This window comes from Enhydra lutris, unplaced genomic scaffold, assembly GCF_002288905.1.
Source record: "Enhydra lutris kenyoni isolate GAN:26980312 unplaced genomic scaffold, ASM228890v2 scaffoldscaffold45, whole genome shotgun sequence".
NCBI lineage: Eukaryota > Metazoa > Chordata > Mammalia > Carnivora > Mustelidae > Enhydra > Enhydra lutris.
The window spans coordinates 6,556,454-6,626,779 of NW_019154129.1; the positions used below are offsets into that span (position 1 = coordinate 6,556,454).

Consider the following 70,326-nt stretch of genomic DNA (forward strand, 5'->3'; position numbering starts at 1 on the left):
CATAAATGATCGCCAACTCATAGGCGCAGTTAAGTGTTTAGGATATATGAAAAAAAACAAAGCCAGCTCCCGGGGTGCTCAGCAGTTTGCAGGGAGAAAAAGCAAGGAAAACGTGGTAGCACCGAGTAAAATATAGCAGTGAATTCAGGTATGCAGTTCCTTGTCCCCTAGCAGAAAGGAAAAGGGAGAGAAAGGGGAAGAGGAAGGCAGGAAGGAACGAGAGGAAAGGAGGCAGAAAGGAAGGCTCTTTCCCAAAGGAGGCTCTTTCCCAAACATTTTGCTCTGAGTTTCTCTAGAGCTCTAGAGGCTGTGATGCTCTGGGTTAATGTCAGGATGACGGGTCTTTCTATCACCTTGAGAATGGAGAATGGCAGAGGTGGGCATAATCCAGCTTCCTCTATGGTTTTATTATTATTATTTTTTAAAGATTTTATTTATTTGACAGAGAGAGATCACAAGTAGGCAGAGAGGCAGGCAGAGAGAGAGAGAGGAGGAAGCAGGCTCCCCGCCGAGCAGAGAGCCCCATGTGGGACTCCATCCCAGAACCCTGAGATCATGACCCGAGCCGAAGGCAGAGGCGGTTTTATTACTTTTTTAAAAGATTTTATTTATTTGTTTGACAGACAGAGAGAAATCACAAGTAGGCAGAGAGGCAGGCAGAGACAGAGGGGGAAGCAGACTCCCTGCTGAGCAGAGAGCTGGGTCCAGGACTCGGGGATCCCAGGACCCTGAGACCATGACGTGAGCCCAAGGCAGAGGCTTAACCCACTGAGCCACCCAGGCGCCCCTGCTCTAGGGTTTTAAAAAGAAAAGATTGGCCTCCCTAGTAACATCCACCTGGCAATTTCTAATGGTTGGGAGGAGTTTCACATCCCTTCCTCCAATTGAGTCCACAGATGATAATGGCTTGGTCCATATGGTGAAAGGTGGTGAGAGCTTTGGACAAGGACAGAGGGGACAGTTTGTTTGCTGTGGGACTTTGGGCAAGTCCCTCTCCCTGTCTGGGTCTCAGTGTCTCTGGGATCTCAGTGTAAAGCGGGGGACTCTATCCCCGGAGGAGTTCTAGGATCAGGTAGGCTCATAGGCTCTCCACCCAAGTGGCCTTTTTTATATGGCCCCATTAAGCTTCCTGGTATCTCCAGGACTCTGTACTCTGAAAGTCGCATGAGCCCCTTAATGCCTTGTGATGACTTCTTACGGTTGATGACTGCTCAGAGACCTCCTGGCTTGACTGGATCAGGGATGCTGTTATTACTGGGGCGGCCAGACAAGACCTTATCAGATACACAGGCAGTACCCACTTAGGGACAGAGGATTGAGTGGGTGTTGAAACAGGAGATACTGATTTCCAGAGCTTTTGGTGATGGAAGGAGAAGGTACCTAGGCGCTAAGGACCACCCTGGGGGCATAGGAAGTAGTCAGACAGCAGACTGGTTTTATTTAACAGTCTGTGCTAACCCCTTTGCCTGCATTATGTCGAATTCTTAGTAGAATTTATGAGACAGGTACTGTTATGCCCATTTTACAGACAGGAAGCTGAGGCCCAGAGAGAGTGGGTGACTTGCCCAAAGGCACACGGAGTATTTTGGGTTGTCTGGATGCATCTGAACGTACAGAACTGAGTACTGGGGAGAGGAGGGCTGCCCTACGAAGGGCCAGGAACCTTGGATCTGGGACTGGAGGTTGATGGTCTGCGTTGTCTGAGGGTGGGGAAGGGGAAGGAATGCCAGAGATGGGGTCCCTGCGGGAGTGGGGGGAGCAGGACGCGGATATCAGGAGGAGAGGGGACCGATGTGCCGGGGCAGAATCCCCAAGGGGAGACCTAGGATGGGGCGACTGGGGGGCTCCGAGGTCAGAGCGAGGGGCCTGGGCTGAAACTAGGGGGTCCCGGGAATGAGAGGGGTCGGGGTGTGCTGTGGGGGTGTTCCGAGGGACGGAGGGGCTGGGCAGAACGCGGAGGGTGTACACCCTTGGGCAGGGTCCCAGGCCGGGCTGGGCCGGGTGGGCCGGCTCGCGGGTAGTCCCAGCCGGAGAACAGAAAGGCGGAAGCCGGAGCTGCCCCGCCCCGCCCCGGCCCTGGCCCGGCCCCGCCCCGCCCCCGCCCCCGCCCCGCCCCCGGCCCGGCCCAGCGGCTCGCCCGCGCGGCGCGCTCAGACCTCCCGGCTCGACCAGCAGCGCGGGCGGCGGTGAGTGCTGTGCGCGGGCGCTGGTCGGGACGCGGCGGGCGGGAGCGGGTCTCCGCAGCGCGGGCACTGGTCCCCGGCTCCGGAGCAGTCCAAGCCGGGAGAGCCGCGGCATCGCGCGGGTTGCGGCGGCGGAGACCCCGGCGGAACCCGGGGGTCGAGGCGGGCTGGAGGGCATAGGGGTCCTGCCGAAATGTGCCTCGCTTGGCCCTCCGGGGCCGGGGGACAGGCCGGGTTGCGGCCCTGCTCCCGCGAGTGGGCCCATCGCCCGCGCTGGGGTCGTCTGAAAGAATTTGCGGACGCGGGTCCTAGAAATTCGGCTTGTAAGGGCCGCGCTGTATCTGCGCTTTTTGCCCCGCCAACTTCAGCGCGTGTCTTTGTGGGCACCCGGGGGGCTAGGGAGCCCCCGAGAGGTGAAAGTGCGGACAGAGCGCGAAGGGAACTGTGGCCCTGGCTAGACCCCCCACCCGCGGATTAAGGTGGGCACCGGGTGAGTCCAGGGGTTGGCCCAGACCCGCCCAGTGTCCGTGCCGGGTGGATGCGGGTGGCAGGAGCCGCCCCTCCCCGGCCAAGCCTGGCAGGTGACCTCCTCCCCTCTGCTCTGCAGGTCAGTATGGATCTGGGCAGTGGGGTGGGTGTTGTGTCTGCACCTCCTGGTCAAGGTCAGGGGATGGGGAAATGGGCATATTCTGGAAGGGGCGGTACAGTGCAGAAATCAGGCCAGTTGGACCTTCACTAGGTTTCCGGTCACTTTTGTGCTTCTGATTCATGGGGCTGACGTCATTACCTGTTGGACCGACTGGTGTTTGGGAAACCCAGTTTCTGGAAGCCACGGGCCTTTCCTTCTGAACCCATCAGGTTAGACTCTCCCACCAGTCTTCCCAAGAGGGAGAAATCCCTCCCAGTGGCCTGGTGGGCTGGCGCTGGTTCAGGGGCTGCCTGGAAGGCACATTGGTCCTGAGGGTCCCCTGGAGCCCTTGTAAGGAAAGACATGGTTCGCACTAGTGTATGCTTGACTGCCTCACTTACCTTCCTACCCCTACCCGCAGCCTTTTCAGGGTGGTTCTTTTTAAAATAGGACTAACCTGGATGCCATTGTAAAGAGAGGCATGAGCTGGTGTGTGGGACTCCATCACCATGTTTGGTTTGATCCTAGTTGGATCAGAACCCAGAGAGCAGGTGACTGCTTCTACCTGGCATGGGATAACGCCTTCCGCTGCATTTGGCTTACCTCTAAGCCAGCTTTTGTTTGGGATCTGAATGTGCTCCAGCCGCTCTAAGAAACCTTAATTGTAGATCTGCTGTGAGGCAGGGCCATCCTCCCTCTTTCCTGTTCTCCTGTTACTTTAAGGCATTAATCATAGATGCTTTTACTCGCGTTTGAAAAATTACCCTTGTAATGTTTGTGCAGGTGAAGTGACTGGGTGATTGATCTGAGACGGGTGATCACTTTCTTGGTCTCTAACATACTAGATGGCTGCTTTGCTCCTTCAGTGCCTTTTATGGGCTGACTGGGGGGAAGCAAAGGGCTAGCCTCACCCTTTGAAGGACACAGGAGAAATGGCTCCTGGTCCTGAGGGGTTTACGCTGTGGGTTGGAAGTGGAAACACATGCCAGGGTTGGGGGCTGGGGGAAGCCAGTGCTCTCTAATGCACAGGAGGAGGTTGAGGGGAATGGAAAGGAGGGAGGTGTGAGCAAGGAGCCAGGATAGCCACAGTGGGTTGAGTGGCAAAGCTGAGGCTGAGCTTATGTGGCTGAAGGCTCATGTGGATGTGGTCAGCAGCTTTCCAGAGGAGCAGAAGGGTCTCGGCAAAGCTTAAGAGGATGCACAGACTAGACGAGGGTTAAAGGGGAGCTACGGGGAGGGGAGGAGCCAGAAGGCATTTCCAGCCTAAGTTAATTTTCAAGGAGATCAGCAGTACATACTTTAGCTGTTAACCACCCCTGCTCATTGGAGGTGTGTCTAATTCTGCTCTAAGAATGGACTGGTGCCCTCCTGAGACTTAAACTTCTCCCACCAAAGATGAATCAACCCAGAGCTACAGAGATGGTGGAAGAAAGGAGACTCATAAGAAGTAGTCCTGGAGCCCTGGCACTATGTCTTGTCCTGTATTTCTTTTTGCTTTTACTGCAGTGAAAACAGCCCAGTGGGAGAGGTGGTCCATCCCATCAGGCAAGCAGACCTCCTTAACTCTGCCTTTCTCTAGTACAGATGTGTTTATGATGTCTTTGGTGCCCAGCTGGCCTGCCCTGGTCTGTTCTGAACTCAACTGGTGTTTTCTTAACCTTAAAATTGTTATTTGTGCTCAAAGTGGTACTTTCCTAGGTCGCCGCAATTTCTTCTTACCGTTTGAGCCTATGTTGTTATTCTGGGCTGCTGTGAACACTTCCTTGGCTAATGTCGTCCCTTGCGTGCAGGTTATTTCAATACCATGTGTAATTTCACAGGCTTTAAAAAGACATGGACAGGGCACCTGGGTGGCTCAGTGGGTTAAGCCGCTGCCTTCGGCTCAGGTCATGATCTCGGGGTCCTGGGATCGAGTCCCGCATCGGGCTCTCTGCTTGGCGGGGAGCCTGCTTCTCTCTCTCTCTCTCTCTCTGGCTGCCTGTCCGTCTACTTGTGATCTCTCTCTGTCAAATAAATAAATAAAATCTTAAAAAAAAAAAAAAAAGACATGGACAGAGGGCTGCCTGGCTGGCTCAGTTGATACAGCGTGTGACTCGGGATCTCAGGGTTGTAAGTTTGAGTCCCATGTTGGGTGGAGAGATTACTTGAAAATAGAATCGTAAAAAAAAGAAGAAAAGAAATATTGAGGGTGTTTGTGTGGTGGTTCTCTGCCCCTCTCTAGTAGGTAGGAAGTTCATTCACCAGGATCCTAAAAGCTCGAGGCACTCCCTCCTTTATCACTTTCTTCTTTAAAGGCATTAACCCCGTGAGAGAAAAGACCAGAGAATTTCAGCTACTTAGCTCCTGAACTTTAGAATTGACTGCATTCCTGGAGTAAATTTAAGAGCTCAGCATTGTTTTGCCTTAACCTTGACTCCAAGGAGGTTATTTGTAGGCGATGCATTGATGTTTTTGAAAGTGATATAAAAAATAACACTATCGCAGATAGCGTGGAAGATAAAGAAGAAGATGAGGCATCATCTCAGCCTGAGAACCAAACAGCTAGCATCAGTTTTCCTTGTTTGTTTTTTTAATTTTTATTTATTTATTTGACAGACAGAGATCACAAGTAGGCAGAGAGGCAGGCAGAGAGAGAGGGGGGTAGCAGGCTCCCCGCTGAGCAGAGAGCCCGATGTGGGACTCAACCCCAGGACCCCGAGATCACGTCCTGGAGCCAAAGGCAGAGGCTTTAACCCACTGAGCCACCCAGGCGCCCCAAGTTTTCCTTGTTTGTTCCGCGGCTTGATCTCTTATCCCGGTGCCTGTTTATTTCTGAAGCTGCGATCAGGGTCCATACAGTTTTATATCCTGACACTGTCCTCTTAATGTTCTCATTGTGTCACTTCATCAGAACTCATCATTCCTCTGGAAACTTGAGGATGTGGTTTCACCAGGAATCCAGAGGGGAAGTCGCCCTCTCTGATTCCGGGGCAGCAGCCCACCTCCCCAGTGGAAGGATTTTTCATCCCGCAAATCACTGTAATTTGTACTTACGCCGTCCTTGAACCTGGCTTTCAGACTGTGGTAACTTTATCTTTGCTTTGTGGGACGTGTCACTCCATGGAAGCAGACAGAATTCAGAAGACGGTATTTGAAAATGATTCCTCTGACATATTTCTTAGGAGTTTCAGTGTTCTTACTGAGGGATACTGAATTCGAACTTGTGTGAGGGCAGATAGCCCAAGAGCTGTAGGTAGTAGTGTTTTCCCATTTCCTTTCGCGAAGAGGACTGGAGATCCCATTTTCCCCTTTTGTCTAAATTCTTCCTCCTTACTCAGAGTTTAGAAAGCACCATTCACCTGGGACATCTTCAGGAACGTGGGCCAGTTGAGTTCTATTATAACAAAAACAGCATTGCGGTATCTGTGTATTTTCAAGTTTGCTAGCCAGTGGTCCTTAGTCTGAGAATTTTGAGCAATATTCGATTTCCTACATGTACAAGCGGGATAGGTCCTTAAGAGTTTTTATAATCAGTTTCACTTACTGTTCACAGTATTGTTAAGAACATTTCTCTCCAGAGATCACTGAAGACCAGATCTTTTTGGCCTTCCCAGCTGGTTCTCCACCTTGTGTACAAACAGGGCTCTTTCCTTAGGCGACTTGACAATTTGCAGGAGTGCCCTTTGCCCCAGCCCACCCCCAACCTTTTTCTTTTTTTGCCGAAGGAATCCCTTTTCCCCTGCGGGTCATTTCAGTGATGGGAATAATCGAATATTGGGAGCTGGTCTCTGCGTTCCTTTTTCTGTGGCTGGAGGGAGGGGGCAGGGAGTAAAAGTGAATAATCTTCCTTTTCTCTCCTTGAAAGAACTCATATTAAGAAGGAGGATTAAGTTGGTGGTAAAAAGGCTGTTTTATCTTCTCCCTGAGGGCCTTGCCCTTTTCTGTGTTGATCTGATGTATTTTTAGAAGACTTTATCACCCACATGTGTTTAAAACCACTGTGAGAGTTTTGAAATGATGTTGTAAGGGAGGGGTACAGATCCGTGGCCAGGCATCCTTGTGCCTCCAGCCGGGCCGGGTTTTGGAGATCCCTCAACTTCGAGTACTGTCTTTTGGCTTCTGCTTGGGGATATCTTTTTCTTTCTTTCTTTCTTTTTTTTTTTCCCCTCTTTTACCTTCCCAATTAGAAATACTTAGAGTGTTCCAAAATTCATTATTTATTTTATTTTGTTTTTTCAGTGTTCCGGTGTGGTGCATAAACAGTGAATTTTGGAACACTGAAAAAATTAAATTAAATTTAATTTAAAAAAAAAGAAATCAGATATGAAGTTATAAGACAAAAAAAAAAAAAAAAAAGAAAGAAAGAAAGAAAAAAAAATTTAAAAACCTGGGTCAAAGAAACTGGCTTCACTTCATCTTTTGCTTTAACCAAAATACCCTTTAAAAAAAAAAAAAACTTTCTTAAAAAAAAAACTTAAAAATTGTGTTTTAAAATTGAACTTGAATGCCTTTGGATGAGGCCTGCCTGCCCTGGTTCACCTTATAGTTTAGTTTTAAGCTTGCAGGAAAGTTGCAGCTAGCTCAGGGAGTTTCTGTTATTAACAATGTTGCCCATCATCCCCACAGTACCATCAAACCAAGGAGCTGACGTTCGTGCCTCGCCCTTAACAAAACTCCAACCTCTGTTTTGGAGTTCACCTGTTTTTCCCCCAAGTTCCTTTTTCTGTACCAGGTGCCATCCCAGGTACCACATGGCATTTTAAGGCCTTTCCCCAGCATCCTCTGCTCTCAAAATGTCTCATTCTCATTTCTGTGACTTCTTAAGGAGTACCGGTCAGAGATTTTGTAGAATTTCCCTCAGACTGGGTTTGTCTGGTGTTTTTCTCATGGTCAGGGGAAGAATTGGCATGGAGGTGAAATGCCTTTCTCATGACATTGGGTGTATCTGATATCCACAAGACATTGCTAATAATTTGAAACGTTCCTTACTAGGTTGAGGTGATGGTTGTCAGGTTCACTGTTGCCGAATTCGTGTCTTTGTCTTTTTGCAGACTGTCCCTTACAAAGCAAGATACTAAATCCATCCCACACTCAGGAGAAGGATGGAGAGACTAAGCCCCACACCCTGGAGGGAGGGGTATTGACACATGCCATTTGGAATTCTTCTGTAAGGAAGAGTGGTCTTCTGTATCTTTAAAATACACACTTATATAAAGGGCTTGCATTATAGATGACCCCATCGTATGTGGGGTATCTATGCTGTTTATGTGTGTAAGACCTGAGTTCTACAAGGATGTAGTGTGGGCATCACTCTCCCAAAGCCCCATGGGGACCTGGGAGAAGTGTAGAACCCAGCCCTTGCCCCGGAGGGGTGTAGTGTGGTCCAGTTAGGGAGACAGAGTCTAACCTGCAGACAGGAAGCAATTAAGATGCACAAGAAACGAGGCGCCTGGGTGGCTCAGTGGTTGAGGCCTCTGCCTTCGGCTCAGGTCATGATCTCGGGGTCCTGGGATCGAGTCCCGCATCGGGCTCTCTGCTCGGCGGGGAGCCTGCCTCCTCCTGTCTCTCTCTGCCTGCCTCTCTGCCTGCTTGTGATCTGTCTGTCAAATAAATAAATAAATAAATCTTTAAGAAAAAAAAAAAGATGCACAAGAAAGGTGTATGTTGTGGAGGGCTGGATTGCGTAGGCTCGGCCAGGGGCAAGGGGGGGCAGACATGAAGAGAACTCAGCAGGTAACGTTTACCACCCTGTTCTCACCTGAAGTCTTGCTAAAGACAAGGCGGATGTTTCCCATAATTTTCAAAGACATGACAGTTACAATCCCCACAGTCAACTGGAATATAGCCAGAATTGAGGAAATAAGCAAATAGGAGGCTTCCAAGGAACACAGATATTTATCCTCAAGACAGATGCCCAGGCCTGTTTACCTTACTCATAGAAGGCACCAAGGAAACCAGTAACTCTTACTTTGCATAGAGTTCTTACCCAGTGGGTGCTGGTTTCCCATGCTCAGAGGCTTTGACACAGCAAGGGCAGGGGTGGGATGGGGGCTGCCAACAGCCCCAGGCTGGACCTTCTTCCATCTGGGATAGCACAGAACCTCCAGATGCTGACCCAGGCATCCCCATTGTCTTTTTTGTAGATTTTAAGGAAGCAGAGAGAACTATGGGATCGATATTAGAAAATAGTTCAGATAGATTTTGGGGAGGGATACAGAAGGAAGCCAGCAGTCAGAATGAAGCCGTATGAGAAGTTACAAGGCTGGAGTTTTCCTTGTGTTCAGACATGATGTAGGGAGAGGGACCCCCTTGGCTGTGGGCCATTGGGCCTTTGATGTGTGTTTATTCTGATGGGAGTTGCTGTGTGGCTTCTGCCGTGGTTGGTTTCTCCTGGTGTTCTACATTTTGAGGCTTATTTTTAGAATCTCACTCTCCTTTTTGGCAGGGGTTGAATATTTTAAGGGGGGTTTTCAAGTTGCTCTTGGGCTGCTGGTTAATTATGCAGAACCCTTGTGTGGGGTCCCTCCCTGAAAGGTCCAGCCTGGCACACACCTCCCCACAGGACACAGGTGTGCCTGTTTCTGTGTGTCCAGCCGCGCTATTACCCATCCCCTGACCTATTCTTGCCTGTGTCCCCCCAGATCCTGTGCTTGCCCTAGAATTTGGACTCCGTTTCCCCTTTGGGTCTGTTCCTTTATCTCCCCCATGTTGGTGAACTTTGCCTTCCCAGAGGGATTCCTTAAGGCTGGGGAGGGAGGGTCCATGTCTCCCCAGTCCCGTATAAACCACCAGCCTTCAGAACCCCCTGCATGAAAAATGGGTCACAGCACAAAATTCTAAGAGAACTTTATTTTGGTAAATAGGACATTTTTGGTACCAATTTGGGGAAACCACAGTGAGATTAATAGTTGACACATCTTTTCACCAAATAGAAGTAATTCAGAAGCTTTAATCACTCTGCAAACACTCAGGGAGGGGCTAAGGGCCAGGTACCAGGCAGCAACATGAGATGGTTCATGGGACAAAGGGCTGTGATGGCATCATTTCACCCACAGGTGGGGGTACATGGGAGGCTAGGCTGGGGAGGGCAGCTACGGGTTAATTTTTAATTTATGTCCTTTAATTGTAAATGTGATTAATAAATACTGGGTCACATAAATTTAATAAGCTGGAATTAATTAGTTTATAGAATTTCTTCTGAATTTGATTTTTTGATTATGTCATTATTGCTATGGCTCAGTATACAAAAGATCGCAGAGCAGAGGCGAAGAATGTCCTTCCCACTCTATCTCCCAGTCTGCCCCCCTCCCCTGCTCATAGGCAGCCACTGTTACCAGTTTCTTGTGTATCCTTCTGGGGACATTTTGTGCATATTCTGTAAGGAGATATGTATATCCTTCTTCCTTAGGCCCAAATGTTGGCTTGCTATGAACACTGTTGGGGCCTTTTTTTCATGCAGCGATATGTCTAAGAGATGCATTTCCACACATAAAACTCTTGCTTGTGCTGTTTCAGTGGCTGTGTACTATTCCCTTGGCGTGGATGGGCCATCACGGATCTGCCCGATGCCCTGCCAATAGTTATGTGGTTTCTAGCCACATCGCATTGGAGACCCTTGTGTGCTTATCGTTTGTCCCTTCACCCATGCACGGGACGGCCCAACAACAGATACCTAGAAGAGGAACTGCTGGGTCAGTGGTCTCATGCACATTACGTTTTGGTAGGTGCTTTCATTGCAGATCGACAGAAAAGTTGCAAAGTTAGTGCAGAAGTCCTGTATTCACCCCGTCCAGTTTCCCCTGCTGTAAACATCTCACATCATCAGGCTGTGTTTGTCATGACCGTGAAATTGACATTGGTGTACTGACCTCTTAACCAACCCTAGACTATGTGAGCTTGGAGGAAAAGCTTTTATTCTGTTAGATCTGTTCCAGGGTCCAATCCGGGATCCTACACTGTATTTAGTTGTTATGCCTCGTTCTCTTCTGGTCTGTGATGGTTTCCCAGACTTTCTGTGACCTTGGCAGTTTCAAGGAGTACTCACCCGTTCTCTGTAGCAAGTCCGGGTTTGTCTGATGTTTTCTCATGATGAGCCCGAGGTGGACGGTCTAGGGGAGGAAGGCTCAGAGCTGAAGCGCCCTTTTCACCCCATCCTGCCAGCAGGTGTGTGATGTCCGTGTGACCTCACACTGATACGAAGCTTGACTCTCTGTCTCTGCGCCATTTTGACCACACCTCCTTGGACGAGATGAGCCGTATTTTGCCTGTGACGACCCAGGGGAGTTGTCCAGGATGGGCCAGGGTCAACTCGACGGGGGTGCGGTTAAGGACTGGGTGCCAGACCCCTGAGTCCCTGGGAGCCTTTTTGGGGAGGGCTGGTGGGGAAGGAGCACCCCCTGAAGGAGGCAGAGGGTGCAGGCCTGGGTCAGATGAGGGAGGCCCTCCAGCCTGGGGAGAGGAGAACAGGAAGTGGAAGTGGGCTTAGTGGGGTCATGGCTGAGGGAGGACTGAGGCCCAGTGGGGGTAGGGGGAGCGAACCTGGGGACGGGGAGGAAAAGCAGGGACCCCAAGGGGCTGAGCACCCAGACTGAGGGAAGAGGGGTGTTTCTTTTTACATTTTGATAAGGAAGGATTTGAGCCATTCCTATAAGAGCTCTTAAGAGGGGAGGCAGGTGGGGGACACTGTTGGGACAGAGTCCCCAGGGAGATGGCAGGGAAGGCCCGGCTGGCCACACTCAACACGGTTAAATGAAGTTTGAGCCAGAGAAGGGCTCCTTCCGAATTCAGGGCAGGTAGACAGAGGCCTAGGGGTTGGGATGGGAGGCTGAGGGAGTCAGGTCAGCGGGGGGAGAGGGATGGGCAGAGGCAAGGGGGCCCCACGTGGGAGGGAGGGGAGCATAACAAATGACCATGAGCTCAGCGGCTCAAGTCATACAAATGCATTATCTCACGGGTCTGGAGGTCGGAAGTCCAAAACGGGTGTCCTTGGGTTAAAATCAAGGTGTCCCGTCCCTCCTGGAGGCTCGGGAAAAATCCATCTCCTGGCCTTGCCCGGCTTCCATAGGCACCTTCGTTTCTTGGCTCTCGGCCCTTTGCTCCAGTTTCAAAGCCGGTAGGGGAGCACTTCCTCTCCTCTCAGGCCCTCCTGCCTCCCTCTTAGGAGGAGCCTTGTGGTGATGTTGGGCCCTCCAGGAACTTGGGACGGTCTCCTCAGCTCTTCACTGAGGTCTTGCTGCCAAGTTCCTCTTGCTGTGTGAGGCTCGGTGCTCACGTCCTCACGTGTTCTCGGGATTAGGATGGGGACAACTCTAGGGAGCGCTGTTTCAGGTGGGAGTTTGGGTAGGTCGTGACCCCAGAACGTGGTGCATTGGGGTCTGTTTGGATCTTGGCGGTGAAACCTCTGGGCCATGGGGGCAAGTGATCCCCTCCCTCGTCCTTGTCTGCTTCCCTGCGAGTCGTGAGCACGAGCGCTGGTGCAGTAACCCTCGTGCCCAGGGTTCTGAGCACATCCACTTCCTCCCTCCCTGAGGTATGGGTACTATTAGCCCATTTTCCAGATGGGGACACCAAGGCACAGAGAAGTCGAGCAACCCGCCCAGGTTCACAGAGCCAAGAAGTGGCAGAGTTGGGGGCTCGAACCAAGGGAGCTTATCAGTTCCAGAATTTCTGCTCTTAAATAATTCCACCTGCCTTTAGATTACATTGTCTTAAAATAAGTACATCCCATCACCTTGACTTTCTTTTGAGCTTTTCTGATGCCTTCTCTGTGCCCTGCCTGATCCCATCCTTCTGGGTCTTCTCTTGTCTCGTGATCACCGGTGGGTCTTTAACGGGCCAGGCCCTGGTCCTTGCCATTCCTAGTGACCCCCTAAGACCTGAGCGGTGCCCACCCACTCTTGTAAATGACTGGGGATTGCATGCAGGGGTTTCCAGAAACCCTATGTGTGACCGTAGCCTGGGTGCCGGGCCCACCTGCACTGCCCCCGAGCTCGGTGGTGGCCATGGCTTCCGGTTCCTCACCAGCTCAGCTCCTGGTTGGAATCTGCACTGCAGCCCACTGTATCTTGTCCCAGTGAGACCTCTCAGCATTGGGCATCATTTCTCTGTGCTTCTTTGCTTTGGAGGCTGCCTGCTGGTCATCTCACCCGAAAGAATGGGAGGGGCACCTGGGGGGCTCAGTCAGTTAAGCGTCTGCCTTTGGCTCTGGTCATGACCCCGGGGTCCTGCTATCGAGCCCCGTGTCGGGCTCCCTGCTCAGTGAGGAGCCTGCTTCTTCTCCCTCTGCCCCTGTCTCCCCGGCTCATGCATTCTGTATCTCACTCTCTCTCAAATAACTAAAATCTTTAAAAAAAAAAAAAAGGAAAGAAAGAAAGGGATGGGAATGGGCAGGAAAAATGACGAGAGACACCTTTCCCTCATCTGCCAAGAGTATCCCTTCCATCCTTGCCAGTTATCAACAGGCACCGAGGACAGACATGCCATCACAGGTGTGAGCTCTGTCCCCCTTTTCCCGTCCACACCCGTCAGCAGGAGTTGCTGACGTTTCTGGCTTCTTGGGGGTGCAGGATGGTTAGAGCCTCTGAGTTTTCTTGACACCATGAAAAAAGGACAGATGGTCATTTCCAGAGAATGATGACACACTGTCCATGTAGGCCAAGCGGCTCGAGAGCCACACCAAAAGAGAAGGCAATGAATGTGGAGGGGCAGGTGTTTCTGAGTTTGGGGTGCCTGCTCGCGGGTCTGGATTTTGAACCGATGAGCCTGTCGCAGGATGAACCCCTCACTCTGTTCGGTAACCCCAGCCAGAACCGGGAGCACCTCCTGCGGATCTGGAGTACCAATGGCGTCATAAACTTGCATCGAGGAGCAGAGAGAGCCCGTCTTGAGGTTCAGAGATTGTGGGGGTTTTTTTCTTTCTGATTTTTTTTTTTTTTTAATTTATTCATTTGAGAGAGAGAGAGAGAGAGGGAGCACAAGCAGGGGAGGGACAGCTAGAGAGGGAGACGCTCCTTGCTGAGCAGGGAGCCTGATGCGGGGCTCAATCCCAGGACGCTGGGATCATGACCTGAGCCGAAGGCGGACACTTAACCGACAGAGCCACCCAGGCGCCCGTCTTTCCGATTCTGTCTTGTTCGTGTTTACACACCTCCACACTTCCCTTTCCCACCCACATCTTGACTTGCTCTCCTGCCTTAACATCATGGGGTGCCCTGTTGAGAAGCGCCACTCTCCTCAGGTGTGGAGGAAAGGAGGGATTTCAGCCCCAATGAAATGATTGTAGCTCTGTAGTGTGTTTGGTCACACGTCGGCCAAATACTGGTGTTACCTTGAGCTGAACCAGGAGACCCTCTGTTCCCGAGGCTTGTCCTTGTACAAACAACTCCCTGCAGAGACGTTCTCAGCTTCTGAGCTGGGGTGTTAGGGGAAGACTCTCCCATGTACGTCTGCTTCCAGATCTTGATGCCCTCAAGATGGGTCTGGTGTTCTACCCGTGTTTGTTGCAAGTGTCAGGGTGACCAGCTGGTCATGGGTTTCCTGGGATGAGCCCGCACACCCCACATCCAGGGAAACCTCTCCATCCTGTTGAGGCACCCTATATAGCACCCGTGGTGTTTTGAGCCTAGTTCTAGGTGCTAGGGAGGCAAATTTTAATAAATTTCAATCCTTGCCCTCCTAGGGCCCGCACACTGATCCGGAAGCCAGACGAGTAAAGGCTCTGTGACAAGTTCGTCAGAGAAACATGACTTGGTTACAGCTAACACATACTCACTGCTTCCATGCCCCGCATTGCTCTGGGTGCTTTTCACAAGGGTGCTCTTTGAATCCTCCCAAGAGCCTTAAGACACTGCCAGTGTCCCCATTTTATGGATGGGATAACCGAGGCAGCAGAGTCGTGCCATGAAGCATGCCAGTTGAACACAGGCAGTCTGGCTACAGGGCCTGTATCATGATCTTGATGCCCTTGATCTCTGCACTGTGTAGAGAGGTTCAAAGTGGGGATGGATTCTCCCCTGAGCTTGCTTCTTGGGGGAGGAGATGCAGAAGCGCAGATAGGACAGGTGAGAGGAATTTGTAGCCCGTGGGGAAGGAAGGACACCAAGGCAGTGGAAAGAGTGTGCCGGGTATGTGTCTGGGGACATCTAAGCCAGCCGTGCAGTGTAGCAGGTGGGAGACGGGGTAGACAGGGGTTTGTGGTACCCTGGGACCCCGCCGCCATCCTGGGCAACCAGGATCTCCAGTCACCCTAGCCTAGGGGGCACTGGCATGTCAATGTCAGAAAGACCCCAATGTTCTTGATTTTAGGTAAATGGGGCTGAACTAAATCTAGTGGAATTTGGAGGCTCAAATTGCTGGCCTTGGCCTGTGACCCAGAGACTGGAGATTTCTAGCAATGCCTTTATTTTATCCATTTGTGATTGAGGTGAAGCTCTCACAGCGTAAAAGTCCCCCATTTCAGAGTAACAGTTGAGTGGTGTGTGGCGTGATCCCAATGTTGTGCAAACACCACCTCAGTCTAGTTCTAGAACATTTTCATCACCCCGGTTAACCTGTACCGATTCACGCCCCCCCATTTCCTCCCACACCCTCCCTCCAACCCCTGGCCACACCGACTGACCTTCGGTGTCTGGGTGCACCTGTTCTGGGCTTCCTGTGGAAATGGACTCATACCCTGGTCTGGTCTTTGCGTCTGGCTTCCCTCCCCTGGCGATCTCTTGGGGCGGGCTGGTCTGCCGGTTGTCCCCAGACCTCCCAGAGGTCAGACCCTTGCCCGGGAGTTTAGGATTCCAGGCAGAGCTCTGCTGGGCTCGGCTCCACAAACCCCGAACGCAGGTCTACGTGGTCACAGAACAGGAAAGATGCTCCTCGGAGCGGCAGGAAATGCCCAGAATCGCAGCCCCCACTCGGGTGTTCCAGGGAGTTCTGAGACTGTTCAGGCTGAACTTTCTAGGAGCGGATCTGTTGCTGAAAACGAGGCCTCTCTGGGACCGTTCCAGTGTCGCAAGGTCTCAGGACCCGTTCATTAACATTTGCTCGGATGTGAGGATCGCTGGGCTGGACAGCGCGGCTTCTCCCCGGGGTTGTAAGGGCACTTTGCTTCTCTTTCCTTAGAGCAGTATGAAAAGGCTGAGGCTGAGCTGCCCTCAGACCCTGCTGGCAAGGAGCCTTTGCCTTTCCCACCCCATGTGTTAAAGCAGCTGGCGGAGATGCCTGGCATCACGGGGTCCCTTAAAGAGGCAGCTTCGGGCCCCTGTTGTATATCCGGGAGGTTCTGGGATCTTCCCCTTCTGTCTGTCTGTCCTCCAGGACTGGAAGGAAGAGCCTTGTATGTGGATACGTGCCTTTGGTTGATACGAAGGTCCTGGCCCCCTGATCCTTCTCAGAGAAGCAGATCGTTCTTGTTTTTGGATATTTTTAAAGATTCATTTATTCAGCGGGGGAGGGGGCAGCAAGTGAGAGAGAATCTCCAGGACCTGGGCCCTGAGAGCATGACCTGAGCCGAACGAAACCAAGAGTCAGTCGGACGCTGAACCGACTGAGCCGCCCACATGGTTATCTTGAGTCACAAAGTCATCAGTGAAAAATGAGTTGGAATCCATATAGTTTTTTGTTTGTTTGTTTGTTTGTTTCAAAAAAGCCCTGCTTTGAGTGTGTGCCGTGAAAGTCTGCAGGAAATGAATCTTTTTACACGTGTAAGGGAGGCGGGGGGGGGCGGGGGAGAAAGGCGTTCCAAGGTGTTGCTCCCATATTTTCACTTTTCATTTGGGGGTAAAACTAGGCCGCTGGTGGTGTCTGTGTCTCCTGGCCTGGGAGGTGTTTGGTGAGGTCAAGAGCCGTCTGGAGTCCACCAGCTTTGTGTTCAGACCCTAGCCCTGCCTCCTGGAGTCCATCTGTGTGGTTTTGGGCCACACTTTTGGGCCAGCTTGACCTCCCTGGGCCCTGGTTTTTCGTGGGAGAGTGAGGACGGTGATAGCGATAATCCTCTCTATGGTGGGAGGACACACCTGAGGGTGTGAATTATAGAGCCTGGTACAGTAAAGAAAGAGCCCGTTGTGGTTTCTTTTAATGCAGCTGTGACTCTGGAGTGGGGGCAGGGGGTAGTTGACGGGTAGTGGATTTTGCTCAGACCAGGACCTCTGGACTTAGAGATAGCCAAGTATGGTTCGAACGGCCTTGGTTATCTGGTACCCTTAGTAGCACCCTTCGTTTTCTTCCTGTGTGAGGATCCAGCAGATTCGATGCAGACTCAAGACTCAGAGGGGTGACCCCAGCCAGACCCCTTAGGTCTGCTTGGCCCCGTTAGGCAGAGGGGAGCCCTCCTGGGGCTGGGCACCTTCACCCGGCCCATCTCCCTTGGTTGTGGCTCAGTTAGATTAAATCCTAGAGTTGGGCGTGGTTGGAAAAGAATATACACAGAGGAAGGACCTCATGCCTCAGTCAACAAAAGGTTAAAATTTGTTCAGACCGTTGCATTTACGATGGCAAGGAAAGGGGAGACACATTTTGGGAAAACTGAAGGAACAAATGTCGGTGATTTGAAAAACTCATCGGTACCCCAAATACCTCATTCCCCATCTCCCTCCCGCATTCTCAGCGGGGACCCAGGGAGTGAAAGTCACTTTGGCGGGGAGGGGAGAGTTTAAAAAAAGTCTTAGATATTACAGTTGTGTGTGGCCCTTCAAAACTCAACCGTATCCAATGAAATCTTATTTCTTAGTATTGCATTTTCTCTTGTGAGGCAGAAATTAAGTTATATTTTAATTAATTAATTAAATTTAATATAATTTAATTTTTCTCCTTGGGGGGGCAGCTGTAATGAAAACAAGGCTGAGAAACCCCGTTCTGTACCGTGTCTGAACTGGGCCCAGGAATAGATACCCCTAGAACCCCTCACTGCCCATCAAAGAGAGACTCTGTCACCGAGGAAATCGTGGAGACATGGTGCAAAGGGACCCCAGAATTCCAAGTGGCACATTGACAGGTGAGAAGGTAGGGGCCGGGCCCATGCGTCTGGTCATGGGCTAGTTTCCTGGTCAGCCTCCAGCCCTTCTCGCATCAGACAGGCCTCCTTTCCTGCGACCTGGGGCCCCGGTGCAGCGTGGACACGCAGGGCCCCCCGGTTCCCTGAGTCTTCAGAATGTCAGGATGGTAGCTGCAGAGTGTTGGGCTGAGCGCGGTCTCCGGGGTGTAGGGCCTGTGGGGCTGCCCAGGCCACGCGCGCTGCGAGGCCACCCTGGTCACATTTTCTGATTGGAACAAGGGGTTTGGGATGCCTGTCTCTCTCTCTCTCTGTGGCTTTGGGAGTCGCTTGCAGTGGGGTCATTCTGAGGTGGGGACCGTGGGGCTCCCCATGCCTAAGCATTTCCTTCATGTCTGTGGGGCTGGAGCGGGGGGAAGCTGGATGGAGAATCGCCTTCACCGTGTGCTTTTAAACAGGCGAGCAGTCGAGAAAACCCACTCGCAGGGGCCTGATAACAAAGTTAAACAAGTGGGGAGGGAGGAAGGAGACCCCCTTGCTGGCCCCTTTATCCCCCCTCCCTGTAGCCATGACAACCTGGTGTTCACCAATCCCGCCAAAGGGGGTTCTCAAGGCGGTTCTCGAGGCTGTGCTTTTCGGTGGCAAGACTGTGGCTTTGCTCCGAACTCCGAGATGCTTCCCTGTTTGTCCCGGAAAAGGGAGCGCAGGTATTGGATGGAATTGTGCTCGCACCGCTGCTGTTCACTCATGGGTGGCCTGATCTGGAGGGACAGAGGGTTCCTGGTGACAGCGGAGGGTGTGGGTGAGTGTTTGCTCCCCTTGAAGAGTGTTGGGGCTTGAGGACCAGGAGGTGGAGGCAAGGTGGGCCTCCTGCCCGCTGGGGAAGCCAAATTAAAAAGGTTGGCGGTGGGGGGGGGCGTAGCAGCGGAGTGGGGGGAGAAGAAAGAAGTGGGATGGAACAAAGTGGCATTTCCTGGCCTGGGGCCTGGGGAAGGGAGGCTGCCGAATGTATTTAGAAAACCCTTCCATCCAGCTGTTGATGGGTTTGGGTTTGTGTTTACTGCCCTAGCCTGTTGCTTTTGTCCCTTTTCAGAATCCTCAGTGTTGTTTACATTTACGGGCTGTTGGACACAGGATGGATGTTCCCAGGAGGCAGGGGCCTGGAGTTCAGAAGCTATAGGCTGCGGCCGTGACACCAGCGATGCGGGCGTGATAAGCCGTGATAAGCCGGCAGGCCGGCCTTGATTTCCAGAAGCCCAGGCCCTTCCTTCCTCCAGAGGAAAGGAGGCCCCCCCACCCCTGCACCCCCATGTCCGCCCTTGATGACACAGCTGCCTTGGGTCCCTTCTGGAAGAGGGAGCAGTGGTTCTGAAGGGGAGGGATTCGACTTCTGAGTTGAGTCATTGTTTCCCAGCTGTTTGACCCAGACTGTGTTTTCTGCAAAACTCAGGGCGCCCAAGACCTCCCGTTCCCCTTCGAAAGTGCACCACTTGCCATCGCGGCACCCCGTGCTATTTTAGGCCCTCTGTCTGTCCAGCCCAGTGTTTTCGGTCCTTGCGGTTTTCTGCTGTGAGTCAGTTTTCATAATAAATTGTGTAGGCAGCTGGGGGTCTGCCTTTCCTGAGACAGGAAGGGACAGTGAGCCCTTGACCTTCGGCGAGGTCCTGAATTCCTCCAGTGCACGGAGGCGGCTGGCAGCCAGAGTCTGTACACACGCAGGCCGGGCCAGAAGCAGTGGTGGAGGGCTGGGGTTGGGGGTGGGGTGGGGTTGGTGTTCCAGGGTCTGTGGCCGGCGAGGGACACCAAGCCAGCTTAGGAGGTAAAGTTGGTGAACTGTGCTGGGTTGATGTCTGCAGTCTGGCTCCCTTCTTTCTTCTGGTTTTCTGTTCTTGTGTGTCAGAGGAAACAGACAACATGTCATAACCACTTTTGACAATTGTGTTCTCATTCTTAAACCCTGGACCTGTTTGCACAAAGATGTCCTGTGATCTCATTAGCTCCCCTTCAGCCTTCCTGATTAACTGTCCCTGCAGACTAGGATATAGCTGCCACCACCACCTGCGGGCCTTCCAAGGTTTGTTCCTTGCTTCTCCAACAGACCTGCCTCATCTGTGCTTTCTAGGGTCGGACCTTTCCTCTTCTCTACAACCCTTCTCTACAGCCCTGTGTTCCATAGTGCCTCCGTCCTGTAGAAGCAGGAACGTGTGAGCCATGTGGTTAGTTTAAACATTTCTTAGTAGCCACATTTTAGAAGGTACAAAGAAACGGATGAAAGGAGTGGTAACAATGCATTTTGCTTAACTCCGCCTATCTAAAATATTGCCATTTCCAATATAAAAAATTATGAATGAAGTATTTCACGTGATTTTTTTTTTTTTTTTTGAAATCCAGGGGATATTTTATGTTGACATCATCTCCGAAATTGGATGCTAATATTTTGTCAGAAACTTTTGCTCTAGATGCAGAGCCCGTTAGGGTCGCTGTTGGAAAAATAGATTCACATAGCCAAGGTGCCCCTTGAAAACTTAATGGAAGTTTTCCATAACTGCATGGTGTATTAGATTTTTATTTATTTATTTATTTATTTATTTTTTAAGATTTTTATTTATTTATTTGACAGAGAGAGATCACAAGTAGACAGAGAGGCAGGCAGAGAGAGAGAGAGGGAAGCAGGATCCCTGCTGAGCAGAGAGCCCGATGTGGGACTCGATCCCAGGACCCTGAGATCATGACCTGAGCCGAAGGCAGCGGCTTAACCCACTGAGCCACCCAGGCGCCCATTATTTTTTATTTTTAAGAGAGAAGGTGAGAGCATGCTAGTGGGGAGCGAGGGGCAGAGAGAGCGAGAGAATCTTAAGCAGACTCCGTGCCGCCTGCAGAGCCCGACCTAGGACTTGATCTCACAACCCTGAGATCGTGACCTGAGCCAAAAATCAAGAGTCAGACATTTAACCAACTGAGCCATGCAGGCGTCCCTAGATTTTACATTTAAACCATTGACGCTTGAAATACAATGTGAACATTCAGTTCCTGGGTCACACCAACCACACTGTGAGTTCCCAGCAGTGGGGTGTGTGTGTGTGTGTGTGTGTGTGTGTGTGTGTGTGGCTGCTGGACAGCCATATTGGACAGCCTAGATGGAGAACATTTCCATTCTTCCAGAAGGTTCCATTGGGCAGCCTTATACAATAAAGCCCAAACACCTCCATAGGGCTTTCACATTTCCTACAACCCGGCCCCAACCTGTTTAGCTTTATTTACTGACTGTGTTTGACACGTGTCCACTTTCCCAAGTTTCTCCCCCTCCCCCCAGCTCCTCCCTCCTGCCCCGAAGAAATCTCTTTTGGTCTCTGCTTAAAAGCAGAGAGCTTCCTCGAAGGAGTCTCCCCTTCTCCCCGCGGCAGAATTAACTTTGCCTCCGCTTCCCACGGGTTCTCAAAGACAGGCAGAATGTGGGGGGAAGAGGCAGCAGGCCTGTCCAAGCCCCTGGACCGTGGCACGCCGCCCTGGGAGCTCATTTCCCCATTTCTCCTGAGGCAGGTTTGAATGGATCTTCTAAGGCCTCCTTAGCTCTGCCCCTTTAGAAAAACAGCCGCACAAAGAGCTGCACTGTGTCCTTCTCCAGCTGCCCCGGGGCTGTTGCGCACGGGCCACAGCAGGAACACACCCTGGGTACAGGCCACGTAATTCTAGGCGGGCATCAGCTCTGTCCCCAGTCCCTGGGGCGGGGAGAGATGGGGGGGCAGGAGCAGGAATGTGGGGAGACTCTTTCTTTGCCCTCACAAAAGGAAATATGTGCCTGGCTCCTCTGATACTCCGTTTTCCGAATGGGAGCTGGTTTTGTGTGTGTGTGTTGACTTTTTAAAAACTAACATGGGGCGCTGGGTGGCTCAGTCTTCGACTGTCTGCCTTTGGCTCAGGTCATGATCCCAGGGTCCTGGGATGGAGCCCCGCTTTGGGCTCCCTGTTCCACGGGAGGCCTGCTTCTCCCTCTCCCACTCCCCCTGCTTGTGCTCCCTCCCTCGCTGTCTCTCTGTCAAATAAATAAAATCTTAAAAAAAACTGTAAAAAAAAACAAACTAACATACAAATAAAAAGTGCACACATCTTCATTGTACCGCTCGTTCTCATGTGGTGGGCATGCCATGTGACCGCCCCCAGATGGGGAACAAGGACAGGAGGAGCCCCTTATAAGACCCCGCATCCCCCCGTCCCCCGCCAAGCCCTTCTAGCCTGCGCTCCCCACCCTTCCAGGAACACCTGCTTCTGGGCCTTCTGGCCCAGGACTCATTCTGCCCACTTCTGGATGTACAGGGTGTCACACCAGATTGTGCGTCTCTGCCCTCCGGCTTCTGTCACAACGACACACTCTGTTTGCCATAGTTTGTGGTTGAGTTTGAATGCCTTTGTCTTTTCTGGCATCTAAAATGCTTTTAGTAAAAACCGCAGTGTTCGAAAGAAGACAATACTCCGTGTGCAACACAAGCCGTTGGCTAGTTCTGAAGTGTGAGGAGAAGCTTCTGCTCTAATCGGCGTGATGTGTGTGCCCTTGGGATTTTCCTAGGTTTTGATGACTTGGGGTTGTAACTGTTTACCTGTTAGCCTTATTTAGGGAATCCCTTCTTAAGGTGATCGTTCCTGGCTCTGGGAGAGACATTAACTCCCCTTCCTGGCTTTTGGACAAGGCTGACACAACCCACGTCTTCACGTTTTCTTTGTCCGGTAGAAATTGGAAGATTCGGGTGGAAAAAGGAGCCGGGGTGCCCCTTGCATTTCTGATCGGGTGTCTTCTGGTTTTGCTTTAGGTAAAATGTCTGTTCCGGGATCCTACCAGGCGGCCGCTGGGCCTTCCTCAGTGCCAACCGCACCCCCATCCTATGAAGAGACGGTGGCTGTTAACAGTTACTTCCCGATGCCTCCTGGCCCGGTGCCGGGGCCGACCACAGGGCTGGTGACGGGCCCGGATGGCAAGGGCGTGAATCCGCCTGCCTCCTACGTGCAGCCAGTGCCCGTCCCCAGTGCCAGTGCAAGTAGGTGCCACCTCCCGCACCCCCTAACCTCTCCTTGGCTCTCCGCCCTGGCCTTGGGGACTCTGCGACAGTCAGGGAGCCACAGACTCGACCTGCTGAAGGGTCGAAGCCGAGTGCGGGTCAGTCCGGCTTGACCCTTCGTCCTGGAATGTGCCCCACCTAGTCTTCTGGGTTCCACATCTGGGGGGCTCGCACCTTTTCCCTAGCAAAGCACAGTCCCAAGTCGCCCAAAGAGCGATCCTTCGGTGCAAACCACAGAGGCCCACCAACAATCCCAGAGAAACTGGGGGATGGGAGTTTGCTTTTAAGGGCCCCCAACCCTCCCTCCTGCTGAGGCCTGGCTGGAGTGGGGGGGGTCGTGTGCAGAAACAGCTAGGCGTTAGGAACCGCCGGCCTGCCCGTGTTGGCGTGGCTTCCCGGCCTTCGGGCAACTTCTTGGTGGCCTTGCCCCCTGGGATTTCCTGCTGCCCAGGTGCGCCCAGGTGCGAAGCTGATTCAGTATCCCAAGCAGCTGAGGAGGAAGGACTCGCCAGCTCAGAGGGCAGCCCTGTGGGTCAGACTACCTGGGTTCACCTCCCGCCTGGTACCTCAGTTTCCCGCTTGTAAAATGAGGCTTATCAGATGCCTCCATCAGAGGGTTGTTCTGATGAAATAAAGCTCGGTGAGTAATCCTTTGATAAAAAGTGAGCCATTGTGCTCGAGTAACTTTGACCCCTTCAGATAGAAGAGAACAAGGTGACTTTGGGCTGATTATGCTCTGATCAATAATTTATTGCACCAAAAAAAAAAAAAAAGAAGGAAAGAAAGAAAAGACTTTAATACAGTTGACATGTAAAGGGTCAAGAATGCTTAAATACCGCTTTTCTGGAAGGAGAGTCTTTCTGGGTCTTTCTAGGAGTATTAAGTTCTGTTGGCTTGGACAGCAGCGAATTTCCCCTAACGCATAGATTGTAGAAATGGCATTCCAGCGCGGCGGAAAGGAACAGAAGGAAGTCACTTTGACAGAAATACGAGCTCAGACAGCTTTGCCAAAACCCAAAACCATTCTGAATGCTAAGGACTTCACGGTTTCTGTCACTGTGGGCTCTCCTCTGGTGACTGAACACCTATCCATGTTTTCCACACGGTTTTCTTTTAGCCTGATTTTATATTCCCATTTCATGGGTCTGATTGATTCCTGGACTCCTCGGCAAATGCCAGGCCAGTGTCCCCGGGCTGGTAGGCAGTCACCGGCATTATCGCTGGGCGTGGGACTGAGTCAGGAGGCCCGTGTGCCACGAGGGACTGTGTCATCGAGGGTCCCAGAGTGTGAGCTGCTTTACTGTCCTTACCTCGTGGAATCCCTGCACCACCCCTGTTCCTTCCAATTTTAAAAAATAAAAGCATTATGGAGATTCCCGTCCCCTCGTGTTCACCCTTGCCGGGTGTCTGATTCGGTGGGGTCACTATAATCACAGTTGTCCAAGCATCAGCACTCACTCCAGACTATTTCCACAGCCCGAGACAGAACCCCCGTCCCCCTCCCCTGGCCGCTGGCCACCACTAATCCCTGGATGAAGAAAATTAGGCTAAAACCCCGTCATATCGCCATTTCTGGAATTACCATCTGCAGACCACCTTCGTGGAACCACACAGGGAGCTGAAAGAGCCTTCTGGGGACCCTGCCTGGGACCTGCTGACTCGGCCTGTCCCAGCGTTAGACGCAGGGTGGCGGGGAGGGGGTCTAGGAACCTGCATTAGCAATAAACTCCCCACCCGATTCTGTGGTTAGCGGGTTGGAGAGTCTGGTCGTGATGAGCCAAAGCCCCGCTCCAGGAACTTCTCCCCATCTCATGTTGGGGGGGGGATTATTGAAAAATTATCATTTCTCAAATGATCATGCTGGAAATGTGCCACTGTTTTGGTAAAATACACGTCCTATAAAACCACCGGAAGTGTCTCTCGGGGTACTGTTGAGTGGCATTAATAAGCACGTTCACATTGTGCCCCCGTCACCTCCATCCCTTTCTAGAACTTTTAAGTCTTATAACATGGAAACTCTGTACGGGCAGAACAGCAGCTCCTGGCGGTGCCCCCTGCCCCTGCCCCTGTCCCAGCCCCAGCATCTACCAGCTCTTCTGTGAATTGGATGACTCCAGGTTCCTCATATACGTGACACCCTGCTGTGTGTGTCCTGTGGCTGGCTGACGTCACTCAGCATCACATCACGAAAGTTCGGCCGTGTTGTAGCATGTGTCAGAATGTCCTTTTTTTTTTTTTTTAAAGATTTTATTTATTTATTTGAGGGACAGAGGGAGAGAGAGAGCGAGCAAGCACAGGCAGACAGAGAGGCAGGCAGAGGCAGAGGGAGAAGCAGGTTCCCTGCTGAGCAAGGAGCCCGATGTGGGACTCGATCCCAGGACACCGGGATCATGACCTGAGCCGAAGGCAGCCGCTTAACCAACTGAGCCACCCAGGCGTCCCCAGAATGTCCTTTTTTTTTTTTTTTTTTTTTAAGATTTTATTTATTTATTTGATAGAGAGACAGTGAGAGAGAGCACGAGCGAAGAGGAGGTCAGAGAGAGAAGCAGACTCCCCGTGGATCTGGGAGCCCAGTACGGGACTCGATCCCAGGACTCCAGGATCATGACCTGAGCGGAAGGCAGTTGTCCAACCAACTGAGCCATCCAGGCGTCCCCCCAGAATGTCCTTTTAAGGCCAAGCGAGACTCCACTGTCTGGCCAGCCCCCATCGTGCTGATCCGTCTGCTCACCCGTGGACACTTGTGTGGCTCCCCTGCTTTGGCTCTTGTGAATGGTGGGTGGGTGAGCCCCCCGTGGAGACCAGGCCCCCACCTCCTGGTTGTCAGCTGGACGCTTTCCCCATTCACTGATCATCCAGACCTGTTCCCCCAGTTGCTGTGCAGACTGTGTACGTCCAGCAGCCCATCTCCTTTTTCGACCGTCCGGTCCAGATGTGCTGTCCTTCCTGCAACAAGATGATCGTGACTCAGCTGTCCTATAATGCCGGCGCCCTCACCTGGCTCTCCTGTGGGAGCCTGTGCCTGCTGGGGTAAGTCCAGGGCCCCCTAGGCCCCCAGACTCCTCCTCTGTTCCTCTCTTTCAGGATTTCTCCACCACAGCATGTCTGTCTACGCTGGGAGGGGTGGGTGTGCACTGCTGGGCGTTAAGCCACACTCCCTGGCCTCTGCTCTCAGTGCAGGTGGCCCCTCCCCACATGCACCTCGTGCCCAGAGGGGAACCACTGGTCTCGAGCAAGCATACTAGCAGCTTGCGGGTCAAAATACTTTATAGTCATCCGTTTGACACTTCTTACCCTTTTGAGACTCCAAGTATTTTTCCTGTTGTCTACACGGGGAAAGTGAGTCTTTCTGTCTGTACCAAAGGTACTACATTTAAAAAAAAAAATTTTTTTTTAAAGATTTTATTTGTTCATTTAATAGAAAGATGGCACAAGCCCTTGGAGCAGCAGGCAGAGGGGGAAGCAGGCTCCCCGCTGAGCAGAGAGCCCGATGCAGGGCTTGATCCCAGGACCCTGAGATCACGACCTGAGCCGAAGGCAGAGGCTTAACCATCTGAGCCACCCAGGCGCCCACCAAGGGTATTATATTGAAAGAGATCATGATTTTTGTTCTGGGAGAAATTTGAGGAAGCACAGTTTAATTTTTTTACCCCCCAAACAGATAAAGGCAACCTCCTTATTCCTGGCTCTGTTTTCTCCCTGGAAGGAAACGGTGTCTCTGCATTTCTTTTTTAGGATCTCTGGCCTCTCCTACAACTGGCTTGTTCCTCATTGTGGCTTATCTCGAGAAGGAATGATATTTCTCTTCCTTGTTTGGAAGGGAGGCCCAAAACCCCAGAGAGCTTAGCTTCCTTGAGGACACATGTTCAGTGGGGGTAGAAAGCAGAGCAAACAGGTTTCTTGGCACTTGACTGAGTCCCTGTCCTGCCCAGGGGACTGCAGGCTGACCTCTCTAGTCCCTGGAGCGAAAATACGAAATAAAAGTTTATCATCCTTGGACATTTGTATTAAAACTCATTTTTATCTTGGAAGCCAGGGAAAGACAGGATGAGAAATCTTGCATGTCAGCCTCTGCTGATCTAGCTCTCAAACCGAGGCGGCTTTTCTGTCCCTCCCTCCTTTTCGTCCTTAAATGTGGCATTGTGGGTTCAAATTGTACCTCCCACTGCTGTGTGACTAAGGGCAAGTGACTTCCCTTCTCTGTGCTCCAGTTCTCTCCTCTGAAAACTGGAGGTAATAATGCCCTCCTACCCAGGGGGGTGGTTGAGGATAAAATGAGTGAATATGTATGTCCTGCAGCTCGGACCTGTGGGTTTTTTGGGTTTTTTGGGGTTTTTTTTGCATAAGAGGGCGGTAAGGATTAGAACTAATGCCCTGTGGCCACCCTTAACTTGAACTTGGGTGAACTCAGGCAGTAGGAGGAAATTTTTTTTGCGTAAGATTGTTTCCTTATCATGCTGTGTCCTGTTTCTGCTTTATGCAAATCAATGTCTTCCCGTAACTTACTGATTTTTTTTTTTTTTTACTGAATTATAATTGACATACAATATTATATCAGCTTCCGATAGACAAGATAGTGATTTGATGTTTTTATACATTATCCGTTGCCCTATCAAGTTAGGACAATGTTACGGATTGATCCCCGTGCTGTGCATTGTAAAATGTTGTGTTTTTTTTATTATTTATTTATTTCACTGACAGAGATCACAAGTAGGCAGAGAGAGAGAAGGGAAAAGCAGGCTCCCCGCTGAACAGAGAGCCCAATGCGGGGCTCGATCCCAGGACTTTGGGATCATGACCCGAGCCGAAGGCAGAGACTTTAACCCACTGAGCCACCAAGTTGCCCCTAAAATGTTGATTTTTAACTAAATTTGGGCCAACATCAGTCCTAAGCCTGTGGGGGTGTTTTCCGATACCAGCCCCTCTCCAATACCAGCTGGGTGTCGGAGATTTAATTCAATTCTGACGCTAACTGCTTGGAGTCAGCACGGAGCCCACAGCTGAAGGACCCAGTCCCCTAGACTGCCCCCAGAAGAGATGCGGGTCACAGGTCTCAGGCCGCACAGAGGTCTGCTATAGACTGAGGGTCCTACGATCCCTTCTCCCGGTCTGCTAATTTGCTAGAGCAGCACAGAACTCAGGAAGGCACTTCTGTATTTCCATTTACCAGATTATTATGAAGGATACACATGAGCAACAGCCAGACGAAGAGGGACAGAGGACATGGTCCAAGGGGGCCCCGGTGCCAAAGCTTCTGTCCCCGTGGACCTGGGGTGTTACGGCTCTCCTGGGACAAGGCTACGCTTACCAATCCCGGAGCCCTCCAAATAGAAGTTTAGGGTTTTTATAACCCGATCTAAGCCCGTTGCCTGCGGCTTGGGGCTGAAGGTTCTAACCTTGGAACCACCACGAACCAAAGGTCTTTGTGGTGACCCGCCCCATCCTCAGGCAGGGAGCCTGGGGTGTGGTCTCCTTATCAGCATAGAATCAGGTGGGACAGAAAGGGGCTTGTTCTGAATAGCAGAACGCCCTCACTCTGTCCCTTGGGAAATTCCCAGACTCTTGGACCTAATTGCCAGGAAGTGGAGACAAAGACCAGACCTATTCCTTATTGTACCACAGGCTGTCTGGGACTCCTGCCTGGGGGCACGGGTAATGGGATACGTAGATTGAGAGCTGTTATTTGGGGAATTTTGTTTGGTGATTACTGTAAGAAGGGCCCTCTCCATTTGGACGAGTTATCAGTCTACACAGCGCAGGGAGCCAGCTGCAGCCCTGGACCCAAATCCAGCCCATTTTAGTTCGTGGGGAACAGACCACACCGTCTGTTTCCAGATGTAGCAAGGTGTAGCCTAAAATATGTACTGTCTGGCCCTTGACACAAGAAAGTCACCGGCCCCAGTCTAAGACCCAGAGACACTGAGCTGACCCAAGAGTAGAAAATACCACCAGGTCGGCGGGTCTGAGAGAACAGGCTGGGCATTGGTTCACGTGCTCGTTGCCTCGGGCGCCGGGGACAGATAACCACACAGTAAAACCATACGGATCTATTCTCACACTGTTGAAGCCAGAAGTTCACAGTCAAGGTGCCGCCCTCTGACGACTCTAGAGGGCAGAGAATCCTTCCTCGCCCCTTCCAGCTTCGGGTGGCCCTGGGAGGTCCTTGGCTTGTGGCTGCCAGACATCAGTCTCTGCCTGTATCCCTCCCTGTTGTTCTGTGTGTCCCCTCCTCTTCCTGTAAGGACATCTGTCATTGAGTGGAGGGAGCCACCTGGCTCTTCCAGGATGATCCCAGCTGGAGATCTGCAGAGACCCTGGTTCCAAGTACGGTCAGAGCAAGTGTTTCTGTGGGGCTGGGGCCGCCGCGCGGCACTGTGACCTAGGGTGACGCGCTCGTGTCTGGCTGTGTTTGTCCCCTAGGTGCATAGCGGGCTGCTGCTTCATCCCCTTCTGTGTGGATGCCCTGCAGGACGTGGACCACTACTGTCCCAACTGCAAAGCTCTCCTGGGCACCTACAAGCGTTTGTAGGACTCGGCCAGACCCAGAGGGAGCTGTACGCTGCCGGAAGTGCTCTCCGACTCTCACCCCGTCCTGCCCTGGTGGGAGTGGTGTCCCGCCTCGCTAGCCTCCTCTCTCCAGGGTCTTCACCTTCGTGTCTTCTTTTGGGGGAAAAATATCACAAAAGTAACACACCTCCAAAACCCCAGAGGTCGCTGCTCGGAGTCATGCACAGGACCTGCAAAGACATTCACTCCGAGTGCTGGTTCCCGCCTCCGGTGATGCCAGGCCACCCCGTGCAACTGGGACCGTTGCCCCATCGGAATCTTCCCAGTGATTGGCCACCGGCCGGCTTCACTTCTTGCCTCCGTGGGCCTTTCCAGGGGGGCGGTCTCAAGCCAGGAAGCCACAGGTTGCCTTACTTTTCGAGACTATTCTGACCCAAATACGGCTGACCCCACCTTCAGTGCCTACGTCCAGCTCACCTGTTCCCACGGCCCATGATCCCTGCCTTATCAGCGAAGGGCTTGGCTCGCGGAGTCTCCCACTGGGGGCTTTTCAGTAGCACACAAATTCACTTTATTCTTCATTCCTTTTTAAGTACCAGGAGGAGCTGTCCCCCCCCCCCCCCAGATTCCCACGTGCTATGTGTGCTGGAGATACAGGGCTGGATCCTACCTGGGATCCGCCTTCCCTCCTTTCTCAGCACCATCCTCCGCCCCTTCCGGGGAAGGGCTTTTTCCTTCTAGAGGAATTGTTTGTCTTAACCATGTCTGTGACCTCCTTTCGGTCTTAAACACCTTTGGACATAATTTTGAAAGGAAGGATTTATAGATCCATTTTTCTTGACCATATGATTGCCACCACTTTCCTATTGGTCGGTGTGTTCTTTGTTGTTGTTTTGTTTTGTTTTTTTGGTCCTTAACAGAAAAGGCAATGGATAATTTTCTCCACTGCCTCTACTTGGGTTTGGTGCGGTTCTTCAAAACCTCTCTAATGGGACTCTTCAAGGGGGGCCCCTTGGGGGTTTCCGGGGGAGTCTTGAGAGAGACAGAGGGACACACAGGGTGAGCACATCTGGGTACCACAGTGCTGGAGAGCTTGGGGACCTGTTTCAGAGGAATCTAAATTCTGATTTTATTTTTCAGAAATACATTTTGTGGTAGGCCATCAGGAGACATGATTTCTAGGACTCAGTCAGCAAGCCAGCGTTCTCCGTTAGTTGCTGTGTCATCTTCGAAAGCAAGATAAAGCTGGGCTTGACTTTCCAGAGTCCCCGTATTGATAATAAACAGACACAGGGAATGCACGTGAATAATATTATGTAGAAATCAAGCCTAGACGTGGAACGAAAATCTGTATATTGGCCAAAAATCATAGTGGTAATCAGTGATCCCGCTTATCCCTTCGATGTTTGGAAAGTTCCAGTAATTATTTTTGCAATGAGTACGATACTACGTAGTACTTTGGTGTTGTCTGCTTTTGAAAAAAATAAAGTCTTCGGTTCACTTGGTGAACTATTTATCAATTCTTAACGGTGTGAAGAAAGGTCTTGTGTTGCGTTTCCAGCCGCTGCTACAAAGAGCCTTTATCTGTTCCATTATGGTAGGAAACCCTTCATGATAAAAACGTCAGACTCGCTGAATATCCCTCCATGTCAAGATGACCGATGTTGCGTTGGGTGGATTGCTAGGGAGTCCGATTCGGACGCTAGGCTGTTGGAACTCACTAGGCATTTTCCATGGCAGCAAGCCCTAGTTTTCAAGTTTTCATAAAATGCACAGAAGAAAGCGTTCTCATTCATTCTCCAAACAAAACACGCTTTGTTAATTGATCGGGGCAGTGGTGAGATGCGAGAAGGGGGCCATTGTCATCCACCCCTCTCCTACCTGGTGATACAACTTCATTTCGGAAGGCACAGAACAATGATGTCCTCTTGGTGTGGCCAGCGTTGTTGTTTAAACCGTCCACTTCTACAGCCCCGGAAAAATTGCCGCTTGCCCGATCTTGATCGTGCGTTTTCCTTTCATTTGACAAAATGAGGGCTACGCATATTTAGCCATTTTGCTCCGATGGGGGTATAGAAATGGTCTCAAGCTGTTATTAATTACGTATGCAGAGCCTGCAAAACAGGAGCCTGTTTCAAGGACCATAAAACATATACTCTCTGGGACTGAAAATAATGTCAGACGCTTGGAGGAGGACGCCTCCATCAGTCCTTCCCTCGTATTGTTCCGAGTGCGGGCTCACTCGTGTACGGTTACAAACTAAAAGGCTCTTTTGTTTGGCCTGGGTGCATGGAGGACGCTGGGCTTGAGTTTGTTAACACAGAATTTGCATTCAGCTGACGAAAGAGACTCGGATCTGCTCAGACCTCGAAGTAGATCTGCACCGATTTCAAGCCCCCGATGGCTGTCTGTCCTTAACTCCAGTAAAGTCCAGTCCGGGAGAGGTGGGCTTCTACAGAAGTGTGGGGTCTGCATCTTGTTAACAAAAAGCATTCAGTTACAGCTTCTGTTGAAGTTCGCTGGTCGCACATGACTGGTTCCTGGCTGACCACAGCGCAGCCCATGGAAATGTTTTCTCTGGGGCAGCTGGCTTCCCAGTTGCTAGTGAGACCGTTTCTGTTGGGCGCTGAGCTATTCATAAACACGGTGTCTTACGTTCACACAGCTTGGCCCCGCTTTTCTCCCCAGCGACAGCCTCTGCGTTCAGGATGTTAAAATCCTTCGCTGACTTTCGGGGCTCCAAGATCTCTATTAGGAGTAAACGTAGACATTGGGATTTTGCGTCCAAATTCTGATTTGCATTTTGGATGCTATTAAAGTTATCTCCTGCGTTTATGACTCAAATGTTTACAATGAGCCGTCTGTTTTTCATAGGCGCATGAGAAATTGTAAGTAGATCCAGCAAGGCCATGAGAGAGAGAAACCAGGAGGGTTTTTCTTTTCTTCCCCCACCCCCTCCAGTCTAAGAATTTTAAAGAAACAAGATTCTGAGGCTTAGATTAAAACACATGCGTGCGCGCGCGCACACACACACACAACACACACACACACACAGAAAACCCCAGTTCACAGCCAAGTATACCGGCTAGTGCATTTAACTGTTTTGTGACTGATCTCCGCAGTATTAGGTAAATGTTCACGCATTTAAGTACCTTTATTTCCCTTTTAAATAAGCCGTTTGAGATCAGTGTCAGGTTCACAGCAGATCAGAGCACAAAGTACGGAGATTTCCCAGGCATCCCCTGTTCCTTACCCATGCACGCACAGCCTCCCCCAACTAGAGGAGATACTTGTTAGGACTGATGAACGTGCATGGTCCCATCAACACCCAAAGTCCACAGTCTCCCATCAGGGCTCATTGACTCCTGGTGGCGCACCTTCTGTGAATTTGGACAGATGTGTGATGTCCCTGTCTCCCACTCAAGTATCCTGCGGATTATTTTCACCACCCTGAAAATCCTCTGTGCTATCTGCTCATCCCTCCCTCCCCCAGAACTCCTGGCAACCACTAATCCTTTTACTGTCTCCACAGTTCGGCCTTTTCCAGAATGTTCTGGAGTTGGAACCATCTAGGATGCAGCCTTTTCAGCTTGGCACCTTTCCCTTGCCTTTTGGCATCTTAAGGTTCCTCCCCGTGTCCTCGGGGCCCGAGAGCTCATTTGTTTTGGGTGCTGAGTAGTATTGCGTGGTGCTGATGTGTCACACATTCGAGCGGGTCTCAAGCTCTCTGAGCTGCCTCCTCTCCTAAGTGGTCGTGGGCCGTTTCCCAAATAGGCAGCCTCCTCCTCCCGGTGTGTGCAGCCGGTCGGGGTCCTCACTGAGCACAGTGTTGTTTGTGAACCTGTGTGTATAGTCGTGCATGTGTTTTGGGGGAGGCATCACAGTGCAAAATGAGGGCTCAGGGGGACATCTGGGAGCCTCCAACCTGCCCCCTCTGGTCTTTGGGTGGTCATTGATTGACTCCTGCTGTACCCAGGGCCTCCTGCAGCTGGGGTACCAAACACAGCCCTGCCAGAGAAGACTGAGCAGTGGGCCCAGCACGGCCCTGCCAACAGGTCTGGGGGCTTCTGTTTTTTTAAGCTAAAATTCACCTGTCACTCAAGTGTTGCCTGTGGTTTAGAAAGTGCACGGTGTTGTGCAAAGCTCGCCTCGACCCGACTCCGGACATTTTCATCGCCCCGCCCCCTATACAAAGTGCACGCCCATGAAGCAGCCACGCCCCTTCGCCTCCTCTCCCTGCATCTGCTGGGCCCCCCTGCCTCCCCCCATCCTGTGCCTTCGTTTCTCTGGATTTACCAGTTTTGCATATTTCATGTAAATGCAGCCCTGTTTTCAGTTTTCCTGAGTATCTCCCTGCGAGTGGAATCCTGAGCCGTAGGATAATTCAGCTTAACTTTAGGAGGAACCTCCCCGTTGCTTCTTAAATGTTTCCTCCTGCAAAGCCACATCTCGCCAGGGATCCCCAGCGCGAACCGAGCTGACGCGGAGAATTTTGCCGTCCTCCTCTGGAGCAGCGATTCCTGGGATGCCCTAAACCCCTTCAGTTCTTCTGGGGTTCTCACGGAGCCTGAAAATTGAGGAGGGATGGGTGCTGTATCACAGACCTCCGGGTGGGGTGTCTTTTGAGAAGGTGCCGCGGACCCTGGAATAGAGCCCTCGGGGGCAAACTTACTTACCTGTCCGCCCTGCTTGGGGTACAGCAGTGACGGGCGATGGGATCCCCTTCCCTGTGGCATGGACGGTAGAAAGCAAGAAAGCAAGAGAGAAACAGCAGAAAAATTTCGTGTTAGAAACTTACAAGGGGGTGGGGGTTGCCAGGGGCAGGGAAATAGCGCAGGATAGTGATTGCACCTGTGGGAAGAGGCGTCTCATCCTCTAGGTGATCAGCTCCACCTGAGGTTTCCTCCGTGTTTGGAGGCCGCCTAGGGTGGAGGGGGCTGCAAGGTGGTTTGCTGTTCTGTGCCTTTGTGGGACTTAATTGGCTGTTTCTCCCTCTCTGCCTGGAATCATCGGATTCCTCCCATTTTCTTTGGAACAGCGGGAGTCCTTGAAAGGTAATCCTTTCCTCTAGCTCTCAAGTCTCCCGATTTCCTGTGGGTAAGCAGGAAGCGTGGGGCTAGCTTCCAGTAAGCAGGTGGATTCTGGTGGGGTGTGGCTCTGCCCACCCCCTCCTGAAGCCGGGTCACCTGAGCAGACACGGCCAGCCGCACTAAGGACATTGTGCAAAGCATTTGATGACCACTTTCAGTGTCCAGTGGGGAGGTTTCTTTTTCTTAGTTCCTGGGGTGTCCCAGGCTGAGAGAGGAGGGAAGGGCATAGGTAGTATAAGAACACACACAGTGTCGTAGGATAGTTCTCGAAACTCTTTTACGTCTCTTGTTCATGTTTGAAAGTAAAGGGGTAGAAAAAAATTCCTCACCATGAGGTTGTGGGTTGGGGTCTCGCCTTTCTGCACATTCTCAAACCCGAAGCTGTTAGCACAGCAGTGACCATGTGTGTGTGTGTGTGTGTGTGTGTGTGTGTGCACACGCGCGCACGCCCGGCTCTATGATCGTGGCATGTTAGGGCATCTGGACCATGTAACTACAGGATTTCTTTCCCCCATCACTGAGAGCCTTTCTTTGTGGTTGCCCTGGTTAACTTTCCCTGTTTTGTTGCTTTTTAAAATAAATTTTTTAACTTTTTAAAAGATACTTATTTTTTTGAGAGAGAGAGCACAGGGGGAGGAGCAAAGGGAGAGGGACAAGCAGACTCCCCGCTGAGCAGGGAGCTCAAGGACTCAGGGCTTGAGGTCTCGACCTGAGTCAAAACCTAGAGTCGGAGGCTTAACCGACTGAGCCACCCAGGCGTCCCGCCTTGCCTTTTTAACCAGGAAAGCTTCCACCTTGTTTTATCATCACGGGTCTCCCGCTGCCCCTTCCCCCACTTGTTCTCTCTCTCTCTCTCTCAAATAAATCTTTAAGAAAGCACATGTGGTTCCTAACCGCAGCTGAGTTTGGGAAATACTTCAGCACATGACTTGGGGTCAGCTCAGATGTGGAACTGAGGACACTGTTGCCAGCTTGCCAGATTATCCCTTGTCGTGGGTGCTGTCCCGTGCATCGCAGGAGGTGAAGCGTCGGTGCCACCAGTCACCAGATGTCCAGGGCATACGCCCCAGTTGTGACAACTCACAATGCCTCTAGACATTGCTAAATGCACCCCAGGGGACCAAACCACCCCTTGACACCAGTGCTAGGTACATGGGTCGAAGCAAACATCTGTGTTCGGGAGCTGGGGTGATTCTCACCGACCCAAGCAGGTAGTTCTACAGTATGCCCATTTCCCTAAAAAGGAGCGGAGCACTGATGAATGCTACGACATGGATGGATCTTGAAAACGCAATGGCCAGTGGAAGAGTGAGCCACAAAGGCCACAGGGGTAGGACTCCGTTTGTGCGAGCTCTCCAGAGCAGATGATAGCATAGAGACTGGAAAGCAGCTTGCTGGTTGCCTGAGTGGGGAGGTAGGGGGAGTGGCTGCCTCTTGGGAATGGGGTCTCCTCGGGGCTGGATGAAAATGGCTTTAACTAGGCAGAGGTGGGGATCCTCCACCCCTGAGTGTGTTCAATGCCACTGAACTGTTCAGTGGATAGTGCTTGCTTGTCGGGTCGGTGAGTTTTCCCTTCATGCAAAACACACCAATGTGCGTGAGTCACTGTGACAGTCAGTAAAACGGGGCCAGAGCGAATTGTGGGTGCCGGATGCATCAGAAGGGATATCTCGGGGCGCCTGGGTGGCTCAGGCTGTTGAGCGTGTCCAACTCTTGATTTCAGCTCAGGTGGGGATCTCAGGGTGGTGGGATCGAGCCCCACACTCAGCAGGTGGTGTGTTTGCCAGTCTCCCTCTGCTCCTCCCCCCTGCTTTCTCTCTCTCTCAAATAAATATATAAATAAACAAAATATTTTTTAAAAAAGAAGGCTATCTAAATGAGGTCGTAACCATTAACAAGTATAGTAAGAGTATAACATGTCATTAAATAATATTGGCAAAGCAAAGGGTAGAATTTGAGGGCAGGACCTCCGTACTACCGTCTTTGGAACCAGGACAGTGTAGAGGAAGGGGGCGGTACAGGCTTGCCGACCATCAGAAGGAAAAAGAACTGAAAGCCCCAGTTCCATCCAGAACTGTGCCTGAGTTGCCTACAGCCCACAGTGTGGTTGGAGCGAGTCATTTAAACGTCCCTGGGCCAAGCTCCTCTTCTCTAAAAAAAGAGACAGGCTGATCCTTCCCGCTCTAAAAGTCCGTGTTGGGGAATAGGTGGGTCCAGGGGAAGGCTATGGAATATTCCAGAACATGCTGGAATATGGCAGGGGCCCGCTCTCTTGGCCTTTCGGGGCAAGCTAGGAAACTTAAGACACCAGCTCAGCACCAAGCAGTCAGTCTCAGTCAGGACCAGGTAGCGTTCAGCTTTGATGAGCGGGTTCAGAAGAGCCAAGCAGGTGAGACTCAGCCACGAGAGCCGACCACCTGGGTCCCCCCTTTCCACCACCTGCTGCCAGGTGTGAGTGGCCGCCTTGCTCCCCAGCCTACAAAGCCACCATCAGAGCATCTCTTGTGCATTCACGGGCCACAGGCGGGGTGTTTCTTCCTTGGGTTGTGATTAATGGAGCCTGTTCCCCAGAAGCAGAAATGAGCAGACGCTTGGACGTGGCATATAGTGTCCATAGGAGCTCCCGGGTGACCTTGCAGGCCCCAGCAACTGGTGTGAATAGAATCCCGGACAGGTGTCCTCGGGTTTGGAGGAGATGGGGCTGCAAACAGGTGTGGATGATATAACAGAGACCCAGGCGAGGTGGCTGATGGGTCTCCGAGTGGGGAAAAGTGGGCGAGAAGGGGCTGGGAGAGGCAGGCTTCTGAGCACGGAAGAAGCGTCCAGACTGTGCAGTATCTCTATAGACAGCCGCTAACAGAGGGTTTCAAGGTAAGAGATTTGTTGGGGGAGGGGACAATAGCTTTATTTTGTGAAGATAGAATCCACCCATTTAAAGTGTACACTCAAGGGGGGTTTTGGGGCTTTTCATTCATAATTGCATCTATCACCATAATTGGTTTTACAACATATTTTTTAAAATATTTTTTTTATTTATTTGACAGAGGGAGCACAAGCAGCAGGAGGGGGAGAGGGAGAAGCTGGGTTCTTGCCGAGCAGGGAGCCTGGGACCATGACCTGAGTTGAAGGCAGACCCTTAATGACTGAGCCACCCAGGCGCTCCCAATTTTACAATATTTTTATCACCCCAAAAAGACACCCCTTTCCTTAAGGTTGCCAACCCTCAAATCTATCTCCAGCTCCCCAACCTCCCACCCCCCACCCCGCCACCAGCCCTAAGCCACTACTAATGTACCTCATCGCCATGGGTTTGCTCCTTCCTGATATTTCATACAGTGTGTGGTTTTGCGCATCTGGCTTTTTTTTTTTTCCGCTTAGCATAGCGTCTCCGAGCTTCATCCTTGTTGGAGCAGGTACCGGGAAGTCTTCCACTGTGTGGATAGACGGCATTTTGTTTCTCTGTTGATGGCGACATTTTGCTGAGAAATTCATGGTTGCGAAATGGCTACTTGTAATGGGCCATTCAAAAAAGAATCAACTGTGTGCTGTTTATTAGTAAAATGGTTGCTTGTTAGAGTTTTTTTTGTTTTTGTTTTTTTGCTTTTTGTTTTTTTTTAAAGAGGCTTTTTTTTTAAAAGATTTTATTTATTTATTTGAGAGAGAGACAGAGAGAGCATGAGCGAGGAGAAGGTCAGAGGGAGAAGCAGACTCCCCATGGAGCTGGGAGCCCGATGCGGGACTCGATCCCGGGACTCCGGGATCATGACCTGAGCCGAAGGCAGTCGTCCAACCAACTGAGCCACCCAGGCGTCCCGTGTTTTTTGTTTTTTTAATTGTGGCAAACCAACGTAGGAACTTTTGAGGATGAAAGGGGTTGCTGTTTATGATTGTCCCAGACGTCAGGTGGGCATGGAGGCGATCCTGGGCAAACCAGGAGGCATGGACACCCCGCTCCTGGACCGCATGGGGGCAGGGAACTATCTTGCTCCAGTGGACCCTCGGTAAGGGTGCTAAGGAGACCAGCTCCTGCTGAAGACCCTGTGTGTGATTTCTCAGGCCTGACCGCCAGGCTCAGGGCTTCCCACTCTTCTCCCAACACCCTCCAGCCCAGGGTCCATAAAACAACCAGAGCCTTGTGTTTTGGGAATCCCCCAACAGTGAAAAGACTCTCCCACAGCTGGCCGATGCACTTGAACCTCAGTGGGCGCCCTGTTCCCCGGGGTGGGGGTGGGGGGAGGAACGGGAGGGGATCCTGCTTACCCCCTCACATTGGGTGATGAAAGCGTTATGGTGTCATTTGGGGCAGGCTGCTTTAACCTGCTGCTCCGCACATGACAGCAGCTGGAATGGGTCCTTGATCTTCGGCTGTGAAATGGTGACTGTATTGGGAGGCCTGCAGATGGTGTGTGAAATTAACCATAGGCATGGCCACCCCACCCGCTGAATGAGTGGGGGGCCAGCCACCCACGTGGGGTCCGTGGGCAGATAGTTCCCTCTGCATCAGCGCCCCCACCTTGGGGAAGTGAAACCCACTGGGTCGTTTTCTTTGAAGATGTGGTTTCAGTACACCCGCACAAAGGAAGTAGAGTCACAAGATTTATTAGGTAAAGCAATGGAGAGGGACCCCATTGAGTTGCGGGGGGATGGGCCCTCCTCTGCTTCAGGTCACCAGGGAGCAGGAGAGGGAGAGCAGGGTAAGCCTACACTTATGACTTGATGGGGGGGGGGGACCCTGACTTTTTGGTGCTCAACTCTAAGTGGTTAGTGTAAAAAGGTGCCACCACCACCCTTGGAAAGCAAGGCGGGAACCTGGAGCAGGGATCTTAATCTCCTCTTAAATGTGCAGATACTGGGTGCGAGCTGGGTTGTGCTAGGGTCTCAAGCCTGCATAGCACTCAAAAGAGCTAATTTCTCATCACAATTGACCCGCATTGAGGGATGCCGAGAGAAGGATGGTCTTTGCCCTTGACGTTACCACGCTGTTCAGTTTCGCGTCCCTGGTACTTACCTGCCTTCCCTCTTTCCTGCAAAACATCCCATCGCCTTTTGTGTTTCTTTTCCCTCATTCTTCACTAGCTGCCAATATTACATGCAGACTTCTTGGCCTCTGACTCATAAGCAGGTAAAATTTTTACATGTTTCCAATAATGTCTTTTAGAGTCTTTTTTCCAGTTTATTTTTTTTAATCATCTCTGTACCCAACATGGGGCTAAAACCCACAGCCTCCTTTCAACGGAGCCAGCTGGGGTGCCCCCATAAACTGTTAATTTTCTTTTTTTTTTTAATATTTTATTTGTTTTGGGGGACCTGGGTGGTTCAGTGGGTTAAAGCCTCTGCCTTAGCTTGGGCCATAATGCTGGGGTCCTGGGGTCCAGCCCCGTGTTGGGCTCTCTGCTCAGCGGGGAGTCTGCTTCCTCCTCTCTCTCTCTGCCTGCCTCTCTGCCTGCTGGTCATCTCTGTCTGTCAAATAGATAAATAAAAATCTTTAATAAAAAAAGGATTTTTTTTTTTATTTGACAAAGAGAGCACAAGCAGGGGGAGCGGCAGGGAGAGGGAGAGGCAGGCTCCCAGCTGAGCAGCGAGCTGGACATGGGGCTGGATCCTAGGACCATGAGATGATGACCTGAGCCATCCAGGTGTCCCAAACATTTAATTTTTGAATAAGCATTCTATGCTCCAGAGTAAAATTCAAATGGTGCAGTAAGAATGGACTCTTTCTCACACCTCCAGCTCTCACACCCAGTCCCCCCTAACTCCCTCCCAAGACAAAACCACGGTTACCAATTCCTGACAGTCTCTTGCCCACAGAGCTCTACACATGAGCAAGTCCACACATTTATTTTCTCTCTTCCTTCGACCTTTTAACACATGATGATAGCTTAAAACCTGCAATGCTCTGCATCTTGCTTGCTGGGAAATACAGGCAAAAGCAGAGGTTTTGCAGATATGATAAGGTCATTCTGATCCCCAGACCCTCTGAATGTAACCTTTATATGACTTTGCAGATGATGAATGTAGGGGACCTTGAGATGGGGAGAATATCTTGGATAATCTTTCAGATGGGGCCAGGAACCATAAGTCAATGAGCGTAGGAAGCCTCCAGAAGCTGGAAAAATCAATAAAATGGGTCCTCTCCACTTAGAGCTTCCAGAAGAAATCAGCCCAGCCAACACCTTTATCTGAGCCCACTGAAATCCACGTTAGACTTCCTTTTTTAAATTTTTAAATTTTTTTAAAGATTCTTATTTTTAGGGGTGCCTGGGTGGCTCAGTCATTAAGCGTCTGCCTTTGGCTCTGGTCATGATCTCAGGGACCTGGGATGGAGCCCCAATTCAGGCTTCCTGCTTAGCAGGAAGCCTGCTTCTCCCTCTCCCACTCCCGCCGGTTTTGTTCCCTCTCTTGCTGTGTCTCTCTCTGTCAAATAACAATCTTTTAAAAAGGTTCTTATTTTTAAGTAATCTCTACACTCATCGTGGGGCTCAAATTCACAACCCTGAGATCAAGAGTTGCATGTTCTACTGACTGAGACGGCCAGGCTCCTGAGTCCCTGTTAGTTGGATGAAAAAGTCTACTGATGTGTTGTTTTCTGTGAACAGGGTGGTCATATACCTAGTTTATTTATTGAATAATCTGCCTTCCTCTCCAACTGTACGTGATGCTATTTTTATCACGTGGGAACTCCTGTGTGTACTTGATTTTTTTTTTTTTTTTTTTTGGTCCCTCTCTTCTCCACTTGAACACAATATGGAGCCAGAAGACGCTTGACCAATAATTTCCAGCTCCTTTATTAAGCCAGTGAATAAATATATCCAGAGAAGTCATGTGACTTTTCTAAGATCACACTACTAATTGCACAAGTAGAAAGATGAACTAACATTCCCCACCCCACGTCAGCTTTTCCAAACACGTTACTCAACAGGGAGCAGGCTTCATTACAAGGATAAAAGGGCAAAAAAGTAGAACTCATACAGTGCCAGCTCTGAGATGACGATGAAATTTAATTGGAAACTAATAGCAAGATAGCAGGAAAATCCCAAAGTACTTGGAGATGAAACAACATACTTCTAATAACATACGGGTCAAAGAAGACATCTCAAGAGAAACTAAAAAATATTTCAAACTAATTGAAAAGGACAACACAACCAAAATTTGTGGGGCTCAGCAAAAGCAGTGCTTCTAGGGAAATTTATAGCATTGAATGCATACATTAGATAAGCAGAAAGACCTACAGTCAATAATTTAAGCTTCCACCTTAGGAAACTAGAAAAAAGCAGAACAAAGAGAGCAGAAGAAATCATAAATATGAGAGCAGAAAGCAATGAAACTGAAAAGGGTTATCAGAGTCCACAAAACCAGAAGCTGGTTCTTTGAAAAGATAAATGAAATTTACAAGTCTAGAGCCAGGTTAAGAAAAAGAGAAAAAGGATACAAATTACTAATAACAGAAATGAAAGCGAATGCATCACCATAGATCCTGTGGACATTAAAAGAATAGTAAAGGGATCTTAGTCACTCTATACCCACAAACTTGATAACCCAGATGAAATGGGCCAGTTGAAAAGCACAATCTCCCAAGAAGGAACAGACGAGGGGTGCCTGGGTACCTCAGTGGGTTAAATGTCTGCCTTCTGCTCAGGTCATGATCCCAGGGTCCTGGGATCGAGTCCTGCATCAGGCTCCTTGCTCAGTGGGGAGCCTGCTTCTCTCTCTGCCTCTGCCTGCCACTCTGCCTGCTGTGCACTCTCTCTATCTCTTTCTCTGACAAATAAATAAATGAATGAAATCTTAAAAAAAAGGAACAGACTGACTAGGCCTATTTCTGTTAAGGAAATCATAATTAACCAATCACTAATTAACCTTCTTATCAATAATTAACTTTCCAAAGCTAAGCAGCCCAGATGAGCCTACTGGTGAATTCTGCCAAACATTTAAGGAAGTAGGAATACCAGTTCTCTAAAATCTTTTTCAAAAGCTAGAAGCAGAGGAAATACTCCTGAGCTCTGTGAGGCCAGATTAACCCACTATTGAAATCAGACAAACACATTACAGAAACAAAACAAAAAACCCAAACAAAAAACAAACCATAGACCAATGTCTTTCATGAGCATAGATGCGAAAATCCTCAACAAAATATCAGCAAATTGTAATTGTAAAGTTTAACAATGTGTAAAAGGAATTAACATATCATGACCACGTGGGATTTATCCCAAGTTTCAACATTTGAAAATCAGTAAATCCAATCCATCCCATCAAGCAGGCTAAGGAAGAAAAATCACATGATTATATCAGTAGATGCAGAAAAAGCATTTGACAAAATCAAATGCCCGGGGGCACCTGGGTGGCTCAGTTTTTAAGTGTCTGCCTTTCGGCTCAGGTCATGATCCCAGAGTCCTGGGATGGAGCCCCTTATTGGGCTCCCTGCTCAGTGGGGAGCCTGCTTCTCCCTCTCCCACTCCCCCTGCTTGTATTCTGTCTCTCACTATCTCTCTCTGTCAAAAAAAAAAAAAAAAAGTCCAATACTCCTTCATGACCAAAAAATGAGTCAACCAGAAATAGAAGGGATATTCCTCAACTTGTTAAACAACATCTACCCCAAAATCTGCAGTTAAAACTATACTTAATGGTGAGAAACTAGAACCTTTCCCACTAAGATCCAAAATAAGGCAAGGATGTTCCCTCTCACCACTCCTTTTCAACATTGTTCTCAGAGTTCTAGCCAATGCAATAGGACAAGAAAAGGAAATATATACAGATTGGGAAGGAAGAAATATAACGTCTTCCCAGATGACCTGACCATCTATGTATAAAAACTGAAAGAATTGACTAAAAGACTCTTGGAACGATTAAACTATTAGAGTAAAGTTTCAAGATACAAGGTCAATACACAAAAGTCAATTGCCTTCCTCTCTATTAGCAGCAAACAAGTGGAATTTGAAAATAAAAAACACCATTTCTAGTAACATCCCCCAAATGAAATATCTAGGTATAAACCTAACAAGATGCATATTCATAAATATGAGGAAAACTACAAAACTCTGCTGAAAGAAATAAAAGAACTAAATATATATGCAAGACCCTAAGAGACACCTCACCAAAGATTTATGGATGGAAAATATGTACATGAAAAGATCCTCTATATCATATTTCACCTGGGAAATGCAAATTAAATTAATGACTCTTACTTTATGCTTGTTTATACTTATTTGAATGGCTAAGTTCTGAAACACAACATCAAGTGCTGGTGACGATGTGGAGCAACAGGAACTCTCCTACATTGCCTTTGGAACGGTAAAATGCTGCAGCCACTTTCAAAGACATTTAGTGGTTTCTTAGAAAAGTAAATGTACTCTTACCATGGGACCCAGCAGTCATGCTCTTTGGTTTTTACCCAAAGGAGTTAAGAACTTATGTTCACACAAGGGGGCCTGGCTGGCTCAGTCGGTAGAGCATGTGACTTTTGATCTCAGGGTTGTGTGCTCAACCCCCACGTTGAGCATAGAGCTTGCTTAGAAAACAAACTTAGGTCCACACAAAGCTTGGCACCCAGATGTTTACAACAGCATTATCCATAGTTGCCCAAACTTGGAAGTAACCAGGGTGTCATTCAGTAGGTGGATGGATAAACAAACATGGTACATCCAGGCAACAGAATATTCTTCCGTTCTAAAGAGAAATGACCTGTCAAGCCAGGAAAAGACCGGAGGAAACTTAGATGCATATTCCTAAGTGAAAGAAGACAACGTGAGAAGGCTACATGCTATGTGATTTCAACTATATGACATTCTGAAAAAGACAAAAATACGGAAACACTAAGTGAAGAGGTCAGTGATTTTCAGGGTCTGGGAGAGAGAAGGATGGATCGGTGACTCACAGAAGATTTTTATGGCCATGAAACACTCTTTATGATATTATGGTGGTAGATACAGATTATTATACATGTGTCCAAACCCACAGAATGTACGACCCCTAGAGTGAACCCTAAGGCAAGGTATGAACCTTGGATGATAACAACTTGTCAATGTAGGTTCTCCAATGGCCTCAAATGTCCCAATGTGTTAGGGTCATTTGCTAACAGGAGACACTCTGCATGTGTGGGGACAGAGGGCATATGGGAAACATCTATGCCTTGCTCTCAGTTTTGCTATGAACCTAAAACTGCTGTAAAAAATGAGGACTTGAGAAGTATGGTGGGTGTGGTTCATTAAGGACCAAAATCTTTTGGGACTTCCTCTGCCCACCTAAGCAGAGCTCACTGCGCCCCCTACTGGTTAGTTATCTATGATGGACTATCTCTTGCCCCACCTATGCAAAAATAATGCCCTCTCTTGATGGATTAAAACAAAGGTTTGTTAATTTTCTTAATTCTGACTTGGGCATGATAGGCCCTAGTTTATCCTCTACCTGAATTCAGAACTGGGAGCTCAATCCTCAGTTACTGGCAAGCCCAGCCTTGCCTCCTGCCATCCCCCAACCCCCCACCCCACCCCGCCAAAACCCCGAGGAAGCTGGACTTTGCTTTGTTGGGAGGATGAGGGGGTGGGAAGGCTTGTCTAGGAGGGTCTTTCTGTGAATCAAGTCCTGGAGTCCTGGTGCTCCATCCAGTGGGTTCATCAGCTTTTTGTTGAGTAATGATAGAAACATGGAGAAGGGGGACCAGGGATGCGGGGAACACTGCCTTGGCCAGCTCTGGTGCAATGCGGGTGATGGGACTTTCAGCATGTCATCATCATGTTCTGGAGGGAGCTCCTCCTCTTCCCTGGTGGTTCTGATTTTTCAGGCCTAGAATGTGATGCCACCATGTTGTCTGGGAACAACCATGTGAAACATGGCAATGTTTTCTCTCCAGTTCTGACTGTGAACAGGGGAGGATTCTAGGACTATGGGCAGAGACTAGAGGCTCCTGGAGGAGGAGGAGGAGGAAGTGATAATCACTGAGCTAAGCGGCAGAGTTGAGAGAAAGGACACTTTGGAGCCAGGTGGAGTCCAGCTGTGTGATTTGGGACAAATGACAACCTCTCTGTGTCCGACTTCCTTGTCTGTACTATGGGATGATACTAGTTCCACCTCACTGGTGATTTTTGGTGGTGGGGTGCGGGGGAGCTTTGACTGAATGAGTTAATACTCAGTGAAGGGCTTGCCCAGTGCCTGATACAATTTTTAAAAATTGAGATACATTTGACATACAACATTGGATAAGTTTACGAGGTCTTGATGTGATACCTGTGCATTGCAACATGGTTGTTTTTGTAGCATTAGCTAACACCACCAGGGTGCCCCATAACCATCATTTCTTCTGGTATCGGGCAACTCAGATCTAATCTCTTAGTGAGTTTAATGCTTATAATCCAGTTTTCTGATCTGTGACCACTGTTCTCTGCATTAGGTCTCTAGGACTTATCTACTGGTTGCAAGTGTACAATTTTCTAATAACATTATTATCCGTCTTTTTCAGGTTTCAAGGTGATCTCTCTCTCATAAATGCCCAATGATCCCCCGGCATAAAAGCCATTGCTTCTCAGAGCCAGGGCTCTCCTTAGTATGTGTCACACTTTGTGCCTCATTTCCCCATTGGGATTTTAGTTCCTAGAGGCTCGCCCTGTTCAATGCAGTTTTCTTCTTTATAGCATTTGACGTCACTCAGAACATGTCGTGGGCCTTGACGTAGCTGTAAGAGGACTCTTAAATCTCCAGCCCTATGGGTTGGGGGCCTGTGAACATGTTTGAGCTGCAGGATGGGAAGGCAGAATTCCTGGTTTCGAAATATGAGCCGGAAGTGGACCTAGTATAAAACTTGAATTGTTTTTAGACAACATCATGTGTCAGCCTGTCAACTGTGTCTCAGTTTAACTCCAAGAAAGTTACATTGAATGATCATTTCACTGTCCGTCAAAGGATGAGTGAATAAACAATGTGGTTTCTCTGTCCCATGGAATAGTACACAGCCATGAAAAGGAAGGAAGCACGGTCAGCCTGCTACAATGTGCATGAGCCTGGGAAACATGAGTCCCGGTGCAGGACACCAGTCGCTAGAGGCCACCTAGGGAATGATCCCATTCCTATGAAATGTCCACAGTTGGCAAATCCATAGAGACCGAATGCAGATCAGTGGTGACCAGGAACTGGGGTGACAGGGACTAAGGATTCTCCTGGTGATGGGGTTTCCTTTCGCGGTGAAGAAAATGTTCTAAAACCGTTGTGGTGATTGTTGCCCAGCTCTGGATGGGCCAAAAACCATTGAGTTGTGCACTTTCAGTGGGAGAATTGTGGGATCTGTATTGTATGGTAATAAAGTGGTTTATAAAAAGCAGATTTATTGCAGGGGGTAGGTGCCGGTGAGGAGGTGCTGGGCCCGCAGCCCTGAAGGAGGTAGTGGCCCAGGCTGCCTGGAGCCTAAAACCAGAAGTGTGCGTGGAGGCCACTATAAGCTTAGAAAGAGGAGGTGGGGTCTGGGAAAGGACACGGAGCACAGGTGAGCAGACCTCCCCCATCTATTTTTTTTTTTTTAAGATTTTATTTATTTATTTGACAGACAGAGATCACAAGTAGGCAGAGAGGAAGGGAAGCAGGCTCCCTGCGGAGCAGAGAGCCCGATGCGGGGCTCGATCCCAGGACCCTGGGATCATGACCTGAGCCGAGAGCAGAGGCTTTAACCCACTGAGCCACCCAGGTGCCCCAATTTTTTTTTTTTTTTTAAAGATTTTATTTAGCAGAGAGAGAGCACAAGCAGGAGGGCCAGCAGAGGGAAAGGGAGAAGCAGACTCCCCGACATGGGACTTGATCTCAGGACCCCCGGATTATGACCCAAGCCAAAGGCAGATGCTTAACCAACAGAGCCACCCAGGTGCCCCTCCCCCTCCCTTAACTGCTCGTCCTGATGTGTCAGGGAGGGAGGCGTTGGGCCTGAGCTCTGAGAGACCCTGCTGCTGTCCCCTGTTTGGTGACAGCCATGCCTAAGGCCTGGCTTTGCCTGCCTGGAGCAGTGGGACAGACTGGCCAGACCTGACAGCGATGATGGTTCTCTCGACATTGTGAATTCACTCAATGCCATCAAATTGCCATTAAAAATGGTTAAAATGGTAAATTTAATTAGCATTTAAAAAAAGAAAGAAAGAAAGAAATGGGACCATGGCCTTGTTTGCCTTCTGGCCCGAGAGCTCCATTTACAAGGCTTGAAGAGGCAAACCTTTCTTCTCTTTCCCCTATCCAGAAAAGGGATTTTCCCCCTCGGTGGTCAGAAGCCACCTCTCCCCTCCCTTTCCCGGGGAGAGCGCTGAGAACTTTATCAGAGGCTTCTGATTGGCTGGGTCTCTGCTCAGGAAGCCCCCTCCCTCCCTCCCCACCGGCCCTGGGATGGGAGCGTTGATCCATTCTGAGACCGCCCCTTTGGGAAAGCTCCATGCCCTCGGAGAGAGGCTGATGGTGTAGGGCTCCCTTGGGCTGGTGGCGGTGCTGGTGCCCATGGGGCCCCTCGGTCTGGTCCTGCTCTGGGCGCTGGTGGCAGTGACTTCCGGGAGTAAGTAAAGCTGGGGCGGGGCTGGGACAGCAGCTGGTCCACCTGGGATGGTGTATTTTGCAGCTAGATACCTGGTCACCTGTTCCTTTGCCTCCCTTGGTTTGGCCTCTGATGGGGAAAAGGAGAGCCAGCGTCCAAGTGGTCCTGCATGTTTTGCTCCTCTCTTACACCCACATCCTCTGAAACCTGAGACCAGATCTGCAATCCCGAGCAAGGAAATGCTGACCTTGGGCTCCAGGGATGCTTCGCAGTCCTCTGGGGTATAGGGGTTGTGAGCTTGAAGATACTAAGTAGCTCTCGATGCGGGGTGACTGGGCCGAATGAGCTTTTATCTGCTGTCTGCTTCCTGCAGAAGGGCTCACCAATAAAATATCATGGGAGCCAATGTGTACTTTGAAAGTTTCTAGCAACCATGTTTTAAAGATGTTAAAAAGGAACGGGTGACATTAATTTTAAGAATATATTTTACTGGGCCAAAGTCTCATTATAAAATGTAATCAATGTAAAAACATATTAATGAGACAAAATTTCCATTCTCTGAAATCTGGGGTATATTTTATACTGAGAGCTTATTTCAGTTTTTTTAAAAGATTTTATTTCTAAGTCATCTCTACATCCAACGTGGGGCTTGAACTTAAAACCCCCAAAAGCAGGAGTCACGCCCTCTGCCCAGTGAGCCAGGCAGGTGCCCCCCCCTCTACCACCCCCTCATTCTGGTTCGGATGTTAAATTTTCATTGCAAGTACTCGATGTATATTTTGATTTCCTAGGATTTAGAGTTGAAAAAGGAGTTTCGTATCCTAAGTTGTTCTAAATGTAGTTAAGTTTTCCAGTGGCTGACTTTAGGATCAGTTTTTAACTTAAAATTAAATTAATAACAAAAAATTAAATTAAATTACAGAACGGAAAGTTCCCCCATAACACCAGTCACATTTCAGATGCCTGATAGCCACGCATGGCTGGTGTCTGTCTGTCGAGCTGGATGGTGCAGGTCAGATTATAGCTGTTTTTCTGTTTTGCTTTGTTTTTTATTTTTTGTTGTTTTTGTGAGTTTTTTTTTTGTTTGTTTGCTATATTTTTAGCACTATATTTATATTTTGCTATATTTTAGTAGCTCTTCTGTAAATCTGTGCAGGATAAATGAATGAAGAGGGACCAGAACTGACATCTGAGAAAGCTGGAATGAGACCTGATCTCATTTCCAGGCTGTAGAGATAACCTCAGTTTCAGTCTCTTTCAACTCACCCCCTAGAAATGAGTAGGATCCGATGGGAAGATTTCTTACCGCCCAAGATTCTGTGTTTCCCCCTCCTTTGTTGATCTCTTGAGTAGGATTATTGAATCGTTTTGAAACTTTTTTTTTTAATTTAAATTTTTTTTAAGTGTGTGGGAAGTGGAAGGGAGTGGGACACAGTTTGGGTACTAATGCTCTTTGCAACACACCTGGTTTCTGGAGCTCATGGTGGATGGGAGTTCATGGGCTCGGGTGCTTTTCAGCCTTAGCTGGGGCTAAAGCAGATGTAGAGGTTGTTGGATGAGCAAGCAAGCAGAATGCTGGATCTGTGCACGATTTGGAGTTTAAGCATCATGCGATTTGGAGTTTAAGCATCATGCATAACTTAACGATTGTATGTAAACAGGTTTAATTTGGTGCCCAAAGTACATTGTCACAGAGCTGGAGGACAACTGGGAGAGAAATGCACTGAGTTAAGTGTCTTTGAAATGAAGCTTTATCCATCAGTAAATGCTCTACTTGAATGCAAAGAGCATCTTGTTAGACGACACAAAACATTTTGGAGGTGGGAACATCCTACCGTGTTTATTTCGTTGCAAAGGGTCTGTACGAAATGGTATAAAATGCACTTTCTCGGGCCTGATGGACGTGCTTTGTCTGTCAAGGGATTAAGCAGGCTGGCGTGGGTCATGATTGGCAGTTGGGGGACAGTGGGGTGGTTTTGAGGATAGAAATGATGTTATTGAAAAGCCATTGTATGAAAACGGCTGTGGATAGAAGGATCCTTGGAGCTGAGGCTATCCCAGGAGGGCAGATGGTAGCCTGGAAAGACCCAGAGGAGTGGCTGGAAGGGAGGACACACGAGGGTGACAGCAGGTGGAAGTGGGGAGGCCTCAGGCTGGGATGGGTGGAGGGAGGGATGCTGGGGAGGGGGGCTGGGAGATTCCCTGCAGAGGGACCTCAGTGGCCCAAGGTGGGGGCTAAGGAGGTCAGGAGCCCATGCTGTTCCTGCTGTGATCGTCTTCTGCCACTGAGAGGCGGTGGTGGGCGCCTGGGAGGAGGTGTCCCGAGACCCTCCAGGCAGCAGTGCTAGACCCCACCGTTCACTGCTGCAGCCTCTTGGTTTGGCTGTGTTGGATCATGGTCTGGGATGGCCCTGCTGGGGCGAGACCCGAAGGAGCCTGGGCTGTGACGAGCAGGAGGAAGAGTGTTTTTGGGCAGGAGGGAACAGGGTGGGCAGAGGCCTTGAGCTGAAGGAGAGCCAGTGTGGCTGGATGGTGAGGGCGGGATGAGATGTGGCCAGAGGGCAGAGCGAGGCCGGCGGTTGCGCTAAGGACGTCCTTACCAGTGCACGTGGTGGCCAGGAGGCTTAGGAGCTGTTACACCAGGAGTGTTGCGATCAGGTTTAGGTTTTTAAGATGACTCTAGCAGTGGATGATGAACTGGGGACATGGGGACTTATTAGGAGGCTGCTGCTATCATCTAGGCAAGAGAAGGCATGGCGTTGCCTAGAGTGATGGCCGGGGAGATGGAGACTCACAGAGGAGTGATGGAGAGAGGGAGGGAGAGAGAGATGGAGGGAGTGGGGAGGGGATGAGAGGGAGAGATGGAGGGAGGGAGGGATGGATATGGAGGGATGGAGGGTGGGAGTGAAGGAGACTTGGATTTGGTGATGGAATTGGCAGATGTGGTGATGTGCTGGCACAGGGCTGGCAGTAAGGGAAGGGAGTAGAAGCCCAGATGACTCCTGCTTCACCAGCTTAAGCCGTCGGGATGGTGGTGCCGGTGAGCAAGATGGGGAAGAGCAGGTTGGGTAAGGAGTGGGGAGGTCACTCCCAGCCCTACGGGGAAGAGGAGAGGTGGCATTGCCTCTTATCCCCTTGAACCCTTCAGTGTCCCATTCACAAGTAGGTCAGTGGGTTGTCCTCCTTCTGGCCTTGCCCTCCTTCCATCTGATCTGTGATTTCAGAAATTCCAGACTCACTGGTGAGACCGGCGGCCTCCTGCATGATGGCGTGCCCAGGTGAGCAGCTCTCCGGGGAGGCCTTATCACACCTCTGCTGACCAGGAGACGGGATGGCGTGGGGGTGGTGGTAGGAACAAAGCTGACCACCTGCCAGGTGTGATTAGGGACAGTCTAGGAGGGCATGTCCCCATTCCCAGGAGAGGCGGGGTGGGCGGAGCGAGGCCAGTTCTGGAAAGGCCATCTGGTCGTCAGCAGTTAGGGAAGCAAACAACACACCCAAGGTAACACGCCTCGGGCTTTGGCCTCATGCCCCTGTGGTCCTCTGGTGCAATAAACATCTGTACTGGGTGATTCTATTTGCATTTTGGGGTGGAACACATGAGAGAACCTCAGGCAAATTCTTTGGAGGGAGAAGAGCATCCTGGGAGTGGAAGGTATGTCTCTGTCTGAGCTCAGGAACACGGTAATTCACCTGCAAGCCCCAGAGAAGGGTGGGGTATCACACTCAGGTTTTGCAATCGGTCCCCTGGCCTAAATAGAGGGTTAGAGAAGTACAGAGCTGTTTGCTCCCTAAATCAGCCCTTTCCGCCACCTCAGTGCCCCTGAGGCTGGTCAGCTTGATGGTTCTGCCCCCGGTAAGGGGTTAGGGCAATGCTCTCCTTGCACACACTCCAGTCCTCAAGGCAGTAGGCGAGGAGTCGGACTCCCAAGGTTGGCGTCCCAGCTGTGTGACCTTGCATGAGTTAGTTAACCTCTCTGGTTTCTACCTGTATAAAATGGGGAAAATGAAAGCACCCATCCAGAGTTGGTTAAGAGGCCTGAATGAGTTCACGTGGGTGTAGATAAGTGGTTCTGAACCAGCACGATTGTTCCCTTCAGGGATGTTTTGCAAAGCCTAGAGGTGGTTTTGGTTATGGCAACTGGGTCCCCCATCAAGTGGGAAGAGGCCAAAGTTGACATTTAAAGCTCTTCGAAGGAGCTCTTAGTACTTGAGAACACGGGTTACCATTTATTAAGCACTAACTGTTAATATTTTAATTTTCTTTTTGCCTTCATAGGAGGGTACAACCCCCCAGCCTTCTCCTGTACTTGGGGCAGGCAGTTCAGGGCCCAGATGGAGGGAGGGAGGTGGGAACAAGCATGTCCAGATAGTCTCCATGCAGTTGGGTACCCAAAGGTGATGAGTTGTCAAGGTGACCCAGTGCCCTCTGTCTGCTCTCCAGGGTCAGCTGATCCCCACCTCCCTGTGGGCACCAGATACATCTATCAGTTTTCCACCAACACCAGTACTGGCCTGCAGGGGGACCCAGTGGAGGGGAGCGGCCTTGGCCTCCAAGGCTTGGTCATCATCGATGTGCTGGGCCCGTGCCAGATGGCCTTATGGGTGAGTGTCTTTGGGCAACAGAGAAGTCACAGTGATACTGGAGAGGGCCAAGGGGAAGCCACAATCCCCAGCTTTCCAACAGAGAGGAGATTTCTGAGGATTCTCAGAATCAACAAGTCAGGACTCTGGAGGGTGACGTGGGAACATGGTGCCATTTTGGTTGAAGGAAGTGCCCCGTGGGGGGAATAGCAGTGGTTAAAAAAAGAGTGTCAGTATTCCATGGAGCAAGTAGACCCATGGGATGGGGACAGGGGGATGTGTCTTTGGTAGGAATGAGGGTCAAAGCTGGGGAACCCGCCAGCCAGGAGTGAACAAAGCCAAACCGAGTCAAGAGCCTTGTAGACAAATGAACACTGGAGTGGATACCCGAGGCCTGGATGGGGCCCCCAGGCCTGCCCCGGGCAGCTTTATACTGGGCACTGGGCCTTGCAGTGCCTGGATCCACGGCTCGGGTTAAAGGCGAACGGTAGGTGGTGTGGTGGTGGTGTTTGCTCTGGGTTCAGTCAAGCCAGAACTATGAGCTAGACTTGGTGGTCATAGATTGCCTTTCATCAGGAATTCCCCAGAGCTTCCTTGTGTTCTCAGTAGTGGAAGTGCCTGCCCTTTCTTTCCTGTCTCCTTCCTGCTGATTCTCCTGCACAGACCCTCCCACCCTGCGTAAATGGCCACTTTGTTTCACTGGAGTCTTCTCTCAGGCTTAAGAAGCAGTTTCGAACTGGCTGGAGTGCTTGCTGACAAGAGTTTCTCAAAACTTTTTATTTTTTTATGTTTCACGTAGATCACAGGATGGGGTATTCCATGGGGTGACTCTGAGCTGCCTCTGAATTTTTTTTTCCTTTTTAAAGATTTTATTTATGAGAGAGAGTGAGAGTGAGCGAGAGAGCACACAAGCCCCAATGCAGGGCTCCATCCCAGGACCCTGAGATCATGACCTGAGCCGAAGGCAGATGCTTAACTGACTGAGCCACTGAGGCAGCCTTGCCTCTGGATTCTTAAATCATCCAGAATGTCTGTTTGGCTCAGACCTGCCATTTTGGTGGTGTCTTTGCCTGCTCGTGTCCCTCAAAATACCAGCAGCCACTTGGTTTTTTCCCCCACAGGGCTAGTTTTCACAAAGCAAATGGTGTGCTGCTGCTGATTGATTTGGTTGCTTTGTTCTTAGCATTAAAAAAAAATTGATGGGACCCTGGGTAGCTCAGTCGGTGGAGCGTCCGACTCTTGATTTCAGCTCAGGTCACGATCTCAGGGTCGTGAGATGGAGCCTTTGTCGGACTCCACACTGGACGTGGAGATTGGTTAAGATTCTCTTTCTCCTTCTGCGCCTCCCCCTGCTGCACTCTCTAAAAAATAATTAAAAAAAAAATAGGTAATGTCCATTGTTTTCAAGAATAGAAAAAAACTGGCTTTTATCAAAGATTTTTGGTAAAAACGGAAATTTTACATGCACTCAGGAAGCCATCAATTAAAGTGTGAAAAGAAGTTTCCAGAACAATGAATTTTCACAAACAAAACATGTGTGGATCACCAGCACCAGATCAAGAAATGAAACACAAACCCTCTAACCTTGCCCCAGTCTCCCTTCCGGTCACTTTTCCAAAGATCCTGCTGAGTTCTAACACCGTGAATTAGGGCAGTAGGATGGGGCAGAGGGAGAGGGAGAAGCAGACTCCCTGCTGAGCAGTGAGCCCAAAATGGGGCTCGATCCCAGGACCCAAGAGCATGGCCTGAGCCAAAGGTAGATGCTTAAACTGAGCCACCCAGATGCCCTTAGTCCTTTTAAAAATTATGGTAAAGGGCGCCTGGGTGGCTCAGTGGGTTAAGCCTCTGCCTTCGGCTCAGGTCATGATCTCAGGGTCCTGGGATCAAGCCCCGCATCGGGCTCTCTGCTCAGCAGGGAGCCTGCTTCCTCCTCTCTCTCTCTGCCTGCCTCTCTGCCTACTTTGATCTCTGTCAAATAAATAAATAAAATCTTTAAAAAAAATAAAAAAAATAAAAATTATGGTAAAATATATATCACGACGTTTACTAATTAATTAATTAGTTGTTTGCTTAATTATTTAAGCAGACTCTGTGCCCAGCGTGAAGCCCAATGTGGGGTTTGAACTTAGGACCCGGAGATCAAGGTCTGAGCTGAGATCAAGAATCAGACACTTAACCCACTGAGCCACCCAGGTGTCCCTCCTATTTCATTAACCATTTTCAGTGTATAATTCCGTGGCAACAAATGCATTTACGAAGTTCTGTAAATGTGTATGTATGTACAAATTACATATGTGATTACAGCTACCATCTCCAGCTGCTTGTTTATCATCCCAAACAGAAGCACTATACCCACCACATGGTAACACCCCCTTCCTCCTCCCTGCCGGCCCCCTGGATCTCTAGTTCACTTCCTGCCTCTGGGAATTTGCTGGGGAAGTGCCGCCCAGAAGTGGAATCACTTATCGCCATCAATACCGCCATCAATATGTCAACTTCTTTGTCTGGGTTCTTTCACTTAGTGTAATGTTTTCAAGGTTCATCCACATCACAGTCTGTATCAGATCTTCATTTTTTTATTGTTATATTTTAAATCAACATATAATGTATTACTTGTTTCAGGGGCACAGGTCTGTGATTCATCAGTCTTACACAATTCACAGCGCTCACCATAGCACATACCCTACCCAATGTCCATAACCCAACCGCCCTCTCCCTTCCCTCTACCCAGTACCCCCCAGCAACTCTCAGTTTGTTTCCTGAGATTAAGAGTCTCTTATGGTTTGTCTCCTTCTCTGGTTTCATCTTGTTTCCTTTTTCCCTCCCTTCCCCTAGGATCCTCTCTCTTGTTTCTCAAATTCCTCGTATCAATGAGATCATATAATAATTGTCTTTCTCAGATTGACTTATTTCAGTTAGCATAATACCCTCTAGTTCCATCCATGTCATTGCAAATGGCAAGATTTCGTTTCTTTTGATGGCTGCATAGTATTCCATTGTGTATATATACTACATCTTCTTTATCCATTCATCTGTTGATGGACATCTAGGTTCTTTCCATAGTTTGGCTACTGTGGACATTGCTGCTATAAACATTCGGGTGCACGTGCCCCTTCAGATCACTACATTTGTATCTTTAGGGTAAATACCCAGTAGTGCGATTGCTAGGTCATGGGTAGCTCTATTCAAATCTTCATTTTTTTAAATATGTATTTTTAGAGATTTATTTATCTTAGAGGGGGAAGGAGTGGGAGGGAGAGTGAGTGAGAGAGAGAACCAGATTCCTTGCTGATAGGGGAGTCCATTATGGGGCTCGATCTCACAACCCTGAGATCATCACCTGAGCTAAAATCAAGTTGGATCGTTCACGGACTGAGTCAACTGGGCGCCCTCTTTTTAACCATTTTGAAGTATACAGTGCAGTGGGTTTTCAAAAATGATCTGCCATGTCTCTATGTTTCTATGGAAAATCTGGGGCATATGGAATACAGTCGCAGTGGGCAACCAAGTGGTCGGCCAGTAAGTGGTGTCCGTTCCATGCCTGAGGGATCCATTGTCCCGGACAGCCTCTCGGGGCCAAGGGGGACTGTATTTCACCCCAACATTTCAAGCCTGGGTGACTGGGGAGATGACAGACCCTCTGCTGGCGGAGGGGAGCTGGTTTGCAGGGGAGAGAGGAAATGGGTTTTAGACAAGATGAGTGAAGATAAGTCACTTTGGAAAAAGCGAAATCCTGGGGCAAGGAAACTTCCGTATGATGCTCTAATGGTAGATGCTTGTCCTGGTATGTGTGTCCAAACCCATAAAACGCATACCCCCCAGAGTGAGCCCCGGTGTAAACCATGGGCTTCGGGTGGTGATGATGTGTTTGTAATGTGTGCTATGCTGGTGGGGGTTTCAGTTTGGGGGGGGGGTGCGTGGGTATGGGTATCCATAGGGTATATGAGAAATCTGTACATCCTTCTCAATACTGCTATCAACCTAAGACTGCTCTCGGAAGAGTCCGTTTTTTACAAAGTGGGATCCGTCAGGTTAGGGAGGCAGTTTTTAGGGGCGGTTTTATTCTTCTTCTTTAGGAAGTCCACCTTCTTTGGCAGGAAGGACACACGCACACCCACACACGCGCGTGCACTTGCGTATGCCCGTGGTGCTATGGGGATATCCAAGTGTTTTATTCATGGTGGGCAAAGTCTTTTTTTTTTTTTTTTTTTTTTTTCTGTTTGTTTGCTTAGCAGTCCGAACCTGTTTTGTTTTTACTGGATAGCCATAGGAATCTCTTACTCCAATTTCCAGGGCCTTTTGGGCAAAAGGGTGAACCTTCCGAACATTTACTGGGGAGCGGTAGGCCCTGGCTGTTTTTCCTATTTACCCTTTGGAGATACTTGGCCTCCCCCACCTGGGAACTAGAACCTTCTGCCCAAGGGAGGGATCTCTCTGCCTACCCCCCTACCTGGGGCTGTGTCTCCTGCTGGACCCCAGAACTGCTTTGCGCATAGGGGAGCTAGTGAGGTCCTGGGTATCCTGGGAGAGGTCCCTGACTCATGGGCCTTTCCGCTTCAGCTCCAAGAATTCCAGGTGACATCTATCCTGGGGTCCGAGGTGGCAGTTCTGAAGGACTCAGAGAATTTGAGGTAAGACCCTAGGCCTTGCTCCTCATGGGACAGGATGTGCGAGCCCCGTATCTTCTTCCGAGAGCTGCCAGGTGCTGGCTGTACCAAATTAGATTGGAAGAATGACACCCCCTTTGATTTTAACCTTGTAGGCTCCCAGAGCAGATCATCGATGAGGACCGATATAGGAGGCTTAAGTTACTCTCAGTGGCCTTCCCTTACCTGGTGGATGGAACTCACCTCCTTTTCCCTGCCAATCACCTCCAGCATGTCCAGATTCTGTGTTTGTCAGGCAGCCTCTGGGCATTTTCTTTGAGTGCATTCTGGAAGACACTGGTATCTTCCATTAAAGAAGCCCCCCACCCCCACCAATCTCTGCTGAGATGGGAGTTTTCTTGGAGACCCATGGCCTTTCCCATCCCAAGCTAAGCCTCCCTTTTGTGACCCAACCAAGGACCAAGCCTGGAATTCTCCCTCTGGCTTGTTTCCCAGGACTCGATGACAGTGGCCTCTGTGGCCTCAAAGCTCAGTCCAGCCGCAAGACTGAAGACAAGCCCATCTCAGCAGATTCCTCTTCCTTTTTTATTGCAAATTCATTTGTTAAAAAAAAAAAAGGCTTTGTGTGTGTGGGGGGGTGCAGGGATGGGGGACGCTGTGGGGGCAGATGGATCCCCGCTGAAAGGCCTAGGGTGGTCTCCTCTCCGGGGGCAGTGTGGGCTATTGTCCGTGGGCCCCTCATCAGAAATGCTAAGTCACGGGGCTGGGAGCTGTCAGCTCCTTGAGGCCAGACTGACATTTGCTATTCTGGAAGGGGCGGGCACCATTAGCATTTCTCTAGGCCAGGCCTGAGACCCAGGGGGGCTACTCCCAGAATGCCCCCAGATTCCTGCTGGGGCTGGAGAAGGGGCAGTGACCTCCCCGGGAGGTTCGAGTAGGGACACTTTGCTGGAGTTTGGCTCTATTCTGCCCACCCCACCCCCCAAAATGGTGGGGATGTCCCTGCACATCACCTCCCCCCTCCCATCCGCTCACCTGTCAGATGCAGGACGCAGGCTCCATTGGTCCAGGTGATGGGTGGGTCTCTTTTCCTCATTTGCACAGTGATGGAGTCTCAAGTCACTTCCTGTGGTGGGTGGGGTGGCGAGATGGGGGGTGATGAGAGTTCTGAGATCTATGACACTGGATCCTGCCTGCCTGGGTTCAAATCCCAGCTGGTGCCTGGAACCAGTCACATTCCGGTCTGTTCCTCTGTAACGTGTGTGGGGGGGAGGGATGCTAGGTGCCTCCCAGGTGGGCTGGGCGAATGAGAATCTTTGTTCAGAAAGCTCTTACAAGTGCGGACTTGTATTCTTTGAGGCAGGGCACGCACAGGTAATTTGGGGGCAAGTGTTAATAAGGGGGGAGGGCAGCTCTGAGCAGAGTCGGCTGCCCCTTGTGTTTGATTCCGAAGTTACCAGTTGCCGGAGAACACAGCTGAAGGGGGAAGCAAGGCTATTTGGGAAGATGCTGGATTCCCCAGGGGGCTTCCTAGACTCACTGACCTAAAGCAGGGGGAGCAGGGGTACCTCGGCCCAGGCGGCCTGGCGCCTCGGAGGGCCTCTGCGTGACTCTCCCCCACCGTCCCCAGCGCCGCCCTGGGCCGCCACCCGCTGCGCTTTGTCCTGCAGGCAGGGCGCGTGGCCCGCCTGTGTCCCCGCCGCGCAGAGCCGCACTGGGCGCTGAACGTGAAGCGCGCAGTGCTGAGCCTCCTACAGGGGCTCCCGGACGCTCGCGGCCCCCAGACCCTCGAAGAGGTGAGGCCGGGAGCCTGGAGCGGGCGGGGGCGGGGGCGGGGGCGGAGTTGGGGGCTCACGGGGAGCTGACGGGGATCCCGCTCGCCCAGGTGGACGTCCTGGGCAGGTGTCCCACCACGTACCAGCCGCAGGGTGCCCAACTGCGCAAGACCAAGGACTTGACCCGCTGCTCCCTGCGCCGAGTGCGCTCCTCCCTGCGCTCCCAGGCCCTGCCGCGGGAGGAGGTAAGTGCCTCCGGGTCCTCGCACCCAGTCCCCCAGTCCCGCCTTCCTTCTCCTCCTCCCTCAACTCCCTCTCCTGCCCCATCTATACATCTACACGGTCAGTCCCTTCCTTTCCCTTTCCTTCTTTCTCCTTCCCTCCAAACTTCTCCCCTCCGGCCCCATCTCCAGCTTTCCTCCCCGCCTCGCTCTCCCTTCTCCCTCCCCGCTCTGCTCCCACTGGCGGCCTGGCTCCCCACTTCCTCTCCTCTCCTCCTGCCCTCAGCTCCCTGCAGAGAATATGTCTTGTAAATAGTATGTTTCTAGGGAAGAAAAAGAGATGATCCTTGATACCCTTAAGTACTATTAGACAAAGTCTTGATATCTGGCCTCCGCACAGGTGCCTGTTTCTGGGACCATCTTCCTTCCCCTGTGCTCCCTCACCAGCCCCCTCCCCCCCCAATCAGGCTTTGCTTGGGTTACTGGTACTATGACCCAGGTTGGTTGGGGGGGGGGATGGGATGGGGTGTGGGGGGAGGGATGGGGTGGGGGGTTGGTGGTGGTGGTGCTGAGGTCCCCTGTTGAAGGCCCTGGTGTGCACCACCTCACTCCCTCCTGCCCTCCAGGGGCCCCATTAGCCACCAGCTTCCTTCCCAGCCTGGGCCTCCCCTGAGCCCCTGCCTCTCTGCGTCCCTGTGGTCCCGCAGGCTGGCCTGGCCTCCCGCCTCATCTGCCTCCAGAGTTTCCAGGCTGGTGTGATGAGGGAGGCCTCCTGCACGGAGCTGGACACTGTGGGGCCCCTCTCGGAGAAGGCAAGTGCTGTGCAGATGCGGACCCTTAACTCGATCACCCTGCTGCGTGAGATGTCCCTGGAGCCGGATGTCACAGGTGACTAAGGGTGGACGTGAGGGCCCTCAGAGGAGTCTTGGGACCTCCCTTGGTGGAGGGGCTCAAGCAGGCCTAGGCTCTGTCTTGAACCGTTTCTGAAAATGGCTATCGTCAGAAGAGTCAGGCTCTTTTTCTAGAAGTTTCTCCAGAAATTTCTGCCGGCTCAGAGGGCTCAGGCTTGGTTGTGACCTTCCCCCTGGGTTGTCTTCAGTGGAGTTAGAATCTTCTGGTTCCCTGCTTTTGTGGGGGACCTCCCCCACAAAACCTTCCATCTGATGACCTGACCATTTTGGGGGAGCAGGGGGCAAGCTGACTCACCTTTCCTGATTTTTCTGGGAAGTCTCTGCCAACATATAGCCTTCCCCGGAGCCTGGCTTTCTCCTCCAGCGCTGCATGGGAAGAAGGAAGCAAGGTGTGCATCTGAGGGAAAAGATAATTTTGCATGATTGAAAACCTGTTTCTCTGAATAATGAAAATGCTTCTAACTGCTGACGCTTGGGAAGGATTTACTCGGGCCACGAGCTGTGCTGAGTGTTTCATGTGGATTATTTAATTTGGTTCTTATTGTGAGGGTACCATGAGGAAGGTACTGTTATTAGTTGCATTTTCAAATAAGGAAACGGTGCCTCCAAGGGTAAGAGGACTTGTCTGAGGTCACACAGCTAGTGAGAGGCAGAGCCGAGACTCGAACCCCCAGCTCCGTTCTGTAGCCCTGGACGGGAGCCCTTGTGCTTCTGAGCCCAGGCTCACTGCTCCACTGTGGGAGAGCCTGGCAGGTGGGGACGGAGCCCTGTGGTTTCCCAGCACCCTCTCTGGCCCCATGGAACACGGGCTAAGAACCTGCCCCCTGAGCGCTCCCTCGGGCACCGTGCTAGCCGTGAGTGAGCAGCTAGTTGTGTCTAATCGTATCTTCACTAGGATACGAGTGGTGTTATTTTGTTTTTAAAGGTATATTTATTTTTTATTGTTCCTTAAAGATTTTACATATTTATTTGACAGAGCCAGAGAGCCCAAGCAGGGGGGGGTGGGGGAGGGGAAAAGGGAGAAGGAGAAGCAGGCTCCCCACTGAACAGGGAGCCCGATGCGGGGCTCGATCACAGGACCCCTGGATCATGACTGGAGCCAAAGGCAGACTCTTAACCCACTGAGCCACCCAGGCGTCCCTAAAGAGTTATTTGCTTTGAGAGAGAGAAAGGGAGAGCAGGAGGGAGAGGGAGGGAGGGAGGGAGAACCTCAAGCAGATTCCATGCTGAGCGTAGAGCCCAATGTGGGGCTTGATCTCATCACCCTTAGATCATGACCTGAACTGAAACCAAGAGTTAGACACTCAACTGACTGAGCCACCCAGGTGCCCCATAAGGGGTTTTATTTTTATTTTTTATTTTTTAGTTAAAAAATTTTTAATTGGCCTGCTGTACAATTAATCCATTTAAAGTATATAATTCGATGGCTTCTAGTATAGTCAGAGTCCTACACCTACCATGGCAACCAACTTTGCAACATTTCCGTGACTCCACAAACAAATTTCGCACCCCCCCCTCCCATCACCCCCCTGGCAACCAGTCTGTCTGTCTGGGTTTGCCCCATCAGGACATACCATGTGGATAGAATCATACGGTATGTAACCTTCTATCACTAGCTTCTTTCACTTAGTATGTTTCAAGGTTTGTTCACATTGTAGCAGGTGTCTGACCATTTTATTTCTGAAATAACCTTTGATTGCATAGAGGGACTTCTCCTGTTTTCTCTGTCCATCCCACGAGGGCTTTGGAGTTACCTTATTTGACTATTGCTCACAGATGGGTATAAAGGTGGTTTCCCGTCTTTTGCTGGTAGCAACAGTGCTGCCATGATTTTCCTTGCGCATGTCCCCACCCCCACCTCCTTATGCCCCTTGTCAGAAACATGCAGAAGGAAGCGTTAGTAGGGTTGGGGGTGGCTCTCAGGGGACATTCTTCTCATTCTGGCATTCCCCCATATGGTCATCCCCATCTAGTGCTTCCTATATCAGATCCAGATGATGGAGATGTGACTCCAAGCAGCCTGTTGTACGAATGGGAGGAAACACCATCTCAGGCTACAGTGGTCATGGTGGCCGCATCAGTGAGGAAACTGTGTCTGGCTCAGACCACGAGCTTTGAGGTAAGTGCTTTCTCCAGTCCTAAGCCAGAATCTGGCCGGGGTCCCTGGCACACCCTGTTCTTTTTTGGTCAAATCTTTTATGATCTACATGTTCAGGATCAGAGCTGCTATGTACAGTTGCACAGGTTGTGCACTGCATAGCCATGCCTGGTTACAAAAGCAAAAGAAGGGGTGTGTGCCAAACCTTGTGCCCCAGTACAGATAGGATGTGAGCAAAGAGAAGACCTTTCTTTCCTCTGTATATGGACAGATAGTCCTGTTGGGCTCTCAGGCTGGCTTTCTGAATGGGGGAGGGATGTCGCTGAGTGACCACTTTGGACTAGGAGTCTCAAGCAGAAGACATTGGAGTTGGTTGAGACCTGGGGTGGTCTCTTTGAAATTTAGGGGGAAGGAGCTCTGAAAAGAGCTTAGAAAGACCAGAATCCAGAGCCTGAGCCCTGAGGACAGTTCTGGAGAGCGGACCACCCAGCCTCCCTGGAGCTGGACAGTGAGAACCAGAGGGGCGGCTCCTGCAAGGTCTTACAGTCAGGATGATTTCTAGAATGTTCCAGCCCACATAGCGATCTTTCTCCCACTATCCTGCCCTTCACAGCACTGGGTGCCACCACCACTGACATTGTGGAGAATTCCTCCGCAGCCACGATTTCTGCCCCAATCCAGAGTTGCAGCTGACTTAGCATGAGAGCCCTGGCCTCCCATGGAAGACATGAGAGATACGGGGATTTTTCTGATTCAGGCCCCAGCGCCTGTGTGCTGAGAACAGAAAGGAGTGTTTTTCCTCTGGTCCTGTAATAGCCTGGGAGGGTTCCCCCTATCCTTGCTTGTTTATTCTGGATAATACCCGTTTCACTGGCTGCTTACACAGGACCCAGGATTTGGGGAACCGAAATTGGTCACTTGGGACGGGCAGAGCTGGGCCTCTGTCCCCAGCTGTAGGCATGGTGCCGAGTGTTCCAGGCACACTGTTGCCCTCCAAAGGGCAGCATGGGGTGTGGGTGCTTCTCAGATACACCGATGCCCAGACACCGGGCCCCGATACTCAGACCGGGCAGGTGTGGGCTGGATCAGGCGTCTGGGTGCCTTGGAAGGTGTTGTGCAGAGGAGCGAGGTCACAATCTGATGTGCATTTTAATGCTCACGCGCAGGCTGGGGCTGGAGAATGGACCGAGGGCCAGGCAGGATGCCGGGAGCCCCCCTAAGAGGCTCTTACAGTAACGCTGGGGGATGTGACATGAAGGACAATGGTCTGGGTGGGAGGTGGGGAGAGAAGGGGCAGATTCAGAAAGACCCTGAGAAAATATATAATATTTAACAATATATTGAATACGTAGGGAGACGATATTGTCTTTATTGACTACATATTAAATATGTGGTAGAAAATACTGAATAAGCAGACTGTATTACATATGAGTATATCGAATGCATAGTGCGCGTGCACACACACGCACGCACGCACACACACTATACGTTTTGTGTCTGTGTGGATATCTATCCTCGCTGTTTTGGGAGCCGGGTTCCTAGCTTGTCAATCTGGTGGGCCTCACCGGGGGCTTCTGTGGGAGTCAGAGAGCAGCCCATGGGAAAGGGGCCACCTGCCTCATGAGATGGCCCTCCAGGCCACCTGCCAGTAAGTGACCATGCCAGCTGTCAGGCCAGGCGGCCTGCCCCCACAGTGGGGTTCTTACCTTGATGTGACTGGCCCCTTGGGCCAGATCATTCTTCACTGTGGGGGCCGTCCTGTGCATGGTAGGGTGTAAGCAACACCCCCTTCCCCAGTTGTGAGCACCAAAATGTCTCCAGGTGCTGCCCGGTACCCCTCTTTGAGAATGGCCGCTTTACAGCCTCTGTGCTAAGCGTCGTGCTGCTGATCCTTGTGACCCTCTGGGAAGCCGCAGGACAGGCCTGCTTCCTCTCGTCTGGCCCCCAGAGCACGCTCTGACTCCCAGACTGGACATTTCCCCCTGGCAGAGGTGACTCAGGGCAAGGCATGCTGCGAGCCTGCCGCTCCCCCTCCGGGAGACTGGCAGCACCAGCCCCAGAGGGCACAGGTCGGCTGCTGTGTATTTATAGCTTGAGGAAGGAAGTACATTGTTCCCCCTGGGGAGGTCCCCCGGGGTGGGACTGAGTGGCTGAGACCTTGTTCCTGAAAATGGCTTTCCAGGGATGCCTCAGTGCTCAGCAAGCAGCTCCTTGCCACCCACCTACCCTCCCACCCCCGAGGGGTGAGGGGACCCCGCCTGGTTGCCCGGGGGGACCGACCTCCACAGCTTCAGCGTGGAATGCCCCTGCCCCTCTCCATTGTCGGTGGGCAGGAGACAAGATTGGCTTTTTGGTTTGAAAACAAAACCGGGACTCTGTTCAATAGAGAGCAAATTCCCCAGACTGATCCTCTGAGGAGAGGCCCAGGAGCTTCGACGTGGGGGGGCAGCGGGCTGCTGAGCCGTGAGCATCAGTCAGCGATGTGGGAGGAGTCCTGAACAGAGGCAGGGTCAGCTCCCCCCTACCACCGCCGGAGCTCCCCCTACCTACCGCTGAAGGGCGGTAGGACTCAGGGAGACAGTACAGCTCAGAGTTAGCATCCAGTAGTCTAAGAATAGGGAGCCCAAATCATGGGTCTTTATTAAACACCAACTGTGTACAGCCAAGGGTAGACCATGGTGTATCAGAGCTGATGGTAGGAATTCTGCAGGCTGGTTGTTCCATGCAGACATTATGAGCGATTGAGTTAGAAATAAGTCCCGTTAGAAACAAAAGTAGTGAGTACTCAGAACCGTCGCTTGCCTGTGACCTCCACCCTCGAGGTCATTCGCACCTGCTGTTGGCGCCTGTGGGAACAGGATGCCCCATGGCGCCTCCGTGCTGCTCTTCCCGAGTGCATCCCGTGCCGCCCGTGGACCGCTGGGGAGGGGCCGCAGCGGGGGTATTGGCACCGTGGAAATCAGCAACTGCTACAAATCAGGGCTTTCCTTTGTCTTGTGATTTTTGGTTTTTGTTTGTTTTTATTCCTCCCACCCCCCACCCCCCACCAACCCGGAGGACACTGGTTAAGACTGTGGGTTTAGGAGCTAAGTGGTCTGGGTTCACTTCTTAACTCAGTGCTGAGACCCCTGGCCCCTGACTTAAGCTCTCAGAGAGTCGCAGATCTTCTCTGTTAAGTGGGGATGGTGACAGCTGCTCTGCATAGGGTGTTGTGAAGGTCAAACAGGATGATGCGTGCACATGGCCTAGAATGGTGCCTGGCACACAGCAGAGGCTCCGTTCAAGGTGACCGGTGCTGGTGGTATTAGTACTGTGTGTTCTTGTTATTAGTGGATAGACTACTCTGTTCTCTCCCCGCTGAGGGGGGAACCAGGACGAGCTGTGGAGATCCTTCCGGCCATGCCTGGCTCTGGAAAGCTCGTCTTGATGCCAACACTTGGAGCTGGAGGCCTCCCTGGAGGAAGCGGCGTGCTTGGCTAGGGACAGCAGTGTGCATGCTAGCTGGAGGACTTAGAAGCATGGGTGGCTGAGCCCAGAGGATCTCGGGTGTTGCTGGGGAAAGGCAGCTACCAGCTGGAAGGAAAAGGGTCTGAGCCCTTCCAGAAGGCACGCAGCAGGCCTGGAATTGAGAGGCCCCAGGGTAGCTGCCCCAAGCTGGGGAGACAGAGTCTTCAAGGCTGATAGCAGTCAGGGCCAGCTGTCACCTCCCCACCTCCCGCCCCAACAAGGGGCTGGCTTGGGTGTTCTGCACAGGGAAGGAAAGACAGCGCTAAGAGTAGCCACCAGCTCTGCTAACAGAAGGCACGTTATGGGAATGCTGTCTGGACCCTGGGGGGCAGACGTGCTGGCAGGAGTCCGGGGGTGGGCTGAGCTGGCCGGTGAGGGGTCTGGTTTACAGCCTGTGTCTTGCTGAGCCAAGCTGTGTGCACGGAAACTGGGTCCCCACCACTCAGCACAGGAGGCTTGAGGCCAGACACGCCACTCCCAGCCCCAATGGACCCCTGGGTGTTCAGGAGGTGGGGTGGGGGTGGGGGAAGGGCTCAGTCCTGGCCTTGGCCAAGCCTGGGGAAAGCGTGGGCCCTGCCAGCAGCCAGCCAGAACCAAACCATGTATCTCCTGAGATCTAAGCGGTGCGGGCTCTGAATATAGTCCTTTATTTCCTTGGGTGTGTTTGGACCTTAAGGGACTGTGCTGATCAGGCCTGCCCACGAGAGAGAGAACCGGCAACATCGTTCTTAGCCATCTCTGCTCGGAATTCTGAAAAACGTTCTTGTATTTCTTTTTCTCAATTATGTGTTTCTCTCATTACAAATACTAGAAATATTGCTATCTCGCGATACAAAATCTGCTAAGACTCCTTGTAATAACTAGATATGGTCACAGTGAACACTTACTGATTTTATTAGAGCATAAAGCCCACACATGTGGATATCATGTCTGTTTTTCTCCCCACCGTGTCCCTAGCTCCTAGTGCAGGGCCTGGCACAGAGTAGGCGCCCAATAAATGCTTGTTAAAGAGTAAAAATGGGCCAGCCCGTGTGCCAAGGATTCCATGGAGAAAAGCCCAGACACATGGCCTCATTTCATTGGGTCTCAGGACACCTTGGGCGGAAGATGATGCTAATGCCTTTCCCACTTTCTCTGCAGTCCTGCGCGAAGGCAGGGGAATGGCTGAGATGATCCTGGTGTCCCCTCCTGCCCCCCAGGTTGCCTGGTTTCTCACGCTGCCCCTCCCTCTGATTCCCAGGCTGCAGAACTGTTCTTGACGCTGGTGTCCGAGCTCCAGGGCCTCTCCCCAGACGGGCTGAGGACACTCTGGCGACAGTCTTCCTTTAAATGCCGGGACAACTGGTAAGGACCTTTCTGCGGGGAGGAGGGGGACCAGGAGCTGGCTGGCAGTCCGGGGGACGGGGGTGGGGCTGGCTGGTCTTGACACTGTCCCAGGTCCCCATGGAGGCATGGACGGTGATATCTCCTCCCCTCTCATCCCTGGGATATTGACTTGTCCTTCAGTCTGGGGATGGCTGCCAAGAAGGTGATTAAACAGGGAGCTTGGAGGTTCCCACGGGCCGAGCCCTCTTGGGACTGAAGCTGAAAGGCCTGGCAGGATAAATACAGGCTTTGTTCTCTCCCCAGACTGGGACCCTCTTGGCTCGAGCTGGAATTAGCATTCCAATGTGCCTTGGGTCCCCCTCTGCCTGTGGGTGGGGGGAGCCCGTCAGGCTAGGATCCCACCACCTGGACCCTCCTGATGCGGGGCCTGCAAGGGGGTGTGTAGAGACCCCGGGGGCCAAGTGGGATCTCTGAGGAGCTCTCTGAGCTCAGGGCTGGGGGGGGGGGGGGGGGGAGCTTGGGGCTCCTTCCCGAAGTCCAGCCGCTCTCCGGGCCCCAAGATCCAGACGTCTGGGACTTTCTCAAAGGCTATCAAGAAGATCTCAAAAATCTTATCAGCTACAAAATATGGAAGGGGGGACCCTATAAAGTCGGCATGTCAAGTGTCTAGCTGAGTGACTGCAAGACCGAACGGCAAAGTCACCTTCTGAAACCCTCTCTCTGTATTCTCACATTTATTTTTTCAAACATTATTTGTTTGAAAGAGAGAGTGTGTGTGGGGTAGGGGGAGGTGCAGAAGGAGAGGGAGAGAGAGAATCTCAAGCAGGCTCCATGCTGAGCACGGAGCCCAATGCAGGGGCTCGATCCCATGACCCCAAGATCATGATCTGAGCTGAAATCAAAACTTGAACATTTAGCCGACAGAGCCACCCAGGCACCCCCGGATTCTCTGATTTAACCCCCGCAAGGACCCCATGGGCTGGGTGGCTTTATTCTGTTTCCGGCTTTACATGTGCAGAAGGAAGCCAAGGCTTCCTTCTGGCCCAGAGTCACACAGCCGAGATGAGATTTGAACCTAAGCGGTCTGGGCTTCTCCATCTGGTAGCCATGGGCTTAAATAGAAGTGATGTCTGACTGAGGCACGTTTTCATGTTGTCTGATGTAGGCAAGGGCCTGGAGACTTTGGGAGGAACTGCCTCTTTCCCCGGTAACATATAACCGGCCTGCTACTCTGGATTTTCCTACAAGCCCGTGTCTCCCCGGTCCACGTAGATGCTGGGAGTCAGGGAGGTGGGAGACCCATCCCAAATCTAGGAGTTTCTGAGAGGACAGATCCTTTTGGAGGTCTCTTGCCTCTGCTGTCTCCTCCACACGGGACTAGAGCGTGGTTCTCCAGGGCCCAAATCTGTAGGGAAAAGAGGAGTGCGAAGGTGGGAGGTGGGAAGAACAGGTAGGACGTTACTCAGACAAAGTAACCTCTGTGTTTCCAAGGGCTCCTGGGCACGTCGGGGCAGGTTCATTCATCAGCATCCCCATTTTCCAGATGAGCAAACTGAGGCCAGGGACCATTTACAGGCAGAGGGTGGCTCGGCGGGTTGGGGTGGGGCGTCTGGTCCTCTCCAGTCACCGGTGTCACTCATCAGGGGATGGGTGGCCCGGTCTACCTGTGTGTGCCCTGCTGGCTCCTGCTGCCTCCTGTTTCTGCTGTGCCCCCGGGGACCGTCCTCTCCTTCAGTCCCATCCCTACTCAGAGCCACCATTGCATAAAAGTTAAAAACCTTTTCTGAGCTTCTGAACCTTTCTGCAATCTACAAAAAGAAAAGAAGAGTCTTGATGTTGACCTTGGGGAGAAAGCACCTCCTGGCTTTGGTTCCTGTTTGACAGCAGGGGTGCCGGCCCCTCCCTGGTGACGGTGGCAAGCCTTTTAGCAGAACAGTGGGTGGGGCTCGTCTTGCCGGAAGCCACTTTCTCCTGGGGGCGAGGGTGGGGGCAGACCTGCCAGGGTTTGGAATGAGCTGCACTTGTCCCTGTAGACCCTAAAAGCTAGGGTCCCAGCCCTAGCTCAGGGCTGCGTGGGTGTGTGATCCTGGACACATGTCAGGGTTTGGGATCCTGGACACATGTGCGTGTGTGACCCTGGACACATATCGGGGTGTGTGATCCTGGACACATGTCCGTCGCACTTCCTGGAGCCTCAAAGCATTCCCAGGATGCCCAGAGGAGGCCTGGAAGGCGCTCTGCAGGTGCAGGCCAACTCCGTGACCTCCCTAGGCATCTCTTGTAGGCAGCCGCTGGTGGACGCCCTGCCCTCCTGCGGCACCGAGCCATGTGTGGGCCTCATGAAGGACCTCATCGTGTCGGGGGAGGTGGAGGTGGACGAGATGGAGGCGTGGCTCTGGTCGCTGGCCTTCGTCCCGCAGCCCACGGATGCCATGGTCCACACGCTGCTGGTGAGCACCCCGCCCCCCTCCAGACCCGGCCCCCTGTCCTCCTTCTCCCACTTGGCTGCTGAAAGGATACTGGGGGTGACCCGCTTCTGTCAGGCCTTCGTGTCAGACCCTCGTGGTACCGGTGGGGACAGAACAGAGAGATCTTGGGTTTGAGTCTCAACAGTGTTCTGCCCGCTGGGTGATTCTGAGCAGGTGACCTAACCTCTCTGAGCCCGTTTTTCTGATCTGGAAGAGGGGGATGGAACAAGTACTTTACTCCTGGGCTGGGGTTCAAACACAGGATGATGCATGTAAATTCGTTCTCCCAGAGTCCGGCACCGCATCTGAGCACTTTAAAATGAGAGCCACTCTTGTTATTGTAAACACATAAGTCTACTGAGTCTTGAAACCAAGAAATGTGTGTGAAGTCAAGGCCGAGGGTTTGTTTACAACCTGGAGGTCTTAGTGAACCCTGATGATGCCTCTGGGAGGTAGGTGCTTGGATGGCGCCCCTATGGCAGGAAACTGAGGCCCCCCGCTGCTCCCCTCTTCTCCATGGGGTGTGTCCTCGCTTGCCCTAGGGGCACTATCTCTTGTCGCCCCTCACCCTGCTGTGCCAGGCAGGTCGTGGGTGAGGAGTCAGAGGACACCAGCAGGGAGCAGGGGTGATCCAGATTTGGACCCCAGATTTGTCCCTTACCGCGATGACCTTGAACCAGGCACTGAACTTTTCTGTGCCTCAGTTTCTCCATCGTGTGGTGGGGGCAACGGGTGGGGAGACTCTGTCGATTAAGGAGTTGTGATGTGTCCCAAGTGTCTTGCACGCGGCAGGGGTCACTGCTGTGACCCCTTGTCAGGGAGACACAGTAAGCAGGGCCGGCAGGGTCCCTCTGCTCCCAGAGCCCAATATCTTCACCCCCTGCCTCACCTGTCCCCCAGGCCAGAGCTGGCATCTCTCTGG

General features: G+C 51.1%; 1 protein-coding gene across 1 annotated transcript; it reads left to right on the plus strand.

The window, feature by feature from the left end:
• The first annotated feature begins 2,171 nt into the window (after positions 1-2,171).
• LOC111156021 (lipopolysaccharide induced TNF factor) lies at positions 2,172-30,847 on the plus strand. Its single transcript, XM_022516567.1, has 4 exons — positions 2,172-2,186; positions 22,573-22,797; positions 25,692-25,848; positions 29,239-30,847. The coding sequence occupies exons 2-4, from the start codon at positions 22,578-22,580 to the stop codon at positions 29,345-29,347; spliced, it is 486 nt and encodes a 161-aa protein (XP_022372275.1). The 5' UTR covers positions 2,172-2,186; positions 22,573-22,577; the 3' UTR covers positions 29,348-30,847.
• Positions 30,848-70,326: the final 39,479 nt, after the last annotated feature.

Excerpts from the sequence above, each read along its gene's own strand:
- LOC111156021 (XM_022516567.1), top strand. The coding sequence starts at position 22,578 with ATGTCTGTTCCGGGATCCTACCAGGCGGCCGCTGGGCCTTCCTCAGTG. Across the intron at positions 22,798-25,691 it reads CGTCCCCAGTGCCAGTGCAA|TTGCTGTGCAGACTGTGTAC; the intron begins GTAGGTGCCACC and ends CTGTTCCCCCAG. Across the intron at positions 25,849-29,238 it reads GGGAGCCTGTGCCTGCTGGG|GTGCATAGCGGGCTGCTGCT; the intron begins GTAAGTCCAGGG and ends TTTGTCCCCTAG.